This window comes from Polyodon spathula, chromosome 16 (assembly GCF_017654505.1).
Source record: "Polyodon spathula isolate WHYD16114869_AA chromosome 16, ASM1765450v1, whole genome shotgun sequence".
NCBI classification, from domain to species: Eukaryota; Metazoa; Chordata; class Actinopteri; order Acipenseriformes; family Polyodontidae; genus Polyodon; species Polyodon spathula.
Genome location: NC_054549.1, coordinates 21,872,997 through 21,945,085, shown reverse-complemented (window position 1 = coordinate 21,945,085; position 72,089 = coordinate 21,872,997). Strand labels below are relative to the sequence as shown.

Below are 72,089 nucleotides of genomic sequence, written 5' to 3'. Positions count from 1 at the left end.
AAGAGCCATCATAAACTGAAGCTTGAAAATGAAATGTTGATCTTATTACTTGTTACTTTCATGCCCTTCCTCATTCCATATTCCCCCCAACAGGCTGTGTTGCATGTACAGTACTAATACAGTAAACCAGTAACTACCAGCTCATCAAGGAGGTAAAGATCCTTCTCTGTGAGGACCAGCTCTCTATCGCTTTATTGGGTTTGCTGCTTGTAAAACCGTAGTATGTTTCAAAGAATAATCAATAGTCATAGCAATCTAAAAAAAGCATGCAACGGTCAGTTTTCACATTAATCAGATGCCATGTACTACTAAGATGGTGAATTTACAAGTAAACGGAACTGAAGCATAGCTCTAAAATTGAATTGTCTAAGAAAATATGTACTGCCCTATCAATCTTGGTAAAAATGTATTGACAAATGAGTTGCAATGTGGCAATCTTGACCTGGACAGCCCTCTCTATACCTATTATCTTGTTAATTGGAAGTGAAATCCCTGTTATCACGAATGTTGACCAAGTGCCCATGCAGTGCACTGTAGAGCATATATACTGTAAAAAAAACTTTGTATGAGTCTATTTTCTAGGTATTTTAGTGGGTCCTAAAAAGGGGGGAGTAACATATACAATGGAATGACCTATAGGCTTTTTCCTGAAATTGTTGTCTCAAAAAAGGGGGGGACGGGGGGACTTATACACTCTTGTGACTTACACGTGGGTTTTTATGGTGTGTGTGTGTATATATATATATATATTATATATATATATATATATATATATATATATATATATATATATATAATAAACTATTTTAAAACAGGCAACTCTCAATGTTTAATATAATTACATTAATTTTGATTTTTGTCACATGACTCAATGTTAATTTAATGACTCAAATGTTTAATTTTGTCACATAATAAAATGCTAATTGCACTTTGGGGTAAAGCCCTCCATGCATCTGACCCAATTTTTCTGTTTTATAATAAGCTGACTTCTTAAAAATGTGCTGTTTTAACCTTTAAAACTTTAAAATGTTAAAAAAAAAAAAAAAAAAAAAAAAAAAAATTATGCATTTGAGGAGCTTCCTGGTCTTTAATTCTATGCCAGACTACCACTTAACAGGAATTTAAGTATAGCCTTTCTAAAGCTCATGTTGCCTTTTCCATCAATTATTCAATTACATTTCCTGTGTCCATATTTTAAAATAAAACCAATGTAAATATTGCTAGACTTTAGCTCAGTTTATTGCACACATTTATATTTTTATAAAAGTGTTTGCACTGCAAAAAAAACAAAAAAAAAAGTGATGGATTGAATTGGACCCTGAGTAGGCTATCATCAGCCACTCTTATGATGTTTGATCATTTGTGAACAGTTCTTTTTACACCTCTCACCTTCTACTCAGACTTCATTGGAAATAATGTGTGTTATATAAAAAAAAAAAAAAAAAACCTCTTAAACTCGTCAAAATCTTTGTGAACCTGACCCCACTTAAGAGTCATATATAATATATGAGATTTTTCACTGCTGAGCGTGCTGCTGGGTGACATCAATGGACATGTTTAAAGGCAGGGTAAAAGATTTTCTAATCAAGCATTTGGCTGAGGTTGTGTTTTAAAATATAGAGTAAAAATGCCAAACAAAGACAAACATGTTGGCAGAAACACTGTTGGATCACTGTGACATTGATGGGTAGATTTAAAAAAAAAAAACATTTTTCAGATGCTGAAATCATGTACTGTAATGCTGCCTAAGGGACACTAAATTGACTATCTGACATGACACCTAGCATATCTCAATGGCATAACATTATATTTGAATGCATACCTATAGCATGCATGCATACATTGAAAATCTGCTTTGTTACAGAGGATCTGAGGCCCCTTTCTTTAATATATTATTGGTTCCATGGTGTCAGGCATTCTATTGCAAGGTCTCCCACCAGGGATACAGTCGTGTGCAAATGTATTAGAACTCCGCATTGCTTCTGTTGTTTTGATTTGTTGTGCATATAAAATCTATCCGCTGTAACTGAAAATCTTGGAAATATTTGCCTATTATGACTTAGCGATTGTCTCGTTTAACTGATGACTTTAATAGGCCACACATGCAATTAAAGTCAAATAGCAAGAGAAAGAACACGTTGCCACAAATGACAAAATGCATGAGACTTTTTAGAAGTTGTCTATTAAAGCACAAAGTGGTCTAATATTTTTACACACAACTGCCTACTGTTTCTATTTCACTGATTACTGACTGAAAATGTAAATGCTCACACCCTGAGGTTTTCAAGCAAGTAGAGGATATCGATGACAAATCTTCAGGTGTTCTAATAAGTTTGCACACTACTGTACATAGTTATGTTTTGTTAAAATGAATATCTTTAATAAAAAAATTTAAAAAAAACATACAATAAGTGAAGTGCCCTGGTTAGCTTCTGTTACTTTGTAAAATGTGTATGGATCTGTATCACCAGGTTTGGCCAGGTTTGATGTATTTTATTCCCAGGCATTTCCAGGCACAAAGGACAGTGACAGAGCTAATCTGATACAAAGCAGTAGTGGTAATGCTGTTCTTTTTCTCCTTCTGTAAGCCTTCAAACAGATCTATTCAAATCATTCTGACAGGGATCTGCATCTGTACACTATCTCCGACGCAAATAAAATATAAACCACCTTCATTGTAATATTGCACCTGTAGCCTGAGGACTGGAAGCAGAGTGAGTAACAGGGTGGAGGGGAGTATGAGAAGGATTTTTTCTTCTTATTTATTTATTTTTTTCTTATCAAATTGTGGCCAAACCTGGTTAAGTGGCTTCCATTTTGTGTTACACAGTGCTCAGCATATTGACTGAAGTGTCTGCAAGCTAGCGGTGACTCCTTCCTCAACTGCATAGCCAAGCAGTATACACAGATATCAATAACAAGAACCAGAAATAGCGTATTGATGTGCTCAGGATTGTTGTCTACACTGGGGTTTTATTAACTGCTAAAGTCAACGTTTCTTCTGATAAATCTGTTTAAAAAAAATGACAATTTAGAGGCATGGTATTGGGGGGGGGCATGGTAGCCACCTGAGTTGGAGTAAAAAAAAAATGGAACATACAGTTTAGGGATTTTACAATAACAATGCCGTTTGCAGTTGCTGTAAAAGAAAATCAATGAACAACTATGGTATGATAATAAGTAATGTGCTGTTTAGTCAGCTGCAGTAGTTTTTGGGCTGGCTTATACAATCCTGAATTTCAGCGTAACAGGGCAGAGGCTGGGCATGAACCGGCAATCGTGTGACCCAGCATACAGCAAGGGAGTGCCTTAACCTCTCTGCAAAAGAGCTGGGCTCTCTCCATGATCACACTGCACTGATGTCTTCTACATCAGTGTGGTTAGCAAGAAGCAATGTGTAATTAAATCCATGGTCCAAGTGCAGTGGGCAAGCACTAAATTATTTATTTGTGTGAAGGGCATACAGTAAAGTCGACAACCTATTAATATAAATATTTAGACTAGATTTTTCAGCTCTGCAGCATGTATTGAGAAAGTTTCAAATTACCAGCTGCTAGCACAAATAGCCATCTGTATTATAAACACTGCTACTCATTTACTGGGCCATTAATGTACATGGTACTGCTTGAGCAAGCAGTTAAATAAAATGTTTACAGTGGGGGTTTTTTTCTGGTCATATTTAAAAATAAAAGGTTTGTGTGCCGTGCATTTTCATTGTGATATTTGAACAGACTGCCAACCTCATTAGTAAAATTAAAAGGTTGTTGTCTTATTTGTCTGGAAGTGGAGTAACCTCTAAATAGAGACCAAATCTTTTGGGAAAACATTTTATTTATAGGGAAGATACATTTCAACCAGTGACTCCGTTGTAATGCAATTGGAATATGTCAGAACAATCTGAAGACACTGTGACGTCTTTGTAGATGTATGTGAATAAGACTAGAAAAGTCAGGCCATCATTAAGACATCACTAGGCTTGTGTTTTTCTCATCCTGTTTGTCCTCAAATTGTTCAGATCAGTCTGACAGGGTTCTGTACGTAGATAGCCAAAGCTAGTACGGATTAACAATATCAAAAAAATGTGTGTGTGTGTGTGTGTGTGTGTGTGTGTGTGTGTGTGTGTGTATTTATAAACAAACAGACACAGAACAGTACTTTCTATATACAGAAATAAAAGAAACAAAACAAAAGCCTGTCTCCACTTGGAGAGCTAGACTAAATGCAGCTTTTCTTAACTAAAGAGTTGGGGTGGTGTGGCAGAGCACAGCTCTGCCCTTTAGAAATTGGCAGGGATGGGGTTAAATTCCCCTACCTGCCTGAGTTTATTATGTTCAGGTGGCTGGGGTTGATTAGTTGATTAGATGATTAGTTTAATTAACGATCCATCAGCGCCCAGCCACCTGACATAAAAGGAGGCCTCTGCTTCTCATTAAGGAGGAGGGAGCTGCGGAAGCAGGTTGGTGGTTTTTGGTGGTTTTTGGTGGTTTTTGGTGGTTTTTGGTGGTTTTTGGTGGTTGATTTTTGAATTTTGATAAATCCAGTGAAGGCATTGCCCAGCCTGGAAATTGTTATTTTTGGTAGTTTTGCTTTTTATCTTTCTTTTTGTGTTTAAATCGCTTTGTTTTGGCCCTTGTGCCCTTTTATTTTTGTGTGTTTATAATAAAATAATTATTTTTTTGAACTACAGACTGTCTCTGGGCCTCTATCCACTCGCCAGCCTGCCACATTTGGTGTGACAGTGGGATAGCGCCACCTAGAGGCTCAGAGCAGTATATATATATATTTTATTGTTTTGTGGAATTTTTGGGATAATTTATTATTATTTTTTTTAAAAACATGGGAAAGAAGAGCAGACAGCAGCAAAGGCAGGAGAAGCAGCAGCTGAAGAAATGTAAGCTGCTGCAGTCACCGCTGGAGGACCCGGCCAGCCTCTTCCCCTGGTGTTCCTGGTGCGGGAAGGAGGACCATCGTTGGTGGTCCTGCCCAGATGTGCCACCGGCAAACTGGTGTGGCCGGTGTGAGGAGGACGGCCACAACTGGGCAGGATGCCCCTACAACCAGGCCCAGGAAGAGGTGCAGTGTTCACCCCGGGCATCAGGGGCCACCCCACTACCTCCAGCACCATTACCTTCACCACCGTCCCAGGAGATGTGGGACTGGTTGATGCACCCTGAGGCAGACCTCGTCCATGATCTCCCCATAGTTATCAACACGCTGTGGCGTCGAGATGGGGAGAGGTGGGAACAGTGGGAGGAACAACACCACCTGGCGTCCTTCCCAGAGGTTGCCCTCATGGTGGTTAATTACCTGGTGGTAGACATGGGAGATGCCCCGGTGACTCCAATAAAGAGGGGTGAGCCGCCTTCCCGAGAGCCAGAGAGGGGTGAGCCGCCTTCCCGAGAGCCAGAGAGGGGTGAGCCGCCTTCCCGAGAGCCAGAGAGGGGTGAGCCGCCTTCCCGAGAGCCAAAGAGGGGTGAGCCGCCTTCCCAGGAGCCAGAGAGGGGTGAGCTGCCTTCCCGGGAGCCAGAGAGGGGTGAGCCGCCTTCCTGAGAGCCAGAGAGGGAGGAGGAGCTGCCGGCGTCCCCAGAGCTCGAGAGGGAGGAGGAGCCGGCGTCCCCAGAGCCCGAGAGGGAGGAGGAGCTGCCGTCGCTCCCAGAGCCCGAGAGGGAGGAGGAGCTGCCGTCGCTCCCAGAGCCCGAGAGGGAGGAGGAGCCGGCATCCCCAGAGCCCGAGAGGGAGGAGCCGCCGCTCTCAGAGCCCAGAGGGGAGGAGCTATGGCCTAAGGATGCCTGCCTTGCACCGCTTAGGGATGCCATGCCCACTCCGCTCAGGGGTGACATATTTGGATTGCCTGGGGTTGCCTGCTGCTCTGCATCGCCTGGGGCTACTGGTGTCTACTTCTTGTTTTTTAGGCCTCCCGAGGGTCAGCTGCCGCCTCCGCCACCAGAGGGAGCCGGGCCGCCGTCGCCGCCTCCGCCACCAGAGGGAGCCGGGCCGCCGTCGCCGCCTCCGCCACCAGAGGGAGCCAGGCCACCATCGCCATACTACCTTGGAGATTCGGGGCCCCCTCAACCAAAGAAGGCTTGGGGGCTCCGACACTCATCAGAGGCAACCGCTAAAAAAAAAGGTGCCTATAACAAAGGAACGGTGGATTAACCCTCTGCACTCCTACGTCGGAACAGGTCCAACATTACAATTTTCCCTTTCCAGTCAAAAAGACGTCAAGCACAGGTCTCTAGTCGTTTTTTCTCTGGAAAAAGCAGAGAAAACCTTTCAATGGCCGAGTGAGACCGAGATGAGCCGGAAATAAAAAAAAAAATTAAAAAAGGGCCATATCTGAGCAATACACCTGCACCACACGGACATAAACAAAGGAGATAACTGCTTCCACATCCAGCACTCAAAGAATATCACGGACATTTGCAGAGCTTTTTGAGATGTTATAGTAATAAAATAATGACTTGGATTGCATTACTGAGGAGTTTGGTGATAAAACGAGTGAACATGAGAGGATTTATCAGTATGCATGTCTATAAAGAGGTATGTGAAAAATACAGGAACAATGGGTGGGGCTTGGCTGGAGACACTCAGTGCTGAGTGTCCTTTTGCGATTCAGTTCCTTTTAAACCTGTTTTACAGGGAAACCCTAACCATATGTAAAATACTGTACTGCTGGACAGACAGATTGATAGGTTCCTCTTTATACCCAGATACTTGTGACAAAGACTGTTGAAGCTAAGTTTTACCAAAATGTGACCTATACACATAAATAAATGCATATTCAAAAGTTGTCTTAATTTTTTGTCACTCAACACAATCAAAAGACTGTGCTGCCAAACCACAAAATTCCAGGGAAAATTCCATCACACCCGAGGGACGTAACTGCAGAAACAAAACATTAAACAAAATAGAACAGCCGCACACTCAATATTTCTAAATTAAGGATGTCTTTATTGAGGAGTCGCAAAAAAAAAAAAAAGAATAATTTGACGAGGAACTCCCTTGAACACGACGTTGCTGTCGATGCACATGAGGATTATTATAGTGACGCCTCAATAAAGATATTCTTCAACTGGAAATATTGAGTGTGCGCTGTTTTAGTTCACTTAACAGCATTAAAAATCAATGCAAAGCACTTAGTTGCTTACTGCTCATCTGATCTTCAACTGTGTTTTTGTTATGGCTGATATATATAGACGGGCCCTATATATATATATCTATATAATTATATATATATATATATATATAATGATATAATATACACACACACATACCATATATATATATATATATATATATATATATATATATATATATATATATATACGGTACGTGTGTGCCATGCACACAAGAAAAAGCTAAGCTGACTGAAATTCACAGTCCAGTAGATCATAGTTTGCTCTCAAAGAGAGTTTCCTCTGCACTGGAAACTATCCAATCTAAAGACATATATATAGTTTTTTTTTTTTTTTTTTTAAGTAGGTGTATGAGCTCATCTAGGTTCCTCCACCACTTGTTTTAAATAAATGATTTATTTTTCGCTTGCTGTTTTTTTTTTTTTTTTTTTTTTTTTTTTTTTGTGTGTTTTTTTACCGGTACATGAAAAATGCTTCTGAGATTAACTATACTGTCATAATATATATTTAATAGAGGATGATGATGTACAGTAATTATTTCAGTGCAGTGCTGGTATTGCATATTTCCTTGGCATCAGTTTATGCCATGCACTTGGCCTTTGGACAAGGTATCCTCTGTTTGTTTTTATTAAGTCATGGGCAGGCTGTCCTTATGTTTATTTATTTAATCATTTATAAAATACATTTTTACAGGATGGATTTGCTGAGATGCCAGATTTTTATGGAGGCAATGGGAAGTGTTGTTATTTTTGGTTTTGTTTTTTGTTTTTGTATTATTACTATTATTTATTTACTATAATGACAGAGAGCCCCAAAAATTCCCCCTATATTTCCCCTATCACCTGGCCATTGTTAACATACTGAAGCTTTGTCTGTCCAGAATCAAGCAATATCAACAACACAGCATAGCTTACTTTTAAAAGGGCTGGTCAAAATGCCAACATGCTGTAATCCTTGAGAAAGGGAGTATTTGAGAACACCCAAACATTTCCAGTGTTTCAGCATGTTTAATATGCCTTTTTCAAGGGCAAGTGTGTTTGAAAATAAACACTGGAGGTACTTCTAGGCTTTTGATGCCATGGTAACCACACTCACTTATTTCTATTTGAATCTATTAATGTGCTTGCGATGTAATTTACTGCATAGTTAATGATGTAACGATCTACTGTTCCTTTCTATTTAGGATATCTTTCAGGCATCATGGTATTGGATCTATTCATCCATTTATTTTCCTTTATTCTTCTGTATCGTACATTTATCAAACTTAATTTCTTCTAAAACTACAAATTGTTGTATATTTAATTCTTACTAGGCAGCAGCAGCTGCTGCTTGGCGGCTGTACAGGAACTGTTTTTCTTCCTTGGCATCCACAGTGGCTCCACAGCCCCCTTGTGCACCCCTCCACTTCCAGGCTGTGTATCTGCAGAAGCTTCATCTTTTCTAATCAGGCAAGGAAGAAAAGCAGCACTTCAATGAAGGTAGGCTTGATACAGTGTGACAATACTTGCACCGAGCCACGTCCTGGCCTGTGAAACCGGACCATTCTCCTTTTTAGTTTTGCATATTTTGTGCCCTAAATTTGTTTCAAATTCAGTCTGAACAAATCCAACAAAAGCAACCTGTTTGTCTTGTTTCAATTTTTTTTTCTGTAATGTAGCGCTTGTATACTGCAGTAAAAGTTTTCATGTTGTAAAATACAAAAAAGTGTCATTGATATCCTCAAAAACCACCTTGTGCCATTTTAAAGCTGATCAATGTTATCATACTCAAATGCACTATGCAATATTTGTTCCAACTGTAATGTGTTTCCATTGCTGGCATTACTCAGCCTTGGAGGTGCTCCTAAATTAATCTGACTGTGTCCTGTTTAATGTTGCTGCTCAGAAGCTGCCTGGAGGATTTAGTGATGACATCAACACCTTCAGGTATGCCAGTGGCCGGTGGTTATATGGGAGCAGAAGACTGAACTGAATCAAATAAAATAGTTCAGGGCCCTGTAGCAAGTCAGAAGAATAATGGTAAAAAGATGTATGTCTTTAACCTAGATAACCTGCCTAAACCACAATCACTAATATGCATATGTGTTATGGTTCACTCACAGCATGATTCCTGCTCTGTTTCAGCTACTGGCCACATTAATTATTAATCTGTGACATCTATGGAAGTGGTTATGCAGTGTGATCTCTTTACATGGAATCCCTGATAACAGCTCCCATTAGCATCCCATAGTTTTTGCTTAATTACAAAGTAACGTTAGAGGAATTTCCTTTCAGACATACTTTTTATTCAGAATAAAAACAAAGTCTGCATGTACATGTGGTGGCCTTGATGCTGGTCTCGGATATTTTATATATATGTATATTGTGAGCTCTTAAACTGTAATACTGCTTATACTTTGCAGGGTATAGAAAAAAATATAAAGAAATATACATATAACTTGTCAATTTATTTGGTTGATGTAGTTTTATACAGTTGTCACACATGCACTGACTTGCCTTTCAGTGTACATCTAAAAAAAAAAAAAAAAATTGCATTTGTATTAAAAAAAAAAGTCAAGTCAAGAGTCCAGTACACTCATGAATCCAAGACCAGTATATGGTCACTGTATCATTATGGAACAGGGAATATTACAGATTACAATGTATTCTATCGGTGATCCATAATATCATGACCCAATAATTTCCATCCCATTTTCAACGCATTTATGGCTTTATTTACATATACATGGACTGACTGAATAACAGATTCAGAACATCTACCATTTCTAACACAGACATGACTTGATTAATTTGCTATGCAAATGGAATCTCTGACATGTATTCAGATTGTGTTATGCTTCAAGTCAGTTTCAGTCACAATGGGCAATATAAAGCCAGACATTTATAGTGGGCTGATCGAACATGCTTGGTTGACATCGAAGAAGTACAATAGTGAGGACTCCACGTTCTGGATAACAAAGCTTTCTGCAGATTCCCTGAAGAATTTAGAGGTGGCAATTACTGAGGAATGGTCACGTATCCCTCCTGAATAATTCAAACACCTTTCAGACTCATCACATCCCAGCTATCCATGGTCGTTCTACTTGACAGGTAATTTCAATTCCCCTGTATACACACTTTAATGTTGGCAACTGTCTCCTCGCTAATGATGATCTCTTTGTAAATGTTTTTTTTTTTTTTTTTAGCTGTCGGGCATGCTTCCATCTGTATTTCTGCCTGTTCCATAAAGATCGTCGTGTTTAGTGGTGCACAATGGAAAAATATTTGTTTTCATGTTTTTCTTTTTCTTTTTTTATAATTAAGTGGCCAATTATTTTACCCCGACTTTATTTTTATTTATTTTTTGATGTCCAATTATGCTCGCCTCACTGCAGCAATTCCCCACAACAGCTCGGAACAAATGAAGGTCAGTGGATACCCTTCGCCTTCAATCCCACAACCAAGCCAATCGCCTCTTTCCACTTGGGAGCCCAAGAACGGAAGTCTATCAGACTCTAGAGGACAACAGCCAGCCAATAAACAAGAACCAGTGTATGACACTATAGACCACACAGCCTTTACCAGGTGAGCAAGTGTAAAAACCTACTTCAATTATCTCTTTTTAACTGTTAAATGATCTTAGCCGTTGTCTGATTTTAACACCGGTCAACCAAAGCTCTAACTGGTCCCCTAAATGATAAGTAATGTTTTGTGCATAAGCATGATTAAACATGGGATGAACTCCCCTCTCAGGTGCTGGCAGTAGTGCTGCAATCAACAGTCCCCTTATTGATTAATTTGGGGATCATGATTCCTGCTTCGGGGTCAAGTCAGAAGCAATGAAGAGTGAAGACAGCTATGTAAGTCAATGCATTAACTTTAATTAACTGTATCAACCAGGTCAGCTCATTCCAGTAAGCCCATTCACAAGAGCACCCTTCACAAGACCAGTGCTAACATATCACTTTTAATATCTCCCCGTCTTTTTGAACACTGAGATCACAGCGCTTGGATTGAGGTAATGGAAATGTGTGCTAAGAGGGTTCATGCAATGGCATCTGAAACAGCACAGAGATACACTGTTCCAACACTGAACAAGAATCCCAATATCTGTTTCCAGTCTTTTTGCTCTTGAAAACTGGAATATCTTTCACAAAACCAAATTTCAAACTAGGGTTGATGTTTTTTAAAATGGGGAAGTGAATTATTTCAGGTATTAAACACATATTTATCTGGGCATACTTTATGATAAGAGTGAAACAACTTTTTAACAGTCTAACAAAAATTGTTCACAACAGCAATACCTGCTTTAAGCCTGACAAGTTGTTTCTTTCTAGTTTTATAGCATTCATTTGCCTTTGCCAGACACTTGTTGCTAAATAGAGCACTTGCACTTCTTAACTATATAGTACCTTCAACCAAGGCTTTACCTATTTGTATATAAATAAGTAAAAGTTTGCAACAAATGTGTATTTTGATTCTGATACATTCAGCAACATACGTGGAGAATGCCTTAATCTAGATCATCACGTATTTGCTTAATAAAAGCATAAACAGTGACATATGTATGACCAGTTGCACCATCCCTGTCTTCCAGGATATGCAATATCTCTTTCTGTTTCTACTTGTGTTGCATAGTGACACCAAGTGGCTTCAACAGTATTACAATTAGCATGAAGATCTGAAGTGTGCGCTATTATAACACATGGCTCTGTTTTAATTTGAATTACAACAATGTAAATCAAATGGAAGTAATGGATTAGAGTTTCACTAACTGGGAATAAAAACCCATGTAAGCAGAAAGTGTGTGTGTGTGTGGGCAGGTATTACTATCAATGTGGGGACAAAAATTGAGCAAATGTCCCTATAAAGACAGTAACTCCTGAACAAACGATGTTGTGAGGACATCCCCACTTTGTAAAACACCTTTTTAAGAACTAAATATGCCAAAATATGTAGTTTGTCGACTTTCACCCTGTGTGGAGTTTTGTCTGACTGGATTTAGAAATAGTAAATACACATTTAGTGAGAGTCAATGAGAAGTCCCCACAAGTATAGGAATGCAAACGTGTGTGCGTGTTTTACAATGACCGTTACACACAATATGTAAAAATGAGTTAAGCCACTGGTTCCTGTGTCTTGGTTATCATTTTTTGTATTACCCCAGGAACTCTTCAGCGTTTGAGGTTTGTTGTATGAATATGTCTACAATGTATAGAATTATATGTACAAGTATTTACCTTTTACTATTGTTTACTACAGGTACCTGGCAAACAATTATTTGATTGTGAAGTGGAACTCAGTGCTTTAAGAACATGTATTTACTAAAGCTATTTCTTTGCTTGTATGATCATTTGGTTGCAAAGACAAAATAATGCAATAAAAGTATGTAACTTGTAGCTAAACTACTAATAATGCACTAATTCTTACTGTTTGAGAATGTCCTTTAGACAGGGGAGTGACATGGTACTTGATCATTTTTGTATACAAACAGCCTATCAATTGTGTTACACAGTTTTAAAATATAAGCAGATATTGTATATGTTGTGTAAAACAGGCACGTAGTGGGGTAATGGTAAGGCAGTGGCTGCTGTTTTCTATGCTCTGGAAAGCAGTGCATGTTTGAAAGGTATATTTTAGTTGTACTTGAATCGTAAACCTGAACTGTTAGTAGTCCCTGAGAGGGTTTTGGTTGTGAACCACTGCCTTAAGAGAGTGAACCTTTTTTTATGTTAATGCTTTTCTTTTTCCAATAACCTTTTACCTTTGTTTAATCACTGACTGTTGGTTATTTCTGTATTCTTGATCTCTCTTGGTGACCTGTCAAAAAATAAATAAATAAAACATCACTCAACGGGAACATTTTATTTTATATTTTATAGAGCATTTTATTTGTAGAATTCATGCTAATTTTGATGGATTATAGCTCCCTAGTGGCCTGACCTTTACAAAGAAGCCCACCCATTTCAAAATCTAAAAATAGATGATTATACCATATAGATGGGTATACCCTTAGAAAAAAAAAAAATGCTTTACTGCACCTCTCTGGGCTTTACAATGCTTTACAATGCTACACTTTGCAACGCTTTTACTACAGTCATCTTTTATAAGGGTACAGACTGATCTGCTCCCTCACCCTCTAGTTTGGGGCAGGCTTGAAGTATATTCACTTGGTATGTGGAAATGCAGGTTTCACAACTAACATTGCCACTGCTTGTCCTGCCCATGCTCTGGATAATTTTTTTACAGCTAGTGCAGTCTGCAGTTCTGCCTCAACCAGGACCAATAATTATCCATACAGCAATAAATCCATACAACACCTTCAAAACAAAGTCGCCCCCATGCAACTCCCACATGGCTGCTGCCTTTCAAGTATAGCAGAAGATACAGCATTATGTGAGTCAGTGGAAGTCAGCCTGACATTTACAGCACTTCAGCTGGGCCTCATTAAGGCAGAAAGTGAAGCTTGTTTGCTGTCAGAGAACAGCGTGTCAACCTTGCTTCCTCTCTTCCCCGATACAAAAACCTGGTGCTTATTGGGTTTATCTGTTCTGCTTAAAGTGGAACAAACTACGCTAAGGTGCAAAACCAGCCATTAGACCTCTTCTAGAAGTGTTTAAAAAAAAAAAATCAGTCATGCTAAATTTGACATTTAAATACAAATCTTCGATTTTCTTTTTCTTTCTTTTTTTTTTTAAGCTTTGTTTGCTTTCAAGTTATTAAAACATTTTTAAAACAACTCTTGACCAGTTTATTAGTTTAAATTACCCAATCGTAGTACTAGCTGTAGGGGCACCATCTTATCTTACGACACTTTGTGTTGAAAGTAGACAGGACCCTGCTATTACTTGCAGCGGTAGCGTGTTATACATTGAATCTTCAATCTCTGTTAAACACAGTCAAAACCAAATCTTTCCCTAATGTTTTTTTTTTTTTTTTCCCTAATACAATATTGCATTATTACAACATTTTCATCTTGGGCTTATTATTAAGACCATTAACACTGTTTTACAGTATTTGCAGTGATATTGAAGACAGTTAGCAGACATGAAGGGAGCTTGCTACAGTTATTACTGTGTATCCAAACAATGCAAATCAGAAATGTTAGCCTTTTTTTTTTTTAAAAAAACATCCATTTTCAAGTATTGTTTATGATCAGCAGAACAGTTTTACATAAAGAAAATAACATGCATTTATCTTTATGTACATGCATATTTATAGTTATGCACCTGAAATATCATCTCAAACATACTGGCATGCATTTCATTATCATTACAAATGGGAATTTGTTGTATAATTACTGTATAAGAAATGATGAAACTCAATATTTTCACATTTCCTGAACTTACATAAATCTCATAAAGGTTATTGTGCTGCTCCATTAGCTGATCCAGCTGTTTCTCAAACTCCATCCTGTAAAACAATAATTAATGATCCCTTTTAAGAATGGTCAATAAATCAATTACATTGAAAATGTCTCCTGGTTCACCATGCGATAGATTCTGAATACCAGATACCAGTATCTTCTGGTGACTGCTCTGTTAACCATGCAGTAAACAGAAAGAAGCACTTCCCTGCGGTACAATACTGACGTTCCCGGTTGCAATGTTTGATTGATACATAATATGTGCTATTACTGCTTCCAGTACATTCCCTTTGTACTGTGCAGCTCTGGTGAGTGTTGTCTTATACAGGTCTCTAAACAAGGAAGCATAGTAAACCATTCTCAGGTGTTGAGTAAGCAAATAGGGCTTAACACTGAAAATTTTGAAAAAATTTAGCTTAAAAAGAAAAAAGGTAATTTCAGTATTATTGATGATCTTATTATTAAGTGTTTAAAGGACACTGGCCTACCCTGGGTCTGATCTTTCAAACGTGAGATCAGCATTTGCAAACAGGAAAGCAAGAAAAAAAAAGTTGCGTGGCGGAGACAGGAAACAAAGGTGTACAAAAAAGTGCAGCTCAAATGTAAATCGCCTATGCCCAATGCTTGTCTTAGCTGTTTCAAAGCCTAAATAATTTTTACTGTACATCAGCAAAACATCAGTGTAGATAACCAGCAAGACTTATTTCTAATTTGTAAAAAAAATAAAAAATAATCAATGGTTTAACAATTGCACGCTAAATTAAAAGAACTGAAAAGAAAAACACGCCTATGTTTTCTGTTTGGATTTGGAAGGTATATGCCTCAAGTAGATACTCATGCTTGTTGTTATTCTTCAGTTGTCTGAAAAGCAAACAGGGAAATGTGCACAATATTTTAAACATTTTCTCTAAAAGTCAAATTCTTATTTCCTCACTCCAGATCGTAAATCCAACTGTTTAGCTACTAAAATGTCACAAGATTCGGATCAGTGGTACAACAGAAGGCAAATATTATATGATCCCCTCGCTACTATAAATGTGTTGATTTTGGCTTCTAAAGGTAATAGAGTCAAAATATAAAGTATTTTAAAGACTGCCTGTCTTTAGAATACAGTTTTTAGATTCTGTCAATTTCTTGCATTTAATCCTGTTCTAGAAGACCACAGGGGGACTGGTCCATTGTCAATATTTATATTATCATTCTGTATTTAAAGGGATAACAACAGTATTTGTGATCAGATTATAGGGAAACATATATTACCATTAGAGCACCCAGGTTAACAAAAACAAACGCTTGTTTAACAGATTGACTTATTTTAAATAGTTCTCATTGAATTACTTAATTAATATGCTGATATGGGGTGATTTTATTTTAGGTCTCCAACTAATTACAATCCAGTTTTAAACCATTTACTCTCCTTTGTTGTATAGGCTTATTTTTGGTTGCTAGTTAATTGTTCGTAATATTCTACCTTGGTGTTAAAGGATTTTATCACAGACAAGCATGGTTTAAAAACAATATGTACAGTACTATATTTACCACAAACCACTAGTATCAATACTAGACTATATTACGCTCATAAATATATATTTTCATTTATTTATTTAGTTTACAAAATTGCATTGCAATTGTAAATGTCAGCATGTGGTGCAATGTTAACACTGATCAATTCACTCCAGCAAGAGAGATGCTTCATCTTGTTAAGAATAGACTGATAAATAGCAACAGGGATCCTGCTCCAAGCACAGAGTGTATTTTCTGAGATGCTGTGTTCTGTGTGGTGTAACAGATTAATACATGGAGTTTGAGAAAAGGCAGAACCCTATGTGCCACAGATTAGAAACCTTTAAGGTAAGCGATAAGGAGTTCATGTTTGGGCTAAATCTTTTTTTTTTTTTTTTTTGGTTGTTTTACCGTACCCATCTATAAATGGAAATCTAATAGATCAAAACCAACATTCATGCGAGCTGCGGACAAGCCTGATTGGCAGATTGTTGCATTGCAAACTGTGGAGAGGCCCTCTCTGTTTCAAACACTGCCAGACCACAAACCCACATGCTGCCTGTAATTTTCCTGTTAGCAAGCAGTTTCTTACACGCATAACCACAGATGCAATCAAGAGGTAAACTTGAAATGGATTGAAACGTGGGGTGTGCAAGGGTGACATCTAGTGCAGGAAGTGAGATTTAACTTTTAATCGTCATTCTAATACCAGTGAGAACTTTGCTTATGGAAATAAAAAGTAAAATACCCACTCTTGACCCTCCATATTGTACAATGCAAAATTGTTGCTTGAGTCCGGAATGGCCCACATTTGACATCATTTTGCATCAGGTGCCCTGGTGATTGCAGGCCATATTCACCATTTACCACTTTGCTAAGTTTACAGTGTTTTTGTATCACAAATAATAAACGGTTTATGTTACAACTAAGGTATATAAGGTACAACTTATAATAAGTTAACTTTGCAATATGAATGTGTTTTTATACCCGTTTCCTCACACTTGAACCGCAGAATCTTGCATGTCTCCAGAACATAAATGCATCTGAGCTGTTGGTTAAGCCTGCTTGCATAAAAGTAATGTTGCCCACAAACCTCTAGCTTCAGCACTCAGCAAAGAATTAACCAACAACTCTGCAGAGAGCTCTCAAGAATCGCTCTCACAATCTCCTACAGCTCATCTCTCAGTTTTTTTTTTTTTTTTTTTTTTTTTTTTTTAATTTAAAATCTAAAACTTTTAGGCTACAGAACAAACTTCTACTTTGCTGTTGTCAGTCTCCAAAAGGGACAGCTAAAGTAACTGTAGCTTTAGTGTGTTCTACAGAGTGTTTTAAAATCACTCTCGGTGCTGCTGCAGTAATAGAAACTTTTGTTCATCTATCATCCATCAAGGAGCGCTGTGTCTCCCTGTGCTAATGCTGCATCCTGATGTTTTTAATGGAAATCCTCCATAAAGGGTCTACAATAGGGGTGTCACACTCCAGTCCTCCCGGGCCGCAGGGTCTTCTGATCTTCATTCCAACTTAAGGAACAGCTTTAACGTGTGTAGTAAAAAAAAAAAAATTAAAAAAAGTTTGTAAGCTGTTATTTAAGGGTGATTTTTTTTTTGTTTTTTTTACTTTATACTTTATGAATGTATTGTATTTACCTTCCTATTCTTTGTGCATGTCTTCCAGTCAAGAACTTTCAGCGTTTGCTAAAATTAAAAAAATAAGTGGAACAAACTGTAAGTAGTTTTGTATACATACATACATACATACATACTGAACTTAAGGCTTAAACAGTCAATTTGATCAATTTTTGATCAATAAAATAAAACTTTTTTTCTGCTTTTTATATAACTTTGTTTTTAAGATTTTTAAATTACATATATTGGCATTCTAATTAAATTACAGGGGCTATGGACAAAAATGAACAAAAAAAGGTTTATATAGTATTTAATACTACTGTATATTCTTAATGTTATTATATGTATTATTATTTTGTGAAGTTTTATGAATGTTTACTTGTTATTTTCTACTTCTGTGTATTTTCAGTAAGCTTTAGACTCCTTATCTCTGTAAAGCTGCGTCAACTAATTGTATTCAGTTTTATATTTATATAAATAACAAAATGTTGTAGGCATTCAGTAGGTGAAGTGTGGTTAGTTCACCTCAGTAACATTTTTGAAGTGTTGCTTTTCAATGTACGACGCATCCTCTGGGGTACATTGCCTTACCAGATAGTTTAAAATTACAGAACCACTTCCAGTAAATAGTTTCTCAGTAAACAGCTGTGATATGCTTACCCATTAAGTTTGGTTCAAAGAATCTGATTAAGGCATGTATTTCCTTCTATGTAACTTTGAAAATAAGTCATTTATGAGGGAGCTTATCAAATTTATTTTGCTTTGTCTGCTAAACATAACGAAATTAAAGTAATGTAATATGTTTAGATATGTAATGAGATTAAATCAGTGTTTCTTGGATCACCTCAGAGCTTAAGTATTGCTTTAGGGCAGGGGTCTCCAACCCTGGTCCTGGAGGGTCGGTATCCCTCCTGCTTTTTGTTCTGTAATTAATTAATTGGACCAATTAACCTTCTGATAAGCACTTAATTGGTCCAGTGAAGTAATTTGTTTTTTGTTCCAACTGTACCCTAAGAGGGGAACCGCATATGTTCGTAATTCATATTTTCAGTGTCCCTTCACTTTGACTAGTGACCTAAAATGGCTGCTGTATTCTAGTCTTGTTAGATGATCTCTGGGTGATAAAGGTTAAGTGCTTTGTGAGATTCGTGTTTGGTACACACCTGGTTGAAGTTTGCTATTTCTACCAGTTTGTGCCAGTGATTTTATAATGCTGTCTTTTGTAGCCCTGTCAAAACCTCAAATTTCAGTGATCATCTGAGGATTTGGCTTCATGTTTGCAGGCTTGTAAACACTCCTTCCTACTGTATGTGTGTCAGAGTTTGGGTTAGGAAGAGGCTTATTTCCCTATTTCCAAGCTATTGGGGAATGTAAAGTGGATCCGCATTTTGTTTGCATTTATTTGACAGATTGTACATTACTCTCTAATACTTCTGTATTCATTTAAAACATGTTACTGTTTATTTATAATATGGTGTTACAGTTGAACTATATTGAATGATATACAGTAATAATTCCAACGAACCACAGCTTTAGTGATGTTTTAGTGATAATATATATATATATATATATATATATATATATATATATATATATATATATATATATATATAATATGAAAAAAGAAAAGGATATTTTAGGTACTTCAAAAGGTAGAATAATTGATTGGAAATCAATTATCTGCACATTTCGAACAAGTCCTTCATCGGATGAATACAAAAAAACAGAACTTAAGAAGTTGATAACAAACAAACAAGTAAACATCAATCTCTTTCCTACTTTCGCCTGAAGAGACCTTTGAGCTTGTGAATAATTATTATTTAGTTAGTCCTATAAAAGACATCACTTCTCCTTCATTTTGTCAATAGCCTTTTAAACAGAATTCCACAATGTTGATGATGTCAGAATAGAATGATCATTCCAAAGGGCTCCAAAGTGCCCAGTTTGAAAATAAGTTCACGTTCATTTTGCTTAAAGACAGCATTAGTTCCATAACAATGAACTATCCCCCAAATTGTGATGTCCTAGACTTCCATAACAAGAACATATTTACAACTACACTATCTTTCCATCTCCCCAATTAAAATAATATGATAGTTCTACAAGGTGCTGTTCGGCTAGTCGGATTCGCAGCTAAGAACGTCGAACTCGTGTTTCACCACTCTCGGTTACGTTTATCAATATGATACGGCCTGTTACATTTGATGCAGCCAATGCAATATACTATTCGTTCGTTACATAATGCAATTATATATATATATATATATTATATATATAGATATATATATGATATATTATATATAGATATTATATATATATTGATTTTCCGCTATTACAAGTTCGATAATGACAAGCAACTTTCAGGTTAAAGTTTAATGATTAAATTATTTTAATTAAGGTACTAGCCTAGTTAGTGCAAAGAAATGTTCTAGCCAAAATTGTCAGAGTTGGCTGCTATAATTAACTTTTTTTTTTTTTTTTTTTTTAAATGCAACTATCTGCAAATATTTAAACACATTTCCAAAACCTCCAATTTAATTAACTGTAATGGTGTTAAAAGTTGTTGCAGTTCTATTTTTGGTTATGCTCGAGTTTTCTCAGATACAAAAGTTAAGCAAATAACAATTCATTAAAAACCTTTTACATTGTGGCGTCTTTAATTGAAACATGGCTCAAAGAAATTTAGTAGTAATTTGGCTATACGCTATATACTTTTTAAATTGATAGTTTTGTTTTTATTACTGAATTATGTCAACCACGACAAATAAACTGTAACAATGATAATTATTTATAATAACTTAGAAACGTATAAATATTTTTTATTGTAGTTAGAAATAGTTCAATCGTCATTGAACTGCAAAAAAATACAAAACAATCTATATATACATAGATAGATAGATATTCTGTACAAACCAAAATTACGTTACTTCTTCCTTACCTGTCAAATGATTTCATCATGTCGATAGAAACTAAGCTAATTCGGTCGTTATATTTACAGTTGGGTTTTTTTTCTTGTCGTGTGGTGCGTCAACGTTTAGGCTTTGAACTTTATCTTGTTTAGTTCAGTACATTAAATAAATATTTCAATTAATATTCGTACAAATATTGAAAATACTTCGCCGGTGTCGTCTCTGCGCGCGTCACCGAATCATTTTCAAACATTTAACCGTCAGTGCACGCGCATGACTCAAGCGTGCGCCAATGCTAAATTAATACTGACCAAAAAAAAAAGTTTTCTTACCCTCTATATAGGAAAATAAATTACTAGTCAGATGCTTACTTGTGTTTTTTGTGATATTGCCCAAAGTGTAATATTTCAAAGTAACTTTGCTCTGGGGCTCCTTAGATAATACTATAGTTAATTACCACACATAATTCTTGAGTCCTCTAAGAAAATAGATTTTCAGCATTGACACTGTAATATCAGTAAAATAAATAAATAAATAAATAAAAAAAACATGTTTTCTTTTTCACAAAACCCCATACAGAAAAAAAAAAAAAAAAAAAAGTTCAATTTATTGTTTAAAAAAAACGTAAGACTACATGTTATTACATGGGGCAGAGTTTAAAGTCAGGTAAAGGCATAAATTAAGACAATTACAACTTAATATCAGAAGAGCAGCAAAACCCGATGCAATGAATTCACATGATTGGACGCACTGTAAAATAGTACTGGGACCCATTTTAGCTGACACCTTGCTACTTTTAACGATACCATTGTAAATGGTAACTGTTTATTTGACCATTTAAATAATTCTATCGATATGACAAATAATATATATAATATATATATATATATCTGATAAGAATATATATATATACGTTTTATGTCATATACTACGGTTTGAGATTTTCACCACTCAAGATCAAATCTGCCAAAAGGATATATGAATAAATAGTATTCATATATGCCGATAGGAATAAATAGAGTAAGGCGTAGCTTGAATGTTGTTTTAATGGTCTTGTCTGGAGAACCCAAAGTGTACTTCATGTAGAAATCATGTAGCAGCCGGACGATTCAGCACATGATTTGAAGGGGATGTGGGGCGGGGTTCAGTCCTGGCACGCAGGATTCTCCAGACAAGCTCAGCGCCAGGCAATTGCAGGTTTAAAGAACTCCGGATTGGGGCAACCATTCACAATGATTGCGAACGTGATAAAAACAGGAGGCATGAAAACACATTGTGTTCTCAACACAATGTGGTCTAGTGGTTAAAGTCCAGGGCTTGTAACCAGCAGGTCACCGGTTCAAATCCTACCTCTGCTACTGACTGACTTGCTCTGTGTGACCCTCAGCAAGTCATTTCATGTTCTGCTCTGTCCTGTGGATGAGATATTAAATCAATATCCTATTGTAAGTGACTCTGCATGTAATGCACAGTTCACAGCCTGCTTCTGTAAAGTGCTTTGTGATAGTGGTCCACTGTGAAAGGTGATATATAAAGATATTATTATATTATTTAAAATAAGGTGAAGTGTCAAGTCCAGGCCACTCTCGCATTTCTAACCTGCCTGTTTTAGGGCACGTAAAATGGTTTTATCAGGTATCATCCATACAAATGATGGTGTAAAACAGTTTATTTTTTTTTATTTAACTTAGGTTTGCCATAACCACCTGACATGCTAACGAGGCAGTCTATTTGTACTTTAACCACAGTTTTTGGGTGGCCCCATTCTGCGTCAGAATTCTGGAACACATTTCGTAATTTCATATATGGCAATAACCTGCGTATGGAGGACCTCATTGGCTTGCATTAAGCGCTTATTCTTTTGCCTTGCCATAAATGGTGAGAATCACCCTCATAATACAAGCACAGGATAGTGTAATCTTAAACACTACCTGTTAGCCTCCCTTTCCCACTCAATGCTCTTATCTCTCTCTCTCTCTTGCTCTTTCTCTCTCTCTGTCACTCTCTGTCTTCGTGAGTCTGCTCAGAAAAGCAGGGCTTGGTGAAGGTTCACATCGCAATGAAGCTTCATCTTCTCTTCTGGGCTCTGTGGGCTTCAACAGGCAAGTCTTTCTTTAATTCTGTTTAATTTGATTTAACTCCATTATCCAGCATTGCATTGCCCTTGAACCATGCAGGGCTCAGGGAGCTCCACAATGCAGGTCGGACAATCCAGGGTTTCGGGCAGAAGCAACCTGTATATAAGTGTCCCACAGTAAAAGCACAGCAGAGTGTAAAACAGCACAGTGACAGCAGAGTAAAGCACAGGGAAGAATTGTGAAGCACAGAGAGGTCTGGTAAAGCATAGGGAAGCATTGTAAAGCACAGAGAGGTCTGGTAAAGCAAAGGGAAGCATTGTAAAGCACAGAGAGGTCTGGTAAAGCATAGGGAAGCATTGTGAAGCACAGAGAGGTCTAGTAAAGCATAGGGAAGCATTGTAAAGCACAGAGAGGTCTAGTAAAGCATAGGGAAGCATTGTAAAGTACCGAGAGGTATGGTAAAGCATCAAAAAACATTGTAAAAACAGGGTAAACTAACCCTTATAAATGTTTCCCAAAAAAGCACAGCAAAGTGTAATACAGCACAGTGACAGCAGGATAAAACATAGCTAAGTATTGTAAAGAGGTATGGTAAAACATAGCAACAGTGTACTTTGGCACATTTATATAAAAACATGTTTTATGACTGTGGTAAACTTTAACAATGGAAATCGGAATCTAATCAAACAATTGTAATTATGGAATTACATTTAATTAACCTGGGCACCCCTGCGTAATTTAAACAAATAAATAAATAAATAAATTGTGTGTGTGTGTGTGTGTGTGTGTGTGTGTGTGTGTGTGTGTGATTATCTCGAGTGCAAAAAACTTGATTCAAGTGGTAGAATGCCTGCTCGCACCTGTATTTTGAGCAAAACCGACATTTTACATTGTGCCGAGTGTCAGTGGAAATTCGCTGTAGCCGAGCGATTTAGTTTATTTCAAATAAAAATAAAAACACTAAAATAAACTTTGTAAAATGCAATGGCAAATATTTTGGACTAGAAGTCTTAATAAATGTCTTCAGTGTCCAGGCAAAGAAAGACGTGTACAGCAGAAAGTTTTGTCAGTGTATTTTACACGATTTCTAAATGTGCCGCTGTTGAGGCTTTTAAAGATAATAGTCAAGAAATGTCTTTTTAGGTAAAGTTTTGTGGCGTGTCGCTGTATTCGGGCCAGATGCTTTCTTTTTTTAAAGCTAAAAATGTATTTTGCTGCTGTAAGTGATTTCATTGATTGACGAGTGAGCATTCAGCTTGTGTGATTGTTTTCAGATCCAACTTTCTCATTCGTCTTGAAGTAATATAACTTCCCGACGGCTGCACCATTCTGGTAAGGCCGGGTACACTATAGTGAAATCAATTAATGTATTTGGTAGTCACTATTACTAATAAGATGGAAATTTAATTAGAAGTAAAGTTATTTAGATTCACATTTTAGGCACAGCTTAAAGAGTTCTGCATTTTCTGACCTCGAAAAAACGGGAGAGACACTCGGGAGCGGCGCGGTACCGCTTGCCGGGAGCGAAGCAGGGCGGCGGGCGGCAATACCGCTTTGCCTGGTGGACACACATAGGGTGAGTTCAGGTGAAGTGGGACACTTTGAAATGCTTCTTTCTGGCACCTATATTGGCATCAATGCAACATTTACCCCCCCCCCCCCCCCCCCCCCCCCCAATGGGGGGTAAAACTTTAGGGGAAACTTTAGGGGCATGTTTCCAAAGGAAACCATTCAAAAGAAATAATGTAGTTATGTAATTACAGGAAGGATGAGACACTTTAACACATATGACCCCAACTTGACTATATTGATATATTTTTGATATGCGCCATTTTAAACTGATTTGAAGCTTATTGTAAACTTATTTTAATCATTAAAATAATCATCAATTTTTAAAACATCTGCAACGTATGAGTATTATCAAAAGTAAAATAATAAAAAAAAAAACATTTAATCTGATGTTTAACATTTCATTTTCATTTCATATGTGCCATTTAAAATTGATTGTGCGCTTGTGCATGTCAGCTTTGTTCTAAATTAGACCACTGCAAAAAGAAAGTCCTTGCTTGTGAAATTAGTCGATGGCTGCCTAACTCTGTTACATCATACTCAAGCTCTGTTTACTGTCTATTTCATATTTATAACCTTAACATTAATCTAATCAGACTGTTACGACATTGATCTTACCGCTGTCACTGCAAATAAGTTAGCCGTGAAGTAGGTGTTCGGGTTCAGGGCGGCGCTGCTCTGCACTACGCTTTACAGCATCACTCATTTTGTGGAGATTGTCGGTTTACCTCTCCACACTTCAGCTGTTCCGAGTCGTATCGAAACCGTACCGGGTCGAAACCTGCTCGTTTATGAGTTTCGTACCGACACCGATACGAACTCCAGTATGGACGGGTGTTTCGGTACGTCTCCGCAACGATACCAGTATAAAAATGCTAGTGTGAACAGGGCATCGGTATCGTAGGCTACTGATACAAGTGTTAACAGGGCTCTAGAAAGTCACAAAAATGGAAAAGAAAGCAGAAGATAGTCAATGAAGAGCGGCAAAGCGCTACTCCAGCGTTTTAAATTCAGAAGTGGCGGGACTCAAATATTTGAAATCGAGAGGTACTCCGTACCTGTGAGTACCGGCCCGTTTCAAGCACTGCTCTACACGTAGGTCTTTATTTAGAAAGCAGCAGCGCCCTCTAGTGCTAGCTGTGCACTATGAACCCATGTTATAGTCAACATGGAATTGCAGATGAAGATCAATCTGCAATTTACAGCTTATACCCAGCAGCCCATGGGTAAAGCACACTTACCAACTCTGCGGCAGCTTTCCTATAAGGTATATATATATATATATATATATATATAGATATACGATATATATATATATATAATATATATATATCTATAGATATCTATAGATATAGATATAATATATATATAGATATATATATATATATAGATATAGATATAGATATTGTCTAGCATTTTACTGTAAGATGTAAACAAAAACATAGTAAAAAGTTTTGAAATGTGTACCTTCAGATATAATGTATAACTATTGAAGACGCGTATCGTAAATTCAACAAATCCAATATGCCTATTAAATCCGGGGGGATGTCTTTTAAATCTTTTTACTATTATTTATTTATTTATTTTCACGTGGCGAGCCAACATTTAGCTAACAAGTTAAATCTGGATGCAACAAGCAAATCCGTGAAAATTAGTTCAGTTCAGTCTTTGTCGTTTGAAATTAAATCTGGGGGGAATAACAAAGAAATCTGGAAAAAATAAATCAGATTTTTGCTAGATAAATATTTATTTTTCCAGCAAAAACTGAAGCCAAGATGCAAACGAGTCCCGGCTCATTTAAGCACAGAGGAGTCGAGGAGTCGGGTATACGGTGGAGACCAGTGCTACCAACTGGGTGGGGTTCATTCCGTCCATATATATAAATTATTTGGCAACCCATAATACTATGCATGCACCATAGTTTGCCACGTTTCCTTTACAGTCTGCACTCACATCTCCGACCCTATACAATTTTGCCTTAAGTGAGGGTTAATTAGTGTGACACATGTCAGGCGCGCAAACACACACACACACACACACACACACACACACACACACACACACACACACACACAGACAGACACACGTGGTGATGTATTTATTTATTTATTTTTAATAGATGCTCAGTAATCGGATCCCGCTATGCAGTGAATGGCAAAATAACGCAGAATACATTTCAGTGTAGTTGTCAAACTTAAAACCGGACAGTTGGCAATCGTAACGTCGCACGCACACACATTTCGTACAGAAATAAAAAAAAAACATGACTTGGGTTTGAGGAACTGTACAGGGAGACGTTGATTCTTTCATTGAAATTTGTTAGCGCACGAGTTCGGAGAATAACACAACAGTAAACGACAAAAACTCAGTTTTTTCATGGAACACAAAAAAGATACAATGTCATAAATACACAGCTGAAAGGGCTGTGTTTTAAAATACGTGGGCTTCCATTTAGTTGTACTGTAATTGGTTTTGTTGGTACAGTACTATATTTTCAACAGAAGTAGTATTTTAATTCAGAACGATATGATTCTGAAAATATCATTTGTCAGACAAAAGACAAGACTGTGGACACGTGGACTGTAATACAGTACATACTTTTAAATTCGGTACGTATTGGAGCAGTATGTAAAATTCCCCATTAACGACCCAACAGCAAAATGAAATCGAAATGTTACCCTGCACAGAATTGCTTAAAATGTAAAAAGGCAATGCAATTTAGCAAAAGATAAAAAAAAAAAAAAAAAAAAAAAAAAAGCCACCAGTTTCCAGAATTAAACAGTATCCAAAGTCAGTATTCAATATTGCACAATATAGTGCACGATAAGGCCCTAATGTCACAGTTCACTTGCTAATAAAAATGCAGAAAAGCAACTAAAGATCACAGATTTAAAAAAAAACATCTGAAACTGTTTAATGATTGACTGTTACATTGTCGTAGCTAGTCTCGTTCGCTTTGTTTTTGGAGGAAACGCTGTGTAACTGCAGTGCACAATAAAGACAGACTGATTTGCCATGCTAGAAAAAAGCAGGCTACGGTTAGTCGGTTGTAACATTGAAGAGGTGGTCTTTGTATCAGGAAACTGGTGACGAAGTCGGAAATCGCGTGTGACGGGAAAGTGCACTCATTTCTTACATATATTCAGTATATAATGGGGATTGATTTTATTCTTAATACAAGGACGGTAAAACATGACTGACGTATATCTGAGTGCTGACTGTAATATACTTTACCAGGCTTCACGCACGGAGACTGAACTGCTCCCTCCCTCCCTCACCCCCCCTAAGAGAAAGGCTGCTCCCTCCAGTACAGGACAGGCGTGGAGACTGAACTGTTAACTTTTTTTACATTTTGTGTATGTGTGTGTGTGTGTGTGTGTGTGTGTGTGTGTGTGTATATATATATATATATATATATATATATATATATATATATATATATATATATATATATATATATATATATATATATATATATTTTTTTTTTTTTTTAATTTTATTTGCAGTTGCTCCTGATAAAATTCGTCTGAGTGGCGGTGCACACCCCTGTGTCGGGCGGCTGGAGGTGTACCACGGTAACGAGTGGGGCATCGTCTGCGTGAGGAAACCGAACGAAGCAACCTCCAAGGTGGTCTGTCGTCAGCTGCGTTGCGGGAACGTGGAGGAGATGAACTCCGGCGTCAGCTTCGGAAGGGACCCCCCACACAAGGTGTGGCTGGATGACGTGACCTGCCATGGAAATGAGTCGTCCTTGTTTCACTGCAGCTCCGTCAACTGGGGGGTCCACGAGTGCAACTCCAAAACCAATCACTTTAACATCAAGTGTTCAGGTAACGACTATGAACTGGGAAATGCACAAAAGTAGAAAAGAAACAGAACCGATCGCTCCCTTGTCACCTAAGAGAAAGGGTGCTCCGTCTAGTCCAGGGCAGGCTTGAGATGGAGACTGAACTTCTCCCTCTCACCACCCTAAGAGAAAGGGTGCTCCCTCCAGTCCAGGGCAGGCTTGAGGCATCGATCTGTAGGTATGGATGTATTTATACTGTTTTTTGTTTCACTACAGAGCATATTAAGGTCTCTCTGGCGGACGGAGAGGATCGGTGTGCTGGCAGAGTGGAGATAGCCTACCAGGGGAAGAATGGCACGATCTGCCCCACAAATTGGGGTAAGAGCCGGGGGTATTGCTAGAATGCGTGGGTATCTGAGGATTCTGTCATCAAGGTTAAGTCTGCATTTTATTCCAACATGCAAATCAATAATTATTTTAGAAGCTAAAACCATGCAATTTTCTGTGGAAGTTGCTGTCTTGCATAGTCGTGTAAGAACTTATAACATGTATGAAAGAGAGGAGGCCCATCCAGGCTCATCCAGTTCCTAGTAGCTGATTGACCTCAAAACTTTGTCAAGTCGGGTCTTGAACGATCCCAGTGATTCAGCTTCAGTAACATGACTGGGTCGTCGCTCATTTCAGTTTGCTGCAGCAGTTGACAGGAATGAGTTTCTACAAAAGTTCTAATTGGAACGGTTCATATCTGATGCAGCTTTTAGCCTCAGGGTCTTTGATGGCTGATACCCGTGCCTGCTCAGTTACTGCTGAGTTTTACGTTTTGATTCTGTGGGGTTTTTTTCACTCCTTCTTTATTGTTTCATGTCGTTTGCTGCGGTGGTGCAAGCCTCTTGCCAGGTTGCCATTGTAAATGAGAATCTGTTCTCAATTGATCCAGATTAATAAAGGTTTTCATTTGAATGATTCACTCTGTAGCCCAATCCATACCCCCACTGCTCTCTGTGTGAAGAAGTGTCTCATTCAAAGAGTGTCTGTTTCAGTAGGAGCCAGGTCTACACTGAGGAACATGCCTTCTGGTTTCAGATAACATCTAGCGCATCCAAGGAATTACCTGTTTCCTTTGGAGACTGAGGTATTTAAAGCAAGTATCAAGACCTACAGGACTGTACTTGTTGGAACAGGCGCTTTTTGGACAGCAGGCTCAAGTTAGTCAACTGTTTGATGGTCTTCTTGTCTTGATGGTGCTATACAAATGTCATTGTATGTGCTGGGATTTTGTCAAGAAGACCAGCATTTCAGCCGACGCCTTTCTCTTGCTTGAGCAGAAAAATGAAAGAACCCTGGTTATTTGCGTCCCTAGGTCAGCGTGAAGCCAATCTTGTCTGCAGAGAGGTTGACTGTGGGGAGGCGTTGAGTTTCGGGAGAGGGGCTCTGTTCGGCTTGGGAGCTGGACCAGTCTGGATCAACGATCTGAGCTGCGGCGTTGAAGACGAAAAGATCTGGGGCTGTGGCAGGATGACAAACCGGAACTGCAAGGATGAAGAAAAAGCTGCCAGCGTGGTGTGTAGGGGTAAGAAATTGGAGAACTCCTCTCCAAAGGCATTGCAGCTAACAAAATAATTCCACTTCCATCAGCCCCGGCGGCAGAGTGTGCGTCTCGAGAAGTGGACCCCGCAGTGGGGATAGCTGATGTACTGGTACTAATTTGTGAATTTTTGTGTTTATTAATGATTTCATATCTTTTTTTTTAAATCTTAATCAGGATCTAAACTGGGGGGGGGTACTTAGATCGAAACTGGGGGGCTTGACCCCCTAAGGCCCCCCCTTTTGCCGCCAGCCCTGACTTTGAGGTGAAATTACCCAGGACATACAATACAGTCTAAAAGCATGTCTTCGAAACAGAGATTCAGTTAAAGCAGTGCAGTACCAGATTCCATGTTTTATATCATTTTGTGAGCAACAATTAAGTTAATATGATTACCACAGCAAATGTGCATGGTAACTACTCCCATTGTTATACAGTACACTGCATATGACATAGTTTATCATGGTTTGTTTTTTTAATATTCTTTACAATGCTTCACTATGCTTTAGTATACCTCTCTGTCCTTTACAATGCTTCCCTATACTTTACCAGACCTTTCTGTGCTTTACAATGCTTCACTATGGTTTACCAGACCTCTCTGTGCTTTGCAATGCTTCCCTATGTTTTACCACACCTCTCTGTGCTTTACAATGCTTCCCTATGCTTTAGCAGACCTCTCTGTGCTTTACAATGCTTCCCTATGCTTTAGCAGACCTCTCTGTGCTTTACAATGCTTTTCTGTGCTTTATCAGACCTCTCTGTGCTTTACAATGCTTTTCTGTGCTTTATCAGACCTCTCTGTGCTTTATTGCACTTTGCTCTGCTTTTACGATGAGCAACTTTTTAAAGAACTAAGAAATTAATAATAATAATAATAATAATAATAATAATAATTAGTTCTGCCATAGTTTATTTTGTTAATGCTTTACCATACCTCACTATTCTTTACAAATGATTGCCTATGCTTTACCATGCTTTCACTTACAGCACACTTTGCAGTGCTTTCACTCTGGGGAATGCATTGCTGTTTAAGCAGGTCTGACTGTAGACAAACACCTTGACTGCTTGTATAAACAGACCACATTGACATGAGACTGGCTGGCAGAGAAGATGCCTGCTCAGGGACCCTGGAAATTAGGAAGGGAAAAGATTTGTTATCGACTTGCCCGCCTGAGATTGACTTGACCGACCCTGACAAGATCTGCGAGAAACTGCGCTGTGGAAACGCCACCTCTTCTGGACCAATCAATTGCGCTGGCTCAAATCTGACATGTTCAGGTACAGCTGTGTATAATCACTTTGGAACGACTGACGCCATTGGCCGTTGTTGCTTTCTTTAGTCTGCAGTAGCTCTGTTAAGTGTTTGTAGCTATTGAGGATATGCCATGAAAAAACTGGGGTGGAAATAAGCATTGCAGCTTCACCCATTCCAGGTTTTATTGTGAGCTTGGTTAGCCACCGTGCATAGATAGCAAGCTCAGGTGTGTCCTTATCAAACTCCTAGTAAAACCAGGCATGGATCAAACAGCTATGCAATGGGAGTCTTATTCCCGGTAAACTGTGTATATTAACCTGTGACATGCTGTATCATGTTTTTTCACGGCATGTCTTCTTAATGGTACTATTTTCTTCACAGATACAATTTCATTTAGAGTACTGTACCTACCCTAAGTCATTTGGAGGTACTGTCCAGTAATCTGTTATTTTTTTCAAGGCTGTATGGAGAATCTGTTTAGAGAACCTCTTTTTAAAACTTTGTCGAAGTCAAAATGTTGAGCAAAGTTTACCAGGTTATGTTGTTTACCACAGTTCTCTTTTCTCATACATTCTAGCACTCCCCTTGTCACACAGCATCCCATGCCTAAGGTCAAGGGGGTCGTTGCCTTAGCAACTCTACTTTGCCAAAGTCACCTCCAGCAAACTGATTCCTTGTCATTTACACTTTGACCATTTAGATTTCCGTACAGCAGTAGATTGTTTCAGAACAGCTGTGTGACGGGGTACACCGCTGTGTGTATGGTTACTATTTTGTTCCCCATCCATGCTAAACTCGTGTAGAATGTGGCCATCTCCAGATTGATTCATTTATTGCTAATCTGGAGACTTGTATAAAAATAAACTGAACTGTGTTTCAGGCAGCGTGCATGTCTCATTAGTAGACAAGCAAGTCAGTCACTGCTACGGGACTGTGCGTATTAACCACACCGGCCAGGAGGGGGCAGTGTGCTCCAATAACTGGGATCTCAAAGCCGGGACGGTGGTTTGCAAGAGCATGGGCTGTGGAGAGGCAGTCTCTGTGTACAGCACCCAGGGCGGGGGGCCAGTCTTTCTCGACTACCTGCGATGTAATGGCGATGAGAAACATCTGTGGCATTGCGGAGCCCTGCGTCCCACTCAGGAGAATTGTCAGCATGCTGCTGTGATCTGTAGTGGTGAGCTTTGCTGTTTTATTTTTTCAAATGAGTGAATTTAATCTCCAGTGATAAGGCTGTAAGGTTTCTGTCGGAGTTACGTTGTGGAGAATAATATTCCGCCGAATAAGGAGTCCAGGCATGGATTTGTTTTTCATCACACATTTTGTGACCCTGCCCTCATAATCGGTTACACAAGCCTTAGATAGTGAGATATAGGCACAGTACAGTTTACTGTCTGGTATTTAGCACCAGCTCCAAAATACATTCAGGTTACAACTGGTTTTGATAAGTTTCTGATACACTGCGCAACTGTCAACTGCCGTGCACTTCACTGTCCCATGATGTCTCTTTCCAGACAGTGTGAAGACACGTCTGATGGATGGACAGAGCCCCTGTGCAGGGAGAGTGGAGGTCTTCTACCACGGGGAGTGGGGGACGGTGTGTAACGAAGACTGGGACTCAAGAGACACCAGAGTCTTGTGTGCGGAGCTGAACTGCGGTGAAGTCCAGTCCTTCCACCAAGCACCCGTCTTCAGAAGGGGCCAGGGAAAGATCTGGAGAAGCCGTGTGAACTGCAGCAGCACTGAGACATCTTTGCAGGACTGTCCAGCCGACACTGAGTGGGGCCAGAACCACTGCTCTCACAATCAGGATGTCAGAGTTGTATGTGGAGGTAAGACTTTGGCTCTGTGTTGTTGCTTCAGAGGTCCCCACTTTTTTATTGCTATGCGGTCTGACTATGTCATAGGAGGCTGTGTGGTCCAGTGGTTAAAGAAATGGGCTTGTAACCAGCAAGTCCCTGGTTCAAATCCCAGCTCAGCCACTGACTCGCTGTGTGTGACCCTGAGCAAGTCACTGAACCTCCTTGTGCTGCATCTTTTGGGCGAGATGTTGTTGTGAATGACCCTGCAGCTGACGCATAGTTCACACACCCTAGTCTTGTATCTTGTAAAGCGTTTTGCGATGGCGGTCCACTATGAAAGGCACTATATAAATATTATTATTACATCAGTATGAATCTTAGCAGCAGAGTTGTCTGAACTTCTTGTTGGACTGTGATCTGCTCAGTAAACTAAGCAGTGAAGCAATGTTCAATCTGGTGAGCTATTCTATTATTTTGATCTCTAGAAGATAAACTCCACAGGAGCAGCAGCAGGGTCAGGCCAGGTTAGATCTACTACTATTTCTTCTAGTACCTTTTGGGTCTGGTCAGGTCTGGTCAGGTCTGGTCAGCGTGGCTTTGCTAGAATGCATATCCTCAGGAAAAGACTTATGTCCGTTTTGTCCATCATTTTTTTTACACATAAATGCGTGGGATGAAACTTGGTAAGGTCATTCTTTAGCAACCCTTATCAGGATAATTATCAAGCTCAATATCATAATGTGGGGATATTTGGAAGTAGTCATTAACACATCCATCCATGCATATGCCAGACTTAGCTGCACGTATGGTTACACATGTACTGTAAGTACTACAGTATGGATGAAGGTAGTCAACTTTTTCAAGATTTTTGCCCTAATTTTGTACTTGTACTTATTAATTGTGCAATATGTGCCCCATAACCAGAAGGGTTACCAGAAAATACAATCAATGATACAGTAAATTGATAGCTCTTCTCATGGTCTTTAATAACAGAACACAAGAAGCTACAGCTGGCAAGGGGCACCTCTTGCTCTGGCGCTGTCGAGATATTCAGCCGTGGCAGCTGGGTGGGTCTGAGTGGTGCATCGTGGGAGCAGGCTGCAGCCGAGGTGGTGTGCAGGCAGCTGCATTGTGGGAACGCTGTCTCCAAAGAGGTGAAGGGTTCGGAGAACGGGTCGAGCAGGAAGGCGTGGAGTCATTGGTTCAACTGCCTTTCCACAGAGGACAACGTGTTTCGCTGCAGAGCTGAGAAGCTGGCGAAGAGCGATCCTAAAAAGGACGGCTTTGCTTACGTCAACTGCTCAGGTAGGACAACGTTTTCCCCTTTATTTATGTATTTATTTATTTATTAATTTGTTTGTTCATTTTTGTGTGGATTTAGTGAAAGGTGAGGGACCGTGACTCATTACAGGCAGGCAGGCAGGCATTAGGGTTTCAGCTCAGCAAGCAAGAGCGATTGAAACTGTGTTGCTGGTCTGTCGTGTTTGTATGCTGGTACTTCGGATGTAATGTGGAAGGCTGTATTTTCTGATGTTCAGTCAGGAAACGGATGCAACAATTATGAAAGCTTAGACTAGACAACACTACCATATTATACATATTTTTACACTACATTCTTTGGCCTCGCCTCTAGAGGTACACCTGCCCATCAATTAGCTTGCAGGTAAGTGGAGAGGCTGACTGTAGGGAAGCCGTGGGCAGGGGGGGCACGAGAGCTGCCCTCCCCCATTAGACGAAGCCAAAGAGCAGGTGGAGGCTGGAGAGGAGGAGGGCATATCGAAAGACAAATAAGATACTTGTTGTTCAATTGATTTGATCTTGTATTGGAAACGCCCAAAATATGCTTGATGTTTCCGTGATTTGACCTGAGGTTGTGAGTCAGTTCCCTGCCTGAACTTTGCTTAATAGGAGGCTGTGTAGGCCAGTGGTTAAAGAAACAGGCTTGTAACCAGGAGGTTCAAATCCCAGCTCAGCCCCTGACTCGCTGTGTGTGACCCTGAGCGAGTCACTGAACCTCCTTGTGCTGCGTCTTTGGGGTGAGACGTTGTTGTGAGTGACTCTGCAGCTGATGCATAGTTCACACACCCTAGTCTCGTATCTTGTAAAGCACTTTGTGATTGTGGTCCTCTATGAAAGGCGCTACATAACAAATAAAGATTATTTATTTATTTGATGTTTTCTACCTCTACTCATATCAATGTGGTCATTGAAGGGCTCCACGCTGTTCCTGTTTCAGGGAGCGTGTCTGTGAACCTGACCGGCTTGGACGATCGTTGTGCTGGGTTGGTGGAGGTGTGTTTGGGGGGTTCTTGTGGTTCCGTGTGCGGCCGAGACTGGAGCACGAAGGAGTCTCAGGTGGTGTGTCAGGAACTGGGCTGCGGGATGGTTGCCAAAATGCTGGATGACTTTACAGTTGTGACGGAAAACACCCCCCTCCTGCTGGATTTTGTGAGCTGTACGGGCAATGAGACCTTTCTGGGCCACTGCAACCTGCTGAAAGAGGACGCCCAACAGTGCCAGAGCGGCAAGGCAAAGGTGGTCTGTTCAGGTAAGGACACTGTGTGATGGATCTTCTCGTAGCGGCTGATGAGTCAATAAGGCTGACGTCACCCCCTGACGTGGGCTTACCTCTCGACTGCACTTGAAGGGTAAGACCACCTTCTTTGAAGCGGATGCTTTCCATTCAATTCGGTGGGCTGAGATGCCAGTTCAGAAGCACACCATTTGCCGCGGTGAAGAGGATCTAATTTAGTAGGTCAGAATTGAACAGTTTTTGGTTTTTTTTTTGTGTGTTTCTTGTTGTGTTTTTAGGCACTTGGTGGGCGATCCCATGCATTTATATCTGTGAAACAGTGCCTACCTAACATGATGCTATAGCATAGTCCAACCCTGGTCCTGGAGAGTCCCAATCCGGACAGGTTTTCTAGGTGTCTTTACATCATCGATGGAGATCTGGAAAACACCCGTTAATCTTGACTAATGAAGCCAATAATTGGTGGAATTAAATAACTGTGAACTTGGCTGAAATGAAACCCTGTAGCTCTCCAGGACCAGGGTTAGCGACCCCTGCTGTTGCAGATAGCATATAGGGGTATATATACTTACTTTACATTGCACTTTGATATCTTAATGGAATACTCTGTGACCGGTCTTAGATTGATTTTACTCATTAGGATGGCTGTAGACAACCGCGATCTTCATTGGTGGAATAGCTCCAGTACTGCATAGTGGCTCATGGAGCATCCTCTATTCATCCCTTTGTAGACAGCATCAAGCCTCGCTTGGCCGGTGACGAAGGCCGCTGCGCGGGGACAGTGGAGGCCTACCACTCTGGGAAGTGGTGGTCGGTGTGTGACCAGAAATGGAGCAAGGAGGCTGGGGACGTGGTGTGCAAAGAGTTGGGTTGTGGGCTGGCTGTGGAGACCCACACAGGAGCTTACTATGGACCGGGTTCCGGCCAAGGCTGGGTGAATATTGGAGCTTGCCAAGGGAACGAGGATTCCTTCTCTCAGTGTATCTCTCCTGATAAGGGGGAGCAGTGCCTTGGGCAAGCTGGTGTCCGCTGTTCAGGTGAGATAGTTTTGCTGTTTTTTTTCATAAGTACACAGCATTGGGGGAAGTTACTTTTAAAAAGCTATGCATTGTGGTTACAAATTACTTGTAATAAATTGCAATTGGTTACTGTAATTTTATAACGAGTTATAGCGATATAACATTTTCTGCAGCTCAAAATAGTCTTTGCAGATCCAGCCATCCAATGCAGCCAAATCTGCATCCCTTCTAAAAGCTACAATCAGCTTTCGAAAATATTGTTTTCATTTTTTCTGAATTATGAAATATACATAAATGCTTTCAAACTGTTTTTGAAATGTTGGGTAATTATTTCAAATGTGTCACTATTAATGGTACACTGTCAACCCTCTCTTCCCTTTTCTTAACTGAGTTTGTCAACTTTTTTCAATTCTCTCTCAATAATTTGTCCATTTTTATCCTCTTGTCTAAGATTTATTTTGTAAAAAAAGCGCCTCCTATTTTGTTCTGAGTGCCCCTTTATCTAATCTCCACTTGTTAACCCTTGGTCCTTGTTTCTTTGTTCAGGTACTGATGCATATAGATACATGATGTGTATGTATGTATGTATCTATCTGTCTATCTATCTATATACAGTAGATGCCGTTCTTAGCAACCGCGATAAAGACAAGTTTTCGGTTATTCACAACATCTTCTCAATAACCAATCCCGTCCCTTGCACGCTGCTTATTGACAGCTATATTACTAGTTGCCAGTGCTAAGAGCGCACTTGCATGATTTATGCGCATACTTCCTGCAGCTTTTATAACACAATGACTTCGCAACTGCGTGTTTCTGGCGGGCCGAGGCAGAAACGTGGCTTTGAAACAGGCTACGAAGCTGCAGGAACATTGAGACGGATTTACACCGGGAGGTGGTGCATTATAAAAAGCAGACAACGTTGGACAATTTCTTATTTTAAAAGCATATTCTTTAGAATTGATTGTAAGTGCATGTGAGCAGGAGTGGTTTTGCAGGGGTGACGTCAGACCAGAAATAGACTCCAAACACTGACGAATGGCAGTGAGTTTAATTGCAAATAATAATAAACAAAAAGGTTTAAACACACAAAACAGGACACGGCACCAGAGGCCAAAATAAAAAGGTAAACAAAACGGACAACACTAAACAAGACAGTGGACGAACAGACAAACAAGTACCATGCTGGCACTTCCAGCACGCTGTAGCAAGAGTTATCTCAAAACCCCCAAAACTCCTCCTCTCTCCCGTTCTCCACTCATGAACACACAACCCCGAGTGAGTGAAAACATGCAGCTTTTATGCAGCTGTACCGAGACTCGATTGCTAATCAATCATTCAATTGGAGTCTCGGTACAACTGCACGTGAATTAATAAAAGTGCAATTCCCCGTGCTCACGTATTATTTTACCTGCACGTGAAGTGCTGTGCAATCCTCGAGCCTAAATACAAATATACATTTTAAACACTTGTGCTTGTAACCAATATTTATATCCTGTGTATTTTATACATAAACACCAACATTAACACACTGCAGACAACATAAAACACTAATAAACATAAAGGGGCACAGGGCAATACATATTTTTTGATGTTTGCTTTACTCATTGTAAGGACACTGCTATTTAAGCCTACTCCCTTTTTGTTTGTGTGCTTTACACATGCTTGACGGTTCTGTGTTTGGGTATTTCCTGAAAGGTTGTTAACAAGCAACATCTACTGTGTGTGTGTGTGTGTGTGTGTGTGTGTGTGTGTGTGTGTGTGTGTGTGTGTGTGTGTGTGTGTATATATATATATATATTATATATATATATATATATATATATATATATATATATATATATATATTGTGTGTGTGTGTATATTGTGGAGGGAGCAGAGAAAGTGTAGTCCTGGGGAGCACAGGACTACAGTTCCCAGAAAGCCACAGGGCTGGCAAGCCTCCAGTTGGGAAATTATCACATGCACCTGGCTATGAGTGCATGGTTTATAAGGAATGGAGCCAGTCTGTTCTGGGCTGCTTCAGAGTGAAGAGCCTGGTTGTAGTGTGTGCAATCATTAAAAAAAAAAAAAAATGGTTGTGTGTTAAACTTTGTGTTGTGTTTTTGTGTTCTCAGGTAAACAGCTTAGCTGTCCTGTTGTTAGTTTAGGTTCCTGTTGATGTTGTAGTTAGTGCTTGAAAAAGGGAGCTAGGTTTTTTGTTTTTGTTTGCTTTGTTTTTGTTTGTTAATTTAGTTTGTTTATTAAAAAAACTAGCGGAACCGCCTTGAAAAATCAAGTCTGTGGGTCCTGGGTCTGTTTTTAAAGGGGAAACAAACTGCGGAGAGGTGCAGTTCATTTACAGTGTGTGTATATGGAGAGAGAGAGTAAGGAACAGTAGATCGGTAAATCACTCGCTATGCAGTAAATGACATCACAAGCACAGATATACATACTGTGAAATACACCTCCGAGTGTTTTGTGTGTTTTGTGACAGAACACAGAGAGATCAGCCTCCAGGGCCCGGAGCCCTGCTCTGGGAGAGTGATAATCCACTACAACGACTCCTGGAGCCCAATGTGCAGCGACCAGTGGGGGCAGAGCCAGGCAGACCAGCTGTGCCAGCACCTGCGCTGCGGAAAAGCAAAGTCTGTGCACAACGACACCACCCTGCAAGGGTACAGCAAGTGGTTACGGTACCAACCCTGTACAGATAGCAAGCCTTGGGAGTGCCCCCTGGAACTAGCAGACTGCAGGGGTGAAACGGCTCACGTCAAATGCACAGGTAACTGCTGAAAACAGAGTTCTTTTACCCCCTGCTTTGGGATAAGATGTGGAGTTCTACAGCTGTGGCCAAAAGTTTTGCATCACCTAGAAAAGGGGTTCTCTCTCTTTTTTTTACTGTGTTTCTTTAATGTACTATGCCCTGCATTTCACTGTATTTAATGCATTACGCATTGTTCCTCGCTGTCTTGTAAAGTGCTTTTTGTGATGGTGGTCCACTGTGAAAGGGCTATATAAAATAAAGATGGATTGATTGACTGATTCTCAAAGCCGGTCCTGTGGGGACCCCCTGTGTCGTCTGGTTTTCATTCCAACTGAGCTTTCAGTTACTTAACTAGACTCAAAATTGAACGTATAAGTTGCTTAAGTAGACATTTTTTAATTGGTTTCAGCTCTTAAACACTTGCAGAGTTCAAGTTACTTACAAAATGTTACAGCTAACTTGAAATCTGCAACGGTTTAAGAGCTGAAAACAAGTAAAAAGTCTAATGAAGCAAATGATCAGCTCAATGAAGGGTCTGGTTCAGTAATTGAGAGCGTGGTTGGAATGAAAACCAGCAGCCACAGGGGGTCGCCGGGACTGGGTTTGAGAAGCCCTTGCCCAGAATGTTAGGATTGAGACATAAAAAATAAAAAAAACCCTATGAGCTTTTATTTAACATCAAGTAATCAAAGAAATTATAAAATGATATTGTAAAAGTCTACCGGAAGCCATAATAGTAGTACAGTAGAATTTCATGTTAGATTTCAAAATGTCATCTTTTTCAGTGTTGGTTAGTAAATGGAAAACTACAAAGTGGCGTGTAATTCAATATGCTAATGTAACATTATTCACACCCGAATTTATGAAGCAAAGTTAGTTCTTTCTGTAGGGTGACGCAAAATGTTTGGCCATATCTGTGGTGGCATTCGGTAAGGACAATCTTATGCACAAGTTGTTGACGATAGCACAATCAGGGGACTCGAGATGTTTTTGTGTACCTGTGTATGTCACGCTGACTTTTCTATTTGTCTCCAGAACACTTTATTTTAAAGCCATAAATATTGGCAACCAAAATATTTGGCGAATCACACCCATAAACCTATTTTTCTCCAGAAATGTTGCCGCCATGTTGCAATATACAAAGTATGTATTCCTAATTGAATTTGTTATTTGTGCCAAAAACGTTTGTGTTTTTTTTTCATACGTGAAAAACGCATAATAAAAGGCTTGTAAATATTTGTGGCTTTACAGCATTTGATCTGTGAAATTTGGTTATGATATTGCTATAGAGCAGTGTTTCCCAGCCCTGTTCCTGGCAGCACACCGTGTCTGCTGGTTTTCTTTCCAGTACAGCGCTCAATTGCTTACTTGCACCCTTCGTTGAGCTAATAAAGTGATTAACTGGGCATTTTCCTGTTTATTTCAAGCTCTTTGTTTCTTTATATGGTTCAGTTAAGCAATTGAGCGCTGCATTGGAAAGAAAACCAGCAGAGACGGTGTGTCGCCAGTAGCAGGGCTGGGAAATGCTGCTATGAGACTCTTAACAACTCCACAGATACGACAAATTCAGAGCGATACAAAACACGTTCTCAATACAGCTCTGCTAATGTGACAGAGTCAGAGAGAATACAAATAAAAACGTACGTACTCTGCACTGTCCTGGACCGCTCACTAGCTCTCCTCCTCATCGACTCTGCACAGCCAGACACCAAGCCTTGTACTCTACCCGCTTCTTGGGAGGAGCATCAAATAATAGCTCTTAAAAGGGTAGGCTATGCATTAGACAGAGGTTCATTACAATTTGACAGATACCTGGGGCATCAGCCCTTGAAGCACACATCACTAACTGCCCCCTCCCCCTTCCTCTTCCTCCTCCTCCACCAGACACCGTCAAGGCCACGTTGAGTGAAAAATGCTCGGGTCGCCCCCGTCTCGCTCGCAACGGCCGGAACGAGAGAGTGTGCGGCAGGAACTGGGGTATGACGCAGGCCAGGGTGCTGTGCAAGGAGCTGGACTGCGGCACTGCCCTGTGGACAGTTTGGGACTCGCGCTACCAGAACAACAACACGCTGGATGCCACTGTGGATCACGTGCGCTGCAGCGGGGGGGAGCCTTTGCTCTGGAAGTGCCGAGCTCTGAGCATTCCACCCAAAACGTGCAGTGCAGCTGATGACATCACCGTGGTCTGCGCAGGTCAGATTTTTCTGCCCGCGCGGCATAGAACTGAAAAGCCAGCCAGCCAGCTGGCTCAATGCAATGTTGAATGTTTCTCTAGCTACACCACATGGTAACACTTTCCATTCAGTCTCTGCTTAATGTGTACTTGCATTGCGCTTGTACAAAATTGCAATGTTATTATGCATAGTTACAACGTACTTAATTGGTATATTTTATTTGCATGATATAGCCCTGTCCCTGTGTCTAACCCTAACTCTAAACCTAACCCTTTTCTGATTCAATTGTGCTCTACCGTGTAGTAGATGACCGCGAGGGCACTAACAAAAGTCAAGGTCATCTACCACACGGTAAAGCCAGCATCGAGAGGGCAGTATCACTATTAGAAAACAACTTATTTCTTTATTTTTTAAAAAAAAACAACAACTTTAAAACCTATGTTTACCTTGAACTTCTGATATTTCGCCGGGTAACCTTCCGCTGTTGAAAATAGTCCCAAACATAATTAAAACACACGTAGAGAAACGATTATATTATTAGTAGTAGTAGTATTATTGTTATTTATCTAACATTTATTTATTGGGGTCTTGCTCTTTCTTAGTTTAATTTAGCAGGGCATGTACAATTGAATAGTCCCTGTAGTATTGAATCAGACTCGAAACTTGTTGTTGGAGGCGGGGCGTCATTCAAGCAGGCAGGGATTGGCTGGTGCGGAAAGAACTGAAACAGGGTTGGCAGTTTGACTGGCTGGTTTTGAGGGAGGGTGTTGTTTGGGTCCATCCGATGACAGAATTGCGGACCAATCGTGTCTTCCCTGTTGATTTTGCTGTCCAGTACCTGCGAATTCAGCCTTCATTACGGTGTCCTGTCACAGACATGATTTCGCTTGTCTGTAGACCAGCGTCAGAAAGTATGTTTAAGTAGCACTTTGTGTTCTCAGATTAGTTGTAGATTAGAATGACTTTATGCCCGGATTGATTTAAAATGTAATTCACAGTTAAGCACTTCAACGTTCCAGCGGGCATCTGTGCAAAATAGAAGCTAGATCTGGAAGCTGATTGGCTGTTCGCACTCAATCGTTTTCTAATTATAAGTCATTCACTCTAACAAAAAAAAACATACTAAACTATGTAATGTGTTTATATCGAACCGTATATTGTTTAAACTTTTACCTACAGCTTCACAGCTTAGGAAAGTCCCAGGTTAGTGCTGGTCTGTGGAATCACCCCTTGGAATGCCTTGTCATTGACATTCTGAGTGTGACATCGCTCAGGTTCCAATATGGGTGTGATTTTATAAGGCCTGTTTCTGGGGATTCTTGCAGCTGGTTTCAAAGTGAGGCTGACGGAGGGGTGCGGAGGCCGGCTGCAGGTGAATCTCAGAGGTATCTGGGAAGATGCCTGCCCCATGAATCTGGAACGAGGAGACCTGGTCTGTAAAAAGCTGGGCTGCGGAGCTCTGACAAAGACCGAAGTGACAACGAACCTCGCCGGCAAAGTCTCCTTAAAGCCATATTTGAACTGTACACAGAACTGCACAGAGCTGTGGCAGTGTGTGACTGAGAAGAATTGCAGGCTGGGGGAACATACCCTTGTGTACTGTTCAGGTAAGGGTCCTCGACTTCAACAGAACTTGAATGTCAGGCGTCCTAAGGAGTGCCTGTTTTTTTTTTTTTAAGCATAGAACCTTCCCTTAGATTTATTGTATAAAGGGATTTTTCTTCCTTTTGTTTTGTTTTTTTCCATTACATTCTGCTATGTTCTTGTTAGAAATACAAATGGAAGAGCTTTAGTCCAGCAATGTTGAAGGATAGTTACTGGGTAGCTAGCTAGGTGAGGCTCTGTGTCACGGAACAGGATGGCTAACCCATCAACGAATATTTAATCAAGCAAATTAAAAGCCACGACAAATGAGACACGATTAATCGATTTTAATTGTTGCATCTCGAGTGATAGGGAAGTTGTAAAAGAGTTTTGAGTTCTTTTTTCTTTTCAGAACACAGAACTCCATTCATTCCTCTACCCCTGATTTTGGCCTTTGTGGTGATTTTGGCTGTGCTGCTCTTGGTGTATCCTTTGGTCCGGCTGTACAAATGTGCTGTGTTAAAAAGTAAGAGGTCTCCGCTAATAGTCTTTACTGTTGTAGTGGACTTCAGTCGAATACTCTTACAAAAGTTGACCGCAACTATAGTAAAAAACACAGATTGACTGTGATGAACATTAAGGGTATGTAGATAGCGAACCTTTGTTATGGCACATGTGTACATTTCCTGGCCACTTTATTAGGACCTGTACCTAATATCAGGTTTGCCCTGATCACAACATTTGAGGTTTCATAGACTCCACAAGGTGCTGGAAGGTGTCTGGAGAGATCTAGTCTATCATTTTTATTTCATCCAATTTGGAAAGCATTGTTTCAGTTTATTGCAGTGGCCTGGGAAGATTCCTGTAGTCAAGATCGTCAAACCATTTGCCTATAATTCTGGCTGGGCGGATGGGTTGAGTGGTTCTCTTATCCAATGCCGAGTTTCCAGAATCTTAAAACTGCCTTAGGGGATGGTTTATGGTAAAGGATTTGTAAACCATCTCACAGGGAATCCGATTGCAGGACATTTAAAAAGTCTAAGCGTTTAAAAAGGCCTTTCCTCCTTCAGTAAATGCGACGAAGAGAGAGTCGGTGGTTTCTGACAGCGTCTCTGACTACGAGTGTATCAACACCAGTGGTGACGAGCAGTCCGGCACAGAGCTGAAACGATTCGGTGAGGAACACGAAGCCTACTCTGAACTCCTGCTTGTGTCTTTTTTTTTTTTTTTTAATCATTCAGTACGTTTACATGACTGAAAACTGATTCTTAAAACGTCACTTTTCTGGGTTTACATGATTGACGATAGAAAATCTAATTAGAATTCAGCTGTATACATAGATTGAAGTTTTTGGAAAACGCAGGATATTTTCACATGCAAAGTACTGTAGTAGCCTAAGTACGACTTTCTAACTGCGATAGAACAGAGACCAATCCAACATAGTGTTTTATCCAAGTGTCAGGTCTTAAATTCCAAGATTCCTATCCTATACTTCGATTCAGATTCCCCACAATCAGTCTTTCCTGCAGCTCATCCTCTTCTGTATTACCAGTTTCTTTTGCAGACATTATTTTAAATTCTCATGACAAAGCTGGGAAACATTTGCTGCTTCACTGTGGGCTATTAACAAATACATACAGACTTTAACAAATGTATTACTTTATCCCTAACTAGAGAAACAGACGCATGCAGACTGACTACAGATAATTTTTATTCTCTCTGTTTTCTAAAATCACGTTGCAGGAATGAAGGTCAGAGTTTGCACGTGTACAGGACGCTATCGGAATCAGTTTTCCGAAAAGTGTGATATACATTTTGTTAGTTTTCGGAATTTAATCAGAAATTTTTAGGTGCCTTTTTTCCCAAAAACTGACAGGAATAATCTGATATATTTTTCTGAAAACTGCGTTTTCATGACTTTTGATATGGAATTCCAAGAACTTAGTTTTCCGAAAAATATCGGAATATCTTCCGCTGATGTAAACGCACTGATGGATTTGTCTGCAGAACACAAACGGATATTAGGATTGAGCTGCTTCTGTGAGTTGGCAGTGGCATTTTATAATTGAGAAACTGCGTTTAACCCTTTCATGCATGGCTTTTCTTATTGACAGTAACAGAGACCGGGTTTACAGGCTGAATATTCAGGCACTTCAGTGATGTTTCCATCTGCCATTGGGACTGAGCTTAAAGCTGTTTTAGATCTGACTCATTTCCATCAGCAGCAGATCAAATCCATTTCAACCCCATGGTAGCCATTATACACTGTCTGGCTATCAAATACAGTGCCACAGTAGTTTATTATCAGAGGCAGACAGGCAGGCTGTATTCAGTCCACTGTGAAGCTGCTATTGCTCAATGGTTCTAGAAGCTAGCTATGAGGTTCCTCCAGTGCAGTCCACTGAGATTATAGTGGCTTGACCTCAAAGGCATTTCCATCGGTTCATTTCCATCCGCAGCAAATTCAGATCAAACCGATTTCATTTGGGACTGTGTCTGCTCCAGTTTTATTAATAGCACACCCAAGAGACTGTGACAGTAAATAGTGACCATCTTGTTTGGGAGCTCTCTCTTGCCGGAGGCTTTTTTTTTTTCTCAGAAATGAAACAGTGATTTTGTAAAAAGCTTGGAAACGAAGCCCGGATTCTTTTTTTTTTTTTCCCTTTGCTTGTAGCTTCGTCCGAGAGGCGTGCGAGATCCGACGAGGAGGACTCCCAAGATCAGTGCTCGAGCTTTGTCTCCTCCTTTACGAGTGAGTTTATTTTTGCAGACGCACCAATTAAGAAGTGTAACAGTGGAGAATAGGGGGTGTGGGTATTCTCTGAGTGCCAGGCAGAAGACCGAGACAGATTTCTGTTGAAACGTCCCACAGATGTACAGGTTTTACTTACACACACACACCCACACACACACACACACACACCCACACCCACCCCCACCCACACCCACACCCACGAACCTCACGTGACGCTACCAACAATGGGGGTTCGCTACTCCGCTAATACAAGGGGGTCCTGCTTACACACCTGTCTGCGTATACTGGTGAGATCTGCTATCCCAAAACTAGTTCCCTGTCCCACAGGTAGTTCACCCCAGATATACACACGGCCGTAGCAAGAGTTTATCCCTTTGCTTCCTGACATCCAGTCCTTTGATTATCTTGCAGCAGCAGAGCTCTGAGTCCTATAGTTTTTCAGCAGCCCTGACTTGTACAAGCGGGGCCTTTTTTAAACCTGATTGTCTGCTGGAACACGCCCACCTGCTGTTTAGGGTTGAACAGCTGCCAATCACAGACTGCTCCTTCCAACAGCTAAACACAGCAGGCACACATCCCACACAGTGCATCAGATTCTCCATTAAACATCTACATTTGTAAATACACAACACTGTGGACAACACCAAACACAGAGACCTTCTTTTCATGTGCGTGTAAGAAGATATTCTCGTTGTACAATGGCAAGCTGGCAGGAGGCTCACAGACCACCACAGCAAATATCATGAAAAAAATTATAATAAAAACAGCATCAACAAATTAGCAGGACCAGCTGTCAGTCAGCAATGTGTCGACCGTGTCTCTCCGTCAGTATGTCTTACTTTTTCCATACAGCTGGAGAAGCATGCAGTGAGTTATAATTTGATCTGGCACAAGCTATTGAGAACATCCGAGTATATCTGGGAGTGTGACGGCAGCTTGCCATCTGTCTGTAGGTCCAGTTTTCATTGTGCATAGCATGTATTTACAGCCTTGGCTAATGTTTTGCCTCACCCGTTCGAATGAACTCATTTTGCTTAATAAAGTCGAATGAACCCTGCTGAATACACTTGCGCTAACATATTGAATTGCACGCTGCATTGTAGTTTTCTATATACTTTTAAAAAACAAACTGACAACAAATTGAAAAATGTGACATTTTGAAATCTAACATGGAATACTGTACTTGTAGTTTGGCTTCTTTATTTAGACAATGATATATATATAGATATAGATATAGATAGATATAGATAGATATATATACACACACACACACACACACACACAGTAATCCCTCGCCAACTTTGTATTTGCCAACCGTGAATTCATCTGTACGCAGTTTTGCAATTTGCCAACAGCGGCATATAGATTTGCGTATATGCGGTTTTGCACGGAAACATATCTTCCACGCCATCTTGTGTTCTTCCGCGCTCCCATCTCGCCAACATCTCCCCCTGCCAGTACCAGCATCCTCTCTAGCTTTTGTCTCGTGTACTAGTCACTGTACGCGGTCTCGTTGCTCCGTGTTAACTTAGCGTAACTGTCACCAGTCAACAACACCCTGGCCTTCAACTCTAAGGATTCAAGGTAAATAAAACACTACTTTGTATTATGTTATAATTTTATTCATTTTTACATGTTACATTACCCAGTATGTTACAGTATTTACATTGTTTTTATGTTACTGTGTTTTCATTTGTGTTTAGTGGTCGAAAATGCAACTTAGATAGGCACTGATAAGTGTAACCGTTGCCATGGAGAACCTAACGCCATATCTGCCATAAGCTCTAGTATTTACCAATACTAGAGGGATTTCAGTGTGTGTGTGTGTGTGTGTGTGTGTGTATATATATATAATTTTTTTTTTTTTTTAATTATGTCTCAGTCCAAGGTGAAGCAAAACTTTTGGCCCTAACTGTACTGCCACGATATAAGCTTCCTGTTAAGTCTGTGACTGGCTTACCTTGCTGTGTTCAGGTGGAGACGTGGATGTGGAGAAGAGACTGGTGCGCTTCAAGTCTGACAAGGAGAGTGACTATGATGATGTGTCTGACAGCCTGAACGAAGCGAACCCCGATGCCGACTTGCAATGGAGGCAAAGAGACCAAGGTAAGGGCAAATTACCGTGGGTATCCAATCTCTAGAACAGGGCTCCCCAAAACCGATCCTCGGGGAACCCAATGTGTCTGCTGGTTTTCATTCCAACTGAGCTCTCAGTTACTGAACTAGACCCTGAATTGAACTAATAATGTGCTTAATGGGTTCTCGGCTCTTAAAACTGTGTAACATTTTATAAATAACTTGGAGCCGAGAACAATCTAAAGGGTAAAGTTAGTTTGAAGTTGATGAATTGATAACTCAGTTGGAATGAAAACCAGCAGACACAGGGGATCGCCAATGCAGGGGTTGGAAGCCCTGCTCTAGAGATCTGCAGATATTTGAAATACAATGCTATAGATAACCTGATGCAGGTACAGTGCTGTCCAGTTAAGCAAAAAATACCGGTTAAAACCTGTATAATCATACAATCGAAAACCAAAGGAACTGCAGAAGAAAAGGGAGAGGGGGGAGGGGGTGGCAGTGATAAAACGTCTGGTGTTAGAAAGAGATTAGAAAATGGATTTTAAACTTTTGGTTAGCACTGCTCCAGTTAAACACTGTTTTAAGAGATATATCTTTAGCAGTGCTGTTACACAACACAAGGGAATTGTACTGCCATGCCGCGCCGAATCAGTGCTCCGCTCTTGAAAGATCCTAGTGACTCAGCATCTGCAATGTGGCTTGGGGACCCATTCCATACCCTTGCTGCCGTCTGGGGAAAAAAAAAAAAAAAAAAAAAAAAAGCCTATCCTAGCCTCTGCCGTCTTCTCCATTCCATCTATGTCCCCTAACTCAGTGCTATGACACCTAAAAAACATAGAGGTAGAAAATATAAGACTGCCCTTACCTTATTACAACTGGGTCTGTCCAATAGAGGGGTACCCCCCACCCCCAGGCCTGGATACCCAGCTTGACTATGATGACGTGGCGAAGCTCTCAGAGTCGGGACACCCCCTTTCGGAGCCTACCGGAGTGGGGGACCTGGGACAGACAGCAGGGGGCGACGGAGAGACGTTGGACGGGACAGGGGACCCAGTTGTTGAAGACTGAAGTAGGTATGTTTTTAATACATTGCTGTTTTATTACATCTTTATTGTGTCTATTATTAAATACAGCTCTGGCCAAATGTTCTGCATCACCCTCTATATAGTCAACACATTTTGTTCCATGAAGCCCAATGAAAGCTGCTGAATAATGTTGCGTTAACATATTGAATCACACACCTTCTATATAGAATGAACTCACTCAGCTTCATAGAGTCCAGTGAAAGCTGTTGAATAATGTTCCCTTGTTAACATATTGAATCACATACCCTCTATATAGAATGAACTCACTCAGCTTCATAGAGTCCAGTGAAAGCTGCTGAATAATGTTCCCTTGTTAACATATTGAATCACACACCCTCTATATAGAATGAACTCACTCAGCTTCATAGAGTCCAATGAAAGCTGCTGAATAATGTTCCTTTCATAACATATTGAATTACACACCGCTTTGCAGTTTTCCACATACTTCACGAAAAATTGACATTTTGAAATCTAACATGAAATACTAGTGTACTACTATTCTGGCTTCCGGTAGACACTTGCGATATCATGTTGTAGTTTGTTTTCATTTCACAATGTTAAATAAAAGATCTAAGTCATGTTCCTATCGTTTTTTTTTGGTTTTTTTAATATATAATTTTTTATTATGTCTCAATCCTAAAATTCTAGTTGATGCAAAACTTTTGGCTGTAGCTGTAAAACTCTGCATCGAATCCCATAATTCTTATTTAAGGTGGCGCTCTTAAGTTTTAGTTTTCTGTCACAGACATATGTAGCCTGAATCAGCCAAAGGATCTTTCTATCAATTTCTATCAAGTGCAAATTTGATCCGAAATGGTAGACCACTAGATGGCGCTGGCTCATAAATATCTAGCTGATGTTACATAAGGAGGTTACTCAAAGAGGCTGTGTGGTCCAGTGGTTAAAGAAACAGGCTTGTAACCAGGAGGTTCAAATCCCAGCTCAGCCCCTTACTCGCTGTGTGTGACCCTGAGCAAGTCACTGAACCTCCTTGTGCTGCGTCTTTGGGGTGAGACGTTGTTGTGAGTGACTCTGCAGCTGATGCATCGTTCACACACCCTAGTCTTGTATCTTGTAAAGCACTTTGTGATGGTGGTCCACTATGAAAGGCGCTATATAACAATTGTTATTATTATTATTATTATAAATCAATGACATGCAACTAGAACAGAGGAGCAGCTTCTGAACTCAGGTTACATCACCTCAGCCAAGACTTTATAATAAAATATAGGTGCCATCTTGAGTGGGAGAGAACGCTGCACCGTTTACCATAGTAAAAGCACAGCCAAGTAAAACATTGGGAAAACAGGGTAAAGCATAGGTAAGCCTTGTAAAGCACAGGCTCATATTAAAAACATGGCAAGCCTTGGTAAACTACGGCAAATGAATAGTATAACCATGGGGGGAAAGAAAAGGGCTACCGATTCCAAAAACCGTGGGAAAACTGCAAATGTGCTGTGGCAAACTTTTAACATGTAGTTAAATTAAAATATTACACAGTGTAGCTATTTATAATGTGATGCCATTATACAAACTGTCAGGTACAAAGACGTTTCACAGGCCTGGATCTCATCAATATCAGGGTCTAGTGCTGTATATTATAAAGACATTTCAGAGGGCTGGATCACATCAATATCAGGGTCTAGTGCTGTATATTATAAAGACATTTCAGAGGGCTGGATCACATCAATATCAGGGTCTAGTGCTGTATATTATAAAGACATTTCAGAGGGATGTATCACATCAATATCAGGGTCTAATGCTGTATATTATAAAGACATTTCTCTCTGGCTCTCTCTCATCAATATCAGGGTCTAGTGCTGTATCTCTCTCTCTCTCTCTCTCTCTCTCTCTCTCTCTCTCTCTCTCTCTCTCTCTCTATATATATATATATATATATATATATATATATATATATATATATATATATATATATATATATATATAATATATATATAGATATAGATATAGATATATGAAATCCGAAGCATGTATTCAGAATGTTTTATTCTCTTGCTTTTAGGAACTTGTACAATGAAAGTAAAAGGGACACTGGTTTTACCTAGGTAGGGAAGTTGTATCATGCGTACACAAATGCACTCATGCTTGGTATTTCATGTTTATTTTTCAGTGGCTGTGAAAACATTGGAAGACACTGACAGCAAACACTGTGAAGTGCTTGTAAGATACTGGAACGAAGATTTAAAAAAAAAAATGCTGGAATTGTATCCTATTTTTAAATGAAAGATTTACAATCAAACTGCTTCTTACCAGCAAAATTGTTGGGCTCAAAATCATTTGTGTGATTCGCTTTTCTTTTTTGTTTATTTCCTGTCGGACAGGGTGTCCTCGGCTCGCCGCTCACCAGCGACACCTGTAGTCTGGCCGGGCGCCTGCGGGCTTGCCTGGTAGCTGCCGGGGAGCTGTGTTGTCCTCCTGTGCTGTAGCTCCTGGGCGGCTACATGGTGAATCCGCAATGTGTAAAGAAGTGGGCGGCTGACGGCACACGATTCGTAGGACAGCGTGCGTTTGTCTTCGCCGCTCCCGAGTCAGCACAGGGGTGGCAGCGGTGAGCCGAGCATAAATAATGATTGGCCATTTCAAATTGGGTGAAAATAAAAAAATAATTGGCAACGACTAAATTTATAAATAAAAAAATAAAGTAATACCCTGCATAAGGACATTTGCTTGGAGACATTTTATTCTTAAAGTTTGCATTTGTTTAGGTTTATGACTGTAATTTGTTTTATTAGTGAAAATATGTAAATAAAAACGATATTTGGGAGTCCTGACTTTGTATAAAATATATAACCTGATTTTATCCAGCGCCTGGAAATGAAACCTGATTTCTAAAATAAACCCTGAAAAACAGCCCTAATTATAAAGAATAGTGCAGACAGGTAATTATAATAAGGTACGATTATACAGGTAGTGATAGAAATGGAGAGTTTAAATACATTATGTGTACATACTCAGGACAGATGGAAGGAGACACTTCACACAGAGATTGGGGAGGGGGTGGAATGGGTTACCTAGTCATGTTGCTGAAGGAGACACTTCTTCACACAGAGAGTGGTGAGGGGATGGAATGGGTTACCTAGTCATGTTGTTGAAGGAGACACTTCTTCACACAGAGTGGTGAGGGGATGAAATGGGTTACCTAGACATGCTATGGAGGCAGAATCATTGGGATCCTGTAAGACCCAACTTGACAAAGTTTTGAGATCAATTGGCTACTAGGAACCAGTTAGCTTAGACGGGCCGAATGGTTTGTAAATATTCTTCTGTTCTTGTATCATCAGAACTAGTCTGAACTCTCCCAGCTCTCTTCAAGAACCACCAGGCTGCAACACTCCATTCTCAGCACTCCAGAACCCTAGAAAAATACCCTGTTGACTTCCAGAACCTTTGGAATCAATCAATCAATTTTTTTTATATAGCGCCTTTCATAGTGGACCACCATCACAAAGCGCTTTACAAGATGCAGTATCAATAAGATAATGCATAATACTTTAAATACAGAGAAATGCATAATGCATGATATACAGTAAAAAAAAAAAAATTTAAATAGCAATGCATAATACATGAAATAGTAGCAACAACACAGCAGCTAATAGCAGATATCAGGCTTAAAGAGCATGGAAAGCAAGAGAGAACAGGTGGGTCTTGAGAGTTGATTTAAAGTGCGCGACGGTGGGAGCATCACAGACCAAAGCTGGGAGAGAGCTCCAGAGAGTCTGAGCCATGAAGCTAAACAAGCGTTCTCCGAGTGTGGTGCGCTTTTGCTTGAGGATAACAATCAGGCCAAAGTCGGAGGACCTCAGCTTGAGGGCAGGGACATAGCGGGTCAGCAGGTTGAGGAGGTACTTGGGACCTGTGAGATGAAGGGCTTTGTAGGTGAACATAATCCTGAACCTTACAGGTAGCAAGTGCAGCTGGGCAAGACGGGTGATGTGATCTCGTTTTTTTTACATCTAATAAGAATACTGGTAGTGGCATTCTGAACTAGCTGCAGGAGACATCGAGAGGAGACAAATGAATGATACAGTATGGAGAGGGCTTTGGGTGTTGAATTTCAAGCTGTATTTCTACAACTGTAGTTTGATTTACAACACAAAAAGCCCTTTTACGAGTTCCAGCACATCTCCACTCACAGCAAACAGGTAATAAACATGATTTATTTCTCAACACTTTTGAAAGACACCCCTTTTATGGAAGAGTGTAAAACTGCATGTGTGTTATTTGAAGGTTTAATAAAAAAAAAAAAAAATTGAATTTTACTTTCTACCCTTCTTAAAGAGTACATAAGGACCTTTTTATTTTATTGTGTTACATGTTCCCATGTGTTGCTACAACTGTTTACGTAAGGTGTGTGCATTGTTTTAATTAATTTTTTTTTTTTACATTTTGACCACTTTTTTTAACTTTTTAAATTGCATTCCCTACCTCAAGATGGCTTTCCATGGACCTCTCGGAACTACATTTCTCATCATCCTCCTGCTCACTGGTAAATCCATCTCAGTTACATATGTGAGGGGGAGGATGATGGGAAATGTAGTTCTGAGCGGTCCATGCAGGTACATGGGAAGCCATCTTGAGACAGGGAATGCAATTTAAAAAGTTTTTAAAAAGTGGCCAAAATGTAAAAATAAATTAATTAAAACAATACACACACCTTACGTAAACAGTTGTAGCAACACATGGGAACACGTAACATGGTAAAATAAGAGTCCTTATGTACCCTCTAAGATTCGATTTATGACTTTTGATCAGTTGATACTCTGGGAAAACAGAGCTGTGTGCTAGCTCTGTCATTAGAAATTTTTCCTTCTCATGTCAACCCTCCAGTTTTCACAGTGCTCCTACACTGTGTGAACTTTGTGTGTATATGGTAATCGAACGTGACAGAGAGACTTTTCTTTCACAAATTGGTAAGGTCAGCTGAGTTATCCAAATCTAGTAAACACTCAACAATTCTAAATTTACAATAAATTCAATAACTAGAAGTCTTTCTCTGTGTCTTCAAAACGTTGACGACACCGTCATTAATTTTTTTCTTTTAGTATTGCTAAAGCTGAAAGAGTTAAAACCAAAACCCCCTTTTAATGATAGGAGCAGATTCAATGCCTTCACTGTAACTTGAATATGTTTCACGTGGATAAGACAGAGCCTTTAAATAAAATTAACCTTTGCATGCACTTTGGGCTTGTGTATCCTTGTTTGTGTGAGTGGTCCTTGCATACAGCATGTGAGCTTGGTTTAGTGGTCTCCTGTAACGCTCAGAACTTTCACTGGGCCTCAACTGAAATATTAAATAACAACATGGATGTTGTTTACGATTGGGTTTGACACCTTTCATGTAATAGATAGGCAGTCTGGTGGCAACTCCCCAATTAATCTCCATGCCCGCCTCTGTTGTTTTGTATTCACTTCCAATGTGTTGCTAGCTGCGGACAGCACTGCCATGCGGCGCCGTCTCATGTTCCCCAGTGAGAAAGTTCTCTATTCGCCTGCCATGGCAACACAGGTGCCAGATCTCCCGGCTGTCGCCTTTGTGTTCCGCGCCGTTTCGGAAACAAAATCACACATCACCTGGGGAAATAGCAGCCCGTGCGCGCAAAGCCTTATAGATTCACACATGCATGGTTCTAATACAAACAGGACAGCGTGCAACTGCAAGACACTGATAAAAAGTGAAACATGATTGCAAGCATTGCGGTCGATGAACAAACTCTTCCAGGGTTCTTTTCACGTTTGCAGGTGTATGGCATTTGCAATCTGGGTCCTATAGCCCGCGCATTACATTTGTGTTTTATACAAACATAAAGGCATCCGTGCACATCAGAGCGTCTATAAATGAAGAAAAGGTGCTGACTGATATACTTTGTATATACTGGAGATGGTACTGATGAGGTCATACAATAGTTCTTAGCAATGGTAAACTCACCTGATGGATGGTATATGGGCGGGACGGGACGCACATCGAAATAAACTTCTCTGTGTTCTTTATGGCGTGACCACTGATGCTGTGCAGCAAAACCACTTACATTGTATTATAAAACACACACACACACACACATATATATATATATATATATATATATATATATATATATATATATATATATATATATATATATATATATATATATATATATATATATATATATATATATATAGATAGATAGATAGATAGATAGATAGATAGATAGATAGATATATAGATAGAAAGATAGATAATTAATCCAATAATTGAACTAATAATTCAAAAATATACATAGACACATCATTATATAAAGTTACAGATTTGAATTATATTATATCCCTGGCTTTGAGCTTGTATAAGTGACGGCGTCTTGTCGAGTTCTGCCCCATTCCCTGAATACTTTGAGATATGCGTTTCGTTTACATCCCGCTCTGCTGTTAGGCGAACCCCTCGTTGCTGTACATAACGTGATTGAAATATACGCTCCGTCTAACCTGACACGACGCGTGTACTTTTTAACTGTATTTAGAGACTAAAATTGAAGCCGCATTTAAAATCATGTAAACGTCTATCTAAATACTTCGTCTTTTCCATATACCGCGCGGGTAATACGATTACAGCTGTCGGCCGTAGTCTTGTCATTGAAATATAACCGAATTGCGAATAGCAATGTGATAAATATGTAATTCAAACAATGCTAGCGTATTAGTAAGTGCTTCATGCAAGTTTTATTGAACCACAATGTAAGAAAGAATGATGAAATGTTGCGAGGCACCGTTCAGTGTCATAAATATTGAAACATGGTAAGGCTAACAGACACGTACACAAAAAAAAACCGCGTCACAGTCAAAATAATGTAAGGGATTATGCAGTAAATGAATATCTCTGCAAACCTCTTCAGAATTTAGGAAATCTGTAACGCTTTTTCACGTGGGACCAAGTTTGGCATTTATTAAATGGGAATCAGCCTTATAGTGCAAATTAGATATAATGTTTATGTAAAGTACATCTATCTGGATAAAGGCGTCAGCTAAGTTAATTATGTATTATATATTTGAAGGAGGTGTATATAGGTTTGAAGGAGATACAACTGCAGTGTACAAAAATAAAAGATGGAGGAAAAAAGGTTTTTTTTTATGGATATACACAGCAGGTATTACTAGCGTTGTGGGGTCAACATTTGAGAACATGTTCCCACAAAGACAGTAACTCCTGAAATAAACGAGGCGTGGGGACATCCCCACTTTGTAAAACACTTTTTAAAGAACTAAATATGCCTTTAAAAATAAATAAATAAATAAAAGTGCCAAAATATTGAGTTTGTTGTCTGTGGAGTTTTGTGTGACTGGAGTTAGAAATAGTAAATAAAAATACAGTGAGAGTCAATGAGTCCCCACAAGCATAGAAATGCAAACGTGTGTACGTGTGTCGGGATGTTTTGGGCAAAAGCCCTTAACCTGTGTAGAAAGAAATGTGTGTGCGTGTGTGTGTGTGTTTATGATGTCTAAAATGTACATTTAATTTGTGATCCCGAAAGCTCGCAGAAAACCACGCGGCGATGAATAATTTAATCAACCAAGAAGCTGAATTCGGCACAGCCATGCTACTGCAAGCATGTATGAACTTTCAACTCCAGTGGTTTGATTTCCTCTGTGTATAGTTGGTGGGGCTGGCAGAGAGCTGAAAGGTCATATTGTCACATGATATGGGAGTTGGCATCTCAGCACCTTGAATCGAATGAAAAAGCAAGTGCTGGATGCGAACTGCAAAGCACACGGTTCAAAGATGAACGTTTTAGCGTTCAACTAGACTGAGCGACCTCTGTAATTGACAGGCAAGTCTTTTGCTGATGTCAGTAATTTACCCATCAGCCGCTAGGAGGTGAGGATTCATTGCACACTTTGCTGGCCCCGTTGGCTGCTCTACTGACAGTGAGTGAAAGCGAGTTCTATCTTTGGATCACGCTGGGTGGTCTGCTAATTACAGAAGTGGGCAGAGGGTTCACGTAGAATGGGGAAACAGCATTAATAAATGTGCCTTTGTGTTGAAGAAATGGGCGAGGCTGCATGTCACACGATGTTCCGCATTCGACACACAGGGGAATGTTTTATATATAGAGAGTGCTGAAAGAACTGAAACAGGGTTGGCAGTTTGGCAGGCTATTTTTGAGGGAGGGTGTTGTTTGGATCCAGCCGATAACAGAATTGTGGACCAGTCGTGTCTTCCCTGTTAGTTTGCTGTCCAGTAGCTGCGAATTGAGGCTTCATTGCGGTGTCCTGTCACAGACATGATTTCGCTTGTCTCTAGACCAGCGCCAGAAAGTATGTTTAAGTAGCTTTTATAATAGGATATAGTTATTACCACCCCTCTGCAATCTGGATCACGCAACAAATTGGGTTACCTAAAATTCGTCAACACATATGATTTTGCGGGTGAATTACAGCAGCCAATCACAGCATTGGCAGCGTACCATTTTCTGGCGTCACGGCTACGCGTACCACATTGTGACTACACCACTATCATTCTGAAATGCATTTATTTGAAAGGTTTTGGATTATTGTTATTTTTTTTATGTTTATTAGCTATCACATTAAGTTGCAGTATTTTAAAATAACATTTAAATATATTTCAGTACCTGAAAACATTCACCCCCCCCCCCCCCCCCCCCCCCCCCGAACCGAATTAATTATGATGCCACTAGTTTTTTTAAAAAATTCAAACCAAAGCAACGTACGCGCCGCTTGTCTGCAAAACCAACTGACAAGAGATTGAGAAAGAAAAAAAAAAAGATTTTAAAAGGAGAGTAAGAAAAAAACTGAACCATACAGGACAATTAGAAACAACAATTAAGCATCTTTTAACACAACAAAAAATCGTCTACATGAAACGCCTAAGACATGCGTTTACAGCAGTTGTACAGCCAAGAAATTATGCAGCTTCTCGAATTACACCGGAGAAATTAACATGAGGTAAAATAAAAGAAAGAAAAAGTATATATTTTTTAAATTATATTGGGCTAGAGTGTACTGACATAGTGCTATATTAGGTCTTTTTTTGTATCACCTAGAATTAAATTATTCAGCTCCATAAAGTGGAATGAATCCTGCTGCATAATGTTACCTTAGCGTATAGTTAGATACCGCTTTGTAGTTTTCCATAAACTTAACGGAAAAACTGACGACAATTGAAAAATATGACATTTCGAAATCGAATTACTGTACTAGTATTATGGCTTTTGCGATGTAATTTTGTATTATTATTATTTTATTACATGATGTTAAAAAAATTGTTTATATTTTTAAAAAGGTGTCTCGATATTAAAATTTTAGGTGTTGCAAACATTTTGGCAATAGCTGTACGTTCTTCTACCAACTATAAATACTCGAACAAGTGACAATTGTTTATATATATATCAAATTAAAATTAAAATATGAATACGTATTTTACTGTAGGTTTGGGCGCATTTTTGTGTGGTGGCAGTAGGGGCTATAGTTTCAGCAGTGAAAATATTAAGTCGTATGGTCACCCAAATTATCAGTGAGTTAATTCACTGTTCACCGTGGGTTGGGAAAGAAATTAATGAGTAATGTTGTTAACATGGTATAAGAAATTTCGTGTATTACTAGCTTGAATTAGCAATTTTAAAGGGTGTGTTTGGGAAAGTTTTCAAGGCGTATTGTGTTTAGTCAAAACACATCCCTCATTTTGTTTTTATGTAATAGAGAAGATACACCATGGAGTATTTACTCCTCTTTTAAGGCTGGCCAAAAACCCACAAGCCCCCATCACTAGGGTTGAATGTTTTTTTGTTTGTTTGTTTTTTATACTAGATCTCTCAACACTTGCTGTATATATAACAAAACAAAACGAACACACAATCACAATTCACATCTTAAGATATTAACTTTATTAAAACTCCCACAATAAAACAAGGCTTGTAAATAGAAGCTTTAATAATTGAAGCAGAGTCACCTCTAGTTTTATGTAATGAAAGCAAATTGATTACATGCCAGGCATAGAACAGTGTGCCTTGCTCCAAGCTGCATTATTTTTTTAATACATTAAAATCTACTTTGCTACTGTACAGTTACAATAAGATGCTGTCAGAAAATGTATCAGCTACTTGCACCTATGGCTATATATGTATTTTTAAACCCATAAACCACCTTTGTGTTTTCTGTTATGTCACAAGATACTTGGAGTTCTACATTTTACACCGAATTGTCATTGATAAAATGGATTTAAAAATAAATAAAAAAGATAGATTTATGAATTCCAAAAATGAAATGTCCTGAGCTGTTTTAGTTCTGGTTTGGGATAGCCTCGAAGGGTGTGTGTGAAAAGTTGCTGTCCTGAACTCTTAGAAGGTTATATTGCCGTACAGCTGTTTATTCACCTCAAAATCTGCAGACAGACGATTTGCATTTGGATGATTTGCATGGCTGGAGAAGCAGGCTGTTCATGCTGTCTCAAGCTACTCGCTTAGAGCCATTGCAGTTAATATCACACTTTAAATCATGCCAACGGCTCTTTGGCATGCCTTACGTTTAAATGGCGTTGGAATCTGAAGCTCGATGAAAAACCTTTTTTTTTTGCTTTTGTAAGAGACCCTACTTTGCACTGTTATTGGTCACTGCTGCTGGTATAGGTTTTTTTCGTGATGGATTTATCCCCTCAGCTTATTCTAAATATAAACTGTTGAAGGATGTTGTGTGAGGCCCTCGGGGCGATCTTCTAAAAAAAGAGATTAAAGCACAAGCATTTAAGAGCTTCTAATCTTGTATTATTAATAATAATAATAATAATAGTGAACGGTCAAACAGACAGTATCTATATAAAGAATGAAGTGCATTATAAGGCTGTAATTTTCTGAAGGTCTTCCGGTGAGACTAGAAATTCACACAAGCAGAATCCTGAGTGAAAGCTACAGCTTTATATGGACCAGCAGTGTTTACTTTATCTGTTATACTTAGCTGTAAATGATTTGATTTAGGATTTTGAAAATTTATCACACATCTGTTATCAATAAATAACATTTACTACTGATTTTATTAATAATAATAATAAAAATAATAAATAAATAAATAAATAAATGCACCAAAAAATCTAAGTATCAGTAAATGTAAATAATAATTCACACATTTCTGTAAACAGGATAACTGACTCCACCACCAAATATATAATTCCCATTAAAACTGATACATTTAACAATGAAATGTAAAAAAAAAAAAGAAAAAAACTAATATGGATGATTACACACTTTTTTTATATTAATTGACAGTTGTGAACATTCTACAAAGCTAGCGAAGAGATCATACCCCTAGTAATCTAATGGCCATTAATGGACTGCATGGCCATGGTATCGGATGTGCCAAGGCTACTGGAGCTGTCGAGTTGGATGCTAAGATTGGCTTTCTGGGCCAGCTTCTGACAATACTCGAAGTTGGACTTCTTCACCCATTCTGGGGTGTTCCTTTCTGGCTTGACAAGAATGGTGTAGGACTTTCTCAGGAACAGAAACCCCAGGGAGCTGTAGGCGGAGAGGAGAATGGCACAGGCGATGACAGTGGTAGCCGTTTCGCCCTCACTGGGTTCCAGTACCGGCACGGCGGACGACCAGATGGCATAGAAAGCCATGGTGGAGAAGGAAATGCCCTGGGAGTCATTGAAATTGGACGGCAGAGAGTGGCCCTTGATGGCAGCCAAGACGGTGCACAGAGCCAAGAAGCAGAGGTATCCAATGACAAAGTAGGTTGGGACCCGAGATGGGTGGTAGCACTCAATGTTAATCTGAGCTTCTACTTTGGGAAACACATACCTGGAATAGGGGGGGCTGAACAGGAGCCAGAGGAGGCAGATCAGGAGTTGCGCCGAGTTCCCAAGGAGAAGGATGATGAGGTGTAGCCTTGTTTGAAGCTTGGTGGGTCTGCCAGTGGGGCTGGCAAAGGCGCATAAGATCCGGACGGTCTTGGCCAGGGTGCTGGTGAAGAAGAGGCAGAAGCCGAGGGCAAACAGGGGCAGACGGGCCCGGCATTTCCAGTCGGTCGGTTGGCCGATGTAGAAGAATGTGCTGAGGAACGAGAAGAGCAAGCCTCCAGCACTGCAGTAGAAGATGAACCCCCCTGCTGTTTTGACAATGGGGGTGTCCCAGTGCAGAAGGTAGACTGTGAAGAGGCCAGCGGTCATGGCAGCCCCGGTTGAAGCCAGTGTAGCCAGGGCAATCCCCATTGGTTTGGACCAGTGCAAGTAGACATAGGACTTTTCCCAACATGAGCTGCTTCTGTGTAGAGACCACTGGTTTGATGAGCATGGCCAGCAAGCATCATAGGCTGTGAAGAAATACAGTCTATGGTGTTCATTTGCAACTTGAAAAAAAAAAACAAGTTTTTTTTCTTTTGCATTGCCTGCAAATCCTCTTTAGTGATTTTGAGTTCTGTTACTCCAATCTCAAGTTTTTTTTTGTCATGTTTCTCTAGATGTGCCTTTAACTGGCTTCGAGCTGCTCTAGGCTTTGTGCTGGCACTGAACAGCCTTCTTTAAAGCCAGTCAAATCATGTGACAATGGGACCTTGCCAGGGAGGCTGGAAGGGTTGAAAGGTCACTTTCACCCCGTTCACACTTGCGGTTTAGGCCAGCCCAGGGCTGCCGTATCTCCCATGAGTGAACGCTCGAAAAATGAAAAGGCGGCCCTGGGCGGGTGAAATTTAGACCAGCTTTTTCATGTGGCCTAAAGTACCAATGCTGCCTCAGGGTCGGCCTATCTGCATGTGTGAATCAAACGCAGGCCCTGGGTCGGCCTTAACGCGTCAGTGCGGTGACGTAGCTCAAACCACTCCCCTACTAGGTCGAGTGTAGTAGATCAAAACAATGTCGGTTTTAAGGGTTAGCACCTGGGACAATGCTGAAATGAACCCTTAGCGGTCCATTTATCAGCGTTTGTCAGGCAAGTCAGGTCCAATTTATTTTCGCACGCGTTGTTTTAATTTTTTTTTCCCCCAGAGTAAAACAGGTTTAAAATATATTGAATCACAAAAGGGCAGTCCTGCATCTCCAGCCAGAACCCACTCCTTGTTCACTGTATTTTTCACATACCGCTTTATAGACGTACATACTCTCCCGATCACTCGTTTTATCTCAATAATGCGATCCAAGTCATTATTTTATTACTATAACATCTCAAAAAGCTCTGCAGATGTCTGTGATATTCTTTGAGTGCTGGATGCAGAAGCAGCTCTCTCCTTTATGTCCGTGTTATCTCTGGTGAAAACCTGCAAGTTTGTCCGAGAACTCTCGGAAATACTGAGCAGCAGGCCAGAAATAAACCCCCCACGGATCTTGGATTTTATGGAACCTATGGCGATCACCAGCCCATTAAATAGCAATGGGGAATGCACTGAATACACCGACACTTTTGACGATGATGATGATGGGTCAGTCATGAATGGTAAGCATTTCTTCATCGTACAGCTTTCATTAAAACGATAAAACTTGCTCTCTCGCGCGCTCGCTCTCTCTCTGTATGTGTGTGTGTGTGTGTATATATATATATATATATATATATATATATATATATATATATATATATATATATATATTTATATATAATTTCAGATTGTAGCTAAGATTGTAAATCTCAGTATTGATAAATAATGCATACAACGTTGCATTTTCAGTCACCATTAATATAATAATCTGTATTGTGACTAATGTAATGTACACGTCCTTGTTTTCTGCATTTAGGCATGATCCAACACGATCGCTTCTTTCCACAGTAACCGACTGCACTGTCAACACACGCCTTTATCGTATCTTATGCAATAAGTACAGTACAACAGTGTTGCAAAAAATAAGATTGCATTAGTTACGTCTGCAAATTTCCCAGCTCAATCTGTTATATTGACTTCAGGGAATGCAGTGTTTACGTCACTGTTTACATTCCCGACAAGCACTTCGCTGCAATTTAGGCTTTCTTTTCAGCCACATATGTGAACGCACTTAGGCTCCCTAAAACCTCAACTGTGAACGGAAATTTTGAGATGGCTGACTCAGTAAGTGTGAACGGGGTGTACGTCATGTGTTTTGAAGATAACGTGAATGGCTTTTCTGTGCCAGCACTTTGCATCTGTAGGTAGAAGCCGAGTAAAGGCAGAGTTAGAGAAAAATGATAACTCAATAATGGAGCCACAGAACCCAGAATGTGTCTGAAGGGAAATGTAAAAAATAAAATAACATTTTTAAAAATGCCATTCAAATTACATTTAAAGCAGCAAACTAATTAAAATACTTCTGGTCATTTGGGAACTAAGTGGTGTAAAAAAAGATACATGAAACAGAAAGAGACAGTCAGGTATAGTTTCCACATGATGTGCTGCACATTGTCACAACTTCCACTTGGGTGCGCTATTTTCCCTCTTGGGCGTTAACTTCTGAAGGATGTAAAAGTGGGTCACGGCAGATGCATCTGTATTTTTTTTCTGTAAATGTAACTTCAAAGACTATCCGTTGGCTTAAAAAAAATAAATTGAAATGTAAATTGTAACCAAATACAATTGAGGACCTCTGATGAAAAACAACACCATCATAATCTACAATCACATTATGTGCATGCGTAAGAAGTCTTAAATACACACAGACCACAGCCTCCCAGATTCTGCTACAGATTGCCGAAACCAAAATCACGACTGCATAAGCGTTTCTATATGTGGTCCACTATGGAAGGTGCTATATAAAATAAAGATTAATTGATGTAAAAATATAAATGTGATTACATAAAATCTCAGCTCAAAGCTAAACTGTTTTTCCAGTTGCACCCATGTAAAAGCCAGATGACCAAGCCAAGCTCAGTAGTATGAACCAGCATGAAATTATTATTTTTTCTGCTTTTCATATTGCCAGTGCAGGCGCTGTTGGGTTACCTGTCCCATTGCTGTAGGTTCCCGGCTTACAGTCAATGCACTCATAGCAGCAATTTCGGGGGAGGTATGGATGCATCTTCTTCGCCTGTCCAGGAGAGCAGGTCCGGTTACAGTGTGACTGCGGTACCTAGGACCCAGAGAATCAGAGATACTGTAAACCACACAAGTCCTGCATCAATTGCAATCTCCTATATTCTCTGTTCTGTCGGGCGGCCCCGTGCCATTGGCTGTCATCAGCACCACACATCAAAATGAAATAGTGAGAATATTAACATTTATGCCTGTGGTGCCCAGCTTTTGGAATGTGAAGCAGCTAATGCAATCACACGAGGATGACTTTGTTTAAGAGGACGATAATTTACGAGGAAGATGTAGTCAGTTTGCATTAATGAAGAATTTAAAAAAAAATGTACTTATACTTATTATGTACAGTTGGGTGTGCGCTATTCCTTGTATTTCTGTAGTGTGCAATTCTGGTAAAGCTACATCATTTAAGCTGCAGTTGTCTTGCACCAATACAAACAAGGCTTTACAAATGTTTTTTTTCTGCTGCTCACATATTGCACTTGTGGTTTGCGTGTGGTTCTACAGGTGTGGTTCTGTGGTAGTTCACACATAGTTTATGTGGTTAATGCACCCTATTCACAAAGTCTACTTTGAGGTTTTGAATTACATTTTGTGTGCTTGAAACTCTTCTAGCCTGTAAAATAATACAACCACAACCATTTTAAAATGTATTAGTTACCCCCCCCCCCCCCCCCCCCGCCTTTTCTTGTGGGGATGGACTTTTTTTTTTTTTTTTAATAATTTCACATTCATAATACACAGACGTGATAGATAAAAGTAAACCAAATCATATTCTGTTTTTTAATTTTTTTTAATTATTATTATTTTACTCCAGAGTTCCAGCTGGAATCAAACGGTGACCTACAGAACTGGAAGCAATAAGGTACCAGGAGGCAAGAGTGCATTTCTTCATTTATACTAGACAAAAGATGGGAATTTCCCCATGGCCAAAACTAAAATACTCGGATAAGTTGTTTCACCTTTATAGTTTAACGCATTTTTGCATCAGGGTTGCAATTTCATTTTTAATGTGGGCGTGATCTTTAAACTGTATCATCTTTTAGAATTGATCTCATCTCACCATACTAAAAGACATTCTGAGGCTGTTTAAAAACGGCACTTATGTGCGTCCTAGCACTGTAAACGAATGCACACGTACCTGTCCCGCTGGCTTCGCTGCCTGCAAGCCCTGTGAGATGTTAAAAGGGATCAGCTTCAGCTTTCTGCCAGTGGTGTGCCAGTACAGCCCTTCAAACGGGCTGGGGTTTGGTGGAGACACTGGTAAGTGGTGTTCTATGATCAAGGCTTTAAACTGATCGAACAAGAAGACAAGGATATTCACGTGTTTATGATTAATTCAACAATCATTATATAGTTCTTTCATTTATTTTTAAGGTATTTTCAATGTCTGCTGCATATATGTGTGTGTGTGTGTGTGTGTGTGTGTGTGTGTGTGTGTGTATATATATATATATATATATATATATATATATATATATATATATATATAATTACACACACACACATACATCCATACTCAGCTCACTCACTACCGGTCAAAAGTTTTAGAACACCCCCATTTTTCCAGTTTTTATTGAAATTCAAGCAGTTCAAGTCCAGTGAATAACCTGAAATGGTACAAAGGTAAGCGGTAAACTGCCAGAGGTTAAAAAAAAAAAAGTTTAGGTTACCAAAAACTGAAAAATAATGTACATTTCAGAGTTATACAAAAAGGTCTTTTTCAGGGAACAAGTAATGGGTTAACAACTTATAGCTGTTCTGCAGCAATGGAAGTAAATTAAGCCTTGAAAGTTGATGCTAACAATTCTTACAGGTGTCCCAACTTTTGTTGATTACTTACAAACCCTCTGTGTAAAAGCAGTGTTGGAACAGACTGTGTTACTACACCCTCTTAAGCATTATTTGTACAGTATTGTACTGCAGGAAGTAGTGTATTGCTATCATAATGGCGAGAAAAAGGCAATTAACAAAGGAAGACAGACAGACCATTATAACCCTTAAAATTGTAGGTCTTTCCTTTAGAGAAATTGCAAAGAAAGCCAAGGTGTCAGTGAGTACAGTTTCCTACACTATCAAAAGGCACTTGGAAACTGACAGGAAGAGGTCTGGCAGACCCAAAGCCACAACAGAATCAAAAGACAAGTTTCTGAGAGTCAACAGCTTGCGTGATAGGCGGCTCACAGGACAACAACTTAACACTGGTCGAAGTAAGCAAGTCTCAGTTTCAACTGTGAAGAGAAGGCTTCGAGCTGCAGGTTTGACAGGTCGAGTGGCAGCAAGAAAGCCATTGCTAAGATGGCAAAATAGGAAAAAGGCTTGCCTGGGCCATGAAGCACCGCCAGTGGACTACTGAAGACTGGAAGAAGGTCTTATGGACTTCGAAGTCTTCGGTTCATGACGCAGGGTTTTTGTACTCCATCGAGTAGGCGAAAGGGTGGTTCCTTGGTGTGTGACACCAACTGTCAAACATGGAGGAGGAAGCGTGATGGTCTGGGGCTCTTTTGCTGGATCCAGAGTCGATGACTTGCACAGAGTGAGTGGCACCCTAAACCCAAACGGCTACCATAGCATTTTGCAGCACCATGCAGTACCCACTGGTATACGCCTAGTTGGTCAGGGGTTCATCCTACAGCAAGATAATAACCCAAAACATACCTCCAGGCTATGTCAGAACTGCCTTAGAAGAAAAGAACAAGACCTTAGGCTTCAAATCATGGAATGGCCAGCAGAGTCTCCACACTTAAACCCCATCGAGCTGGTTTGGGATGAACTGGACAGAAGGGTGAAAGCAAAGCAACCTACAAGTGCAACACATTTGTGGGAACTTCTGCAACAGTGTTGGGAAGAACTTTCCGAACAATGTTTGATTTCTATTGTTAAAGAATGCCATGAGTGTGTTCGGCTGTTATATCTGCAAAAGGTGGCTACTTTGAGTCAAAAATTTAGATAACATTTTGTTAAACAAAACGATTCCATGATTTCTTTTTTATTTCCAATTGTTTATTTGTTCTATGCTTTAATTTCAGAGTACATTGAGACATTAAACTGCATAAATTTCAATAAAAACTGTAAAAATGGAGGTGTTTTGACCGTGTGTGTGTGTGTGTGTGTGTGTGTGTGTGTGTGTGTGTGTGTGTGTGTGTGTGTGTGTGTATATATATATATATATATATATATATATATATATATATATATATATATATATATATTATATATTTTATTTAACATCATGTTAGCAAAAAAACTTACAAAATGATATTGCAAAAGTCTACCAGAAGCCATTACAGTATTTCATGTTAGATGAAGTGGTAGCCGTATTAGTCCAGAGATGATAGACAAAGAGAAGGAGATATCTTTTATTGGACTAACTAAATAATAATTATTCACAAGCTTTCAAGACCTCAAAGGTCTCTTCTTCAGGTGAAAGTCTCTACTTTCACCTGGAGACCTTTTGAGGTCTTGAAAGCTTGTGAATAATTATTATTTAGTTACCTTTTATTGGACTATCACATCTTCTCATGTTAGATTTTGAAATGTTACATTTATCAATTTTGTCAGTCTGTCTAAGTATATGGGGAAAACTACAAAGCGGTGTGTAATTCAATATGTTCATGTAACATTATTCAGCAGGTTTCATTGGATTTTATGAAGCAATGTTAGTTAAGTCTATAGAGTGAAACAAAACTTTTGGCCATAGCTGTACTCACCTAAGCACTGGTGGTGCAATCAGCAATCTAATTGAATATCGGTAATAATCAGCTGTAATTGATGCGCTGATTGACCAGACCCCCTTTTGAAAACCTTGTGAACGAGCATAGTTTCAGAGAAGTTTTTTACGATACCTGCGACATGTGATCCTCTCTGGCAATCTTTCTGCAGAACGTGGTGTTGGCTGAGCAGAACTCCTCCGCTGCCTGGATGATCTTGGTAAGAGCGTAGTGCACCTGGTAATTGGTGTCCTCGTTTGCCCACAGGGAGAGTGTGCTGTCGCAGAATCTTGGGGGCTGAGCAGGGACGCAAGCGGCTGTCTTGGGCACTCCCAGGAACACTTTGGTGAGGTTGAAAGGAACCAACTCTGTGAAATCATTTTTTAGGTTAGTAGGATTCATCCCGTTGTCACAGAGGCACAGTTTTTTAAAGGCAAATTCCTGCGCGCTGCCATCCGGAGGCTGGTCCACCAAACCCAGTATGTACTTCTCAAATCCGGGCAAGAGTCGAGCACGTTTATGCAAGGAGACGATGCCTTCCAGCTCTGGTCTAAATTCTACGAAGTTGTAAGAAGTGTAGGTCCACGTACAGCACAGGACCAGTTGCTTGGTGTTCAGCAAACCCTTCTCAAACTCTTTGATCAGGTAAGAGATTTCTTCAATTCTGTCAAACAGAACAATGACCTAAGACAAAAGTTAAATGTCTTTTTAAAAGGTTTACTTTCATGATTAGACTACCGAAGGACAGGGTTCTAAAAAGGTAGTCATTTCGTCATTTGTTTCAGCTGAATATTACCACATTTACATTTTTTTCCATATGTATCAAATCCTGTGTAGACTCTTTTAAGGTATTGTTTTTATTAATCCTTTAAACTCAATGGCGATTAGAAATACGTGAGTAAGAATACATAATAAGCAGCATATAATAAATGTGATGCAGTCAGCCCTGTAAAATGTTGATTTCGATGGTTGAATGAGTGTAACGCATAGCTGATTATTTTATTTTGGCCCGTTCCAACCCTTGTCCATTTTATCAGGGAACACAAAAAAGATACAATGTCATAAATACACAGCTGAAAGGGCTGTGTTTTAAAATACGTAGGCTTCCATTTAGATGTACTGTAGTTAGTTTTGTTGGAACAGTACTATATTTTCAACAGTAGTATTTTAATTCAGAACAATATGATTCTGAAAACATCATTTGTCAGACAAAAGACACGACTGTGGACACGTGGACTGTAATACAGTACGTACTTTTAAATTCGGTACGTATTGTAGCAGTATGTAAAATTCCCCATTAACGACCCAACAGCAAAATGAAATCGAAATGTTACCCTGCACAGAATTGCTTAAAATGTAAAAAGGCAATGCAATTTAGCAAAAGATAAAAAAAAAAAAAACCTACCAGTTTCCAGAATTAAAGAGTATCCAAAGTCAGTATTCAATATTGCACAGTATAGTGCACGATAAGGCCCTAATATCACAGTTCACTTGCTAATGAAAATGCACAAAAGCAACTAAGACCACAGATTTAAAAAAAAAAAAAAAAAAAATGCATCAAACTGTTTAATGATTAACTTTTGCACAATCGTAGCTTGTCTCGTTGGCTTTGTTTTTGCTGCATTTTCATCATGTGAAATTGGAGGAAGTGCTGTGTAACTGCCCAGTAAAGACAGACATGGCATGGGAGAGAAAAAAGAAAAAAAAACACAAAAAAAAATGTGGGCTGTGACAGATAAACAAGTACATTGTAACATGGAAGAGATGGGCTTTGTATCAGAAAACTGGTGACCGAGTCGCTTGTGACGGGAAAGTGCATTAATTTGTTACATATGTATATAATGGGTGGTTAAATGCGACTGACGTGTATCTGGGTAACGGATATCCAAGTGCTGACGACAATCTTTTTGTGCAAGAGAGCCCTACTGAATACACATTTAGGGTAAGTGGTTTACAAAGAGCCAGACGTTGCAGCAAATCAAACCTTATAGGTGATAATCCAGGGATAGAAACACCAATAAGAGCAGTGTGTGGCTGGACCTAACAAAAAACTTTTTTTTTTTTTCTTTTTTTTTTATGTGTGAATGACTACGAGAGCCATATTTGGTCATTTGAAGAGTGGTTAGGGAGCCAGTGGTTAAAGTGCAGGGCTTGTAACCAGAAGATCACTGGTTCAAATCCCACCTCAGCCACTGACTGATTCACTGTGTGACCCAGAGAAAGTTCTCCTTGTGCTCCATCTTGCAGATGAGATCTTAAATCAGTGTCCTATTGTAAATGACTGCATATAATGCGCAGTTCACAGCCTGTAAAGTGCTTAGTGATGGTGGTCCACTATGAAAGGTGCTATATAAAGATAAAGCTAGGTGTGCGACCCCTGCTGTAGACTACAGTATATTATCAGTTTACCCCAGAGGTGAGGTTGCTGATCCTCTCTGCTAGTTGTTTTTGGCTCCAGAGGCAGCTACAGGAGACATAGTTGAGCTCGATGCATATTTCCTCTTTGTCTCGCTCGGCCAGACTGTGGGCTAAATCCAGGATCTTAGGATCCTGCAGTTTGAGTTCATGATGGATGCTGATTAAATTCCAGTTTGAGGATCTGATGAGCTCCAGCAAAGCCAACGTCCCGCCCACAGTGCCGAACTCCACTGTCCCCTTGTTGAAGAGGAAGACGTTATCCCTGGAAAACGTGATCTGAAACGATCAGAGCAACACAGCAGGTATAACTACAGCGTGCAGCAACATAACATGTACTGTGTTTACAGATGTAGAAACATTTATACAATACTGAAAGTATGCTTTTTACCAGAGAAACCATATTCTAATGTTCTTCTGGGTTTACAGGTAAAATCATAAGAAAAGTGAACAAATTTGTTCTCTGATGCCTTCATCTATTGACATCTTGGGAAAGGTTGAGAAATACACAAATAACATGAAAATGAGTGTCTTCCCTTACCACTGGCATATCCCCTATGAAATCTGGAATAGTTCTCTCATGGCCATCACCTAAGATCGTGACTATAATAGGTTGCTCTCCGTCAGTGTGTTTGCGAATTGCCTCCAGCGCTTGTGTTACCTGACAATCACTAGATGTATTGCAGGCTGAAATAATTTTATATCCTACTTTCAGCCCCTCTGTGACTTCTCTGTTGTCAAGTAAAAACCTGGGCAGTTGCGCCTGGACATACTGTTGGATACTGAAATGACAAAAGGGTGAAACTATAAATTGGCACTGTTACTTAGCATTTAGTGCTGGGACAAACATGGATTTTTCATGTTAGAAAATTCTTTTTGGAAAACAAAAAGATAATACATCTGTGGCCAAAAGTTCTGCATCACCTAGAATTTTAGGATTGAGACATCATTTAAAAAAAAAAACAAAAGAAAAACTAAATGAACATAATTTATATTTTTTACTTAACATCATGTGATCAAAGAAACTACAAAATGATCTTGCAAATATCTACCAGAAGGCATCATAGTAGTACAGCATTTCATGTTAGATTTCGTAATGTGACATTTTTCAATTTGTCATTTTTTTTTGTGACATATGGAAAACCATACAGCGGTGTCTCATTCAATATGTTAACGTAACATTATTCAGCAGGTTTTAATTCAACTTTAAGAAGCAATATTAGTTAATTCTATAGGGTGATGCAAAGTTTTTGGCCAGAGCTGTTCAATTTAAAACACCTGTCTGGAGTAGAACAAAAACCATATTAAGTAAGAGTTAAATGTACAGTTTTCTGCAGTATGTTACACTTCAAGTTACTGTTTTCAGCTCTGGTACCCAGCTGTATTTTATGATTCAAGCTCCATATCCAACTCTTACCCTAGCAGTTTACATTTGTTGAATGTCCAGTTTCTTTAAATTGCTCTCAGAGCAGTAGTGATACACACTACGCTCCCCACCCCCTTGAAACCTTGTCATGTTTCCCAAATAGTCTTTATTTTTTAATCAAAAAACAAAAAAAAAAACTTACTTAAATTTTGTAGTATAACAGATTCCAAAGATTGCAAAAATATACACATCCCCTTCTTCCTTCGATATTCCTTGGCATTCATCAGTCCCGGGTTCACAGAAAACCATTTTAGGAACCAGGAAAAGCCCCACCAAAACCCACCCTGTAAAAGCAGACCTCATTTTGAAGACCTGCTTTCCAGACCCTGTATCATACAGTAATCAAGCAGCCTGTTTGCAGAATACAGCATATCTTCCACTCTGTAAACACTGTGACATGCAAAACATCACATTTTACTGTTGGTAAATAAATAACAACCGTCAGCAGGCGGGTTTTCATAGGGATTAAGCTAGAAGCAAATATGAAATAGCAGAAACTTTTTTTTTTTTTCCCATTACAAAACGGGAGGTCTGGGGAAACTGATTTTCACGTCTGTCGATAACTGAAGAAACGCAGATTCTGGTGTTTACCTGGACCTGCTGTGTGTTTCTCTGGCATTACACTACTCAGCACCTCTTAACTTTAGTTCTGTGGGAAGCGGAGATTTCAATAAAAGACCAACTCCCCAGTGCATCTTGCACCTTGTAGCGTCTATACCACATCCTGTCAATGATGCGGTCAGGTCAATCACCTTGTAGAGTCTATACCACATCCTGTCAATGATGCGGTCAGGTCAGTCACCTTGTAGAGTCTATACCACATCCTGTCAAGGATGCGGTCAGGTCAGTCACCTTGTAGAGTCTATACCACATCCTGTCAAGGATGCGGTCAGGTCAGTCACCTTGTAGAGTCTATACCACATCCTGTCAAGGATGCGGTCAGGTCAATCACCTTGTAGAGTCTATACCACATCATGTCAAGGATGCG

The 72,089-nt window shown here is 39.6% G+C and overlaps 1 protein-coding gene across 1 annotated transcript; it reads left to right on the top strand.

The window, feature by feature from the left end:
• The first annotated feature begins 27,179 nt into the window (after positions 1-27,179).
• LOC121328982 (deleted in malignant brain tumors 1 protein-like) lies at positions 27,180-50,922 on the top strand. Its single transcript, XM_041274142.1, has 19 exons — positions 27,180-27,202; positions 27,696-27,994; positions 28,228-28,329; positions 29,312-29,521; positions 30,614-30,814; positions 31,672-31,968; positions 32,306-32,623; positions 33,587-33,898; positions 34,830-35,141; positions 35,858-36,163; positions 38,619-38,906; positions 40,773-41,081; positions 42,388-42,669; positions 43,059-43,172; positions 43,717-43,821; positions 45,321-45,398; positions 47,376-47,507; positions 48,373-48,553; positions 50,697-50,922. Exons 1-18 carry the CDS (start codon positions 27,180-27,182, stop codon positions 48,546-48,548), a joined length of 3,864 nt encoding a protein of 1,287 aa, XP_041130076.1. The 3' UTR covers positions 48,549-48,553; positions 50,697-50,922.
• Positions 50,923-72,089: the final 21,167 nt, after the last annotated feature.

Excerpts from the sequence above, each read along its gene's own strand:
- LOC121328982 (XM_041274142.1), top strand. The coding sequence starts at position 27,180 with ATGCTAGAAAAAAGCAGGCTACG. Across the intron at positions 27,995-28,227 it reads CTTTAACATCAAGTGTTCAG|AGCATATTAAGGTCTCTCTG; the intron begins GTAACGACTATG and ends GTTTCACTACAG. Across the intron at positions 36,164-38,618 it reads AGCTGGTGTCCGCTGTTCAG|AACACAGAGAGATCAGCCTC; the intron begins GTGAGATAGTTT and ends GTTTTGTGACAG.